Source organism: Oncorhynchus tshawytscha, linkage group LG16, assembly GCF_018296145.1.
Source record: "Oncorhynchus tshawytscha isolate Ot180627B linkage group LG16, Otsh_v2.0, whole genome shotgun sequence".
Lineage (NCBI taxonomy): Eukaryota > Metazoa > Chordata > Actinopteri > Salmoniformes > Salmonidae > Oncorhynchus > Oncorhynchus tshawytscha.
Window position 1 is genome coordinate 46,295,071 of NC_056444.1, and position 72,089 is coordinate 46,367,159.

Sequence of the window (72,089 nt, forward strand, 5' to 3'; positions counted from 1 at the left end):
AGACTCACCCACACTCTTGCACATAAACATCCCCCCCAGCCCTTGCTGGACCTGTGCTTGGTTCATGTAGAAATAGACAAAGAACCACACCTGTTCCCCTGGAAGGTTCAAGTGCCATCCACTCTTGTCTTACACCCAGGTCTTAGGCTCGAATTCAATCTGACGCACATTATAGTGCTGTCAACAATGCACCTTTTTTAAAGGCAATGTTACGGCATTTTGCGGAAGTTGCATTCATGGTAAATGCTTAAATATGTCACACGTGCTCCAACGTGTTTCGGATTAAATATTGGCCTTTTATTTTATTTGGGGATCTGAAAGAATGTAACCTGATGTGGTAGCCTAGTGGTTAAGAGCGTTGGGCCAGTAACTCGAAAGGACGCTGGTTCGAATCCCAGAGCCGACTAGGTAAAACATCTGTCGACGTACCCTTCAGCAAGGCACTTAACCCTAATTGTTCCTGTAAATTGCTCCGGATAAGGTCTGCTAAATGACTAAAAATGTAAATGTTCAACCTTCATGTTGCTTTAACTTATCCTGTGACTTCAAATGTTTGTAAATGAAGAGATGAGGAAAGTAAGCCACTCACACTATTGAAATGCAACCCCAGTGTCTCACAACACAAGTGGCTTCTTGTATGTGTATCCACTTCTGTTTCTCATATAGTTTTTGCATGCTACCGCTCCAAACCTTGCTACTTTTCTGAAGGGATATCAATGTGTGGAAATATGCGGAATGGAAATTGCATTGTTAATTCTTCCTTAATTAGCTTTTTCATCCTTTTGCTTTTGTTGTCACCTTGTGTATAATTTCTTTTGTGATTGAGGAGAATATTTAACATAATGTGACTGCTCTTTGTCTGATAAATGACTTCTGCAAATGGAAGGAACATGTATGCCTTCGTGTGTGTGTGCACAGAAGTATATGAAACCTCTGTATTACCTTTTTACAAATGTCAATGCACACATGCTAAGAATATGGTTTAAATAGACTTTAAATTGAGAGACATGTAATTCTGTTGTCTTCCTAGAGATGTAGACGAATATCCCATACTCTAACTTTTTGTCTAACTTGTTTGCGAAATGTTGATGCGGTTACTTAAACTGCTGTAACTTTTTTGATCTGAATATAATTTTTTTGTCCAAACTCCAGATTTGAGTAGCAGAGAAGTAGAAGAAGCTGGTAAACCTTTATTTTTGTGGTTGCAAAGTGGAATTATTAGCTGATTTGTGTCAAAAGTTGCATGATTTCACTCACAGAAAATGACAGTTCGAAGTGATGTCACAATGGGGAGCCTTAGAATCTTGAGAAATCCCATGTTAGCGGATTTGGGCAACAAAAAAAACAGACTAATAGTTTAACAGATATAAAGTTGTATACAAGCAACTCGATCGAGACAGTTCCGCACATTTTTGAAGTTGGAATGGCATTTCAAGCTTAAACGGTGTAGAAGAGTAGCGTGCGGAGGAAGAAGAATAACAACTAGATAACTTTACAAGTAATGTTGTGGGGCTAGCAAAAGCTCTTTAAACGTTTGTTTGTGGTAGTGAAAGATGTGTAAAAATGTCATTTTTAATTCCCATCAAGTCAGTAGATTTGGTCAGTAGTTAGATGTGTATTCAGAAGTTGTGTAATTTTGTGTTTGAGTTGTGTAATGTGGTTCAGTAATGTTGTGGTTCAGTAGTTATGTGGTTGGGATTCGAGATGGTCAGTGATCTGTTGACTTGGTTTTCAAAGACCTTAGATAGGCAGGGCAGGATGGATATAGGTCTGTAACAGTTTGGGTCCAGGGTGTCTCCCCCTTTGAAGAGGGGGATGACCGCGGCAGCTTTCCAATCCTTGGGGATCTCAGATGATACGAAGGAGAGGTTGAACAGGCTGGTAATATGGGTTGCGACAATGGCGGCGGACAGTTTCAGAAATAGAGGGTCCAGATTGTCAAGCCCAGCTGATTTGTATGGGTCCAGGTTTTGCAGCTCTTTCAGAACATCTGCTATCTGGATTTGGGTAAAGGAGAAGCTGGGGAGGCGTGGGCGAGTAGCTGCGGGGGGCGGAGCTGTTGGCCGAGGTTGGAGTAGCCAGGAGGAAGGCATGGCCAGCCGTTGAGAAATGCTTGTTGAAGTTTTCGATTATCACGGATTTATCGGTGATGACCGTGTTACCTAGCCTCAGTGCAGTGGGCAGCTGGGAGGAGGTGCTCTTGTTCTCTTTTTGGAGTTAGAGCTACAGGATGCAAATTTCTGCTTGAAAAAGCTGGCCTTTGCTTTCCTGACTGACTGGGTGTATTGGTTCCTGACTTCCCTGAACATTTGCATTCGATTATTCGACTATTCGATGCTATTGCAGTCCGCCACAGGATGTTTTTGTGCTGGTCGAGGGCAGTCAGGTCTGGAGTGAACCAAGGGCTATATCTGTTCTTAGTTCTGCATTTTTTGAACGGAGCATGCTTGTCTAAGATTGTGATGAAGTTATTTTTAAAGATTGACCAGGCATCCTCAACTGACGGGATGAGGTCAATATCCTTCCAGGATACCCGGGCCAGGTCGATTAGAAAGGCCTGCTCGCAGAAGTGTTTTAGGGAGCGTTTGACAGTGATGAGGGGTGGTCGTTTGACCGCAGACCCGTAGCGGATACAGGCAATGAGGCAGTGATTGCTGAGATCCTGATTGAAGACAGCAGAGGTGTATTTGGAGGGCAAGTTGGTCAGGATAATGTCAATTAGGGTGCCCATGTTTACGGATTTAGGGTTGTACTTGGTGGGTTCCTTGATGATTTGTGTGAGATTGAGGGCATCTAGCTTAGATTGTAGGACTGCCGGGGTGTTAAGCATATCCCAGTTTAGGTCACCTAACAGAACAAACTCTGAAGCTAGATGGGGGAGATCAATTCACAGATGGTGTCCAGGGCACAGCTGGGAGCTGAGGGGGTCGGTAGCAAGCGACAACAGTGAGAGACTTAATTCTGGAGAGATTCATTTTTAAAATTTGAAGTTAGAACTCTTTGGGCATAGACCTGGAAAGTATGACAGAACTTTGCAAGCTATATCTGCAGTAGATTGCAACTCCTCCCCCTTTGGCAGTTCTATCTTGACGGAAAGTGTTATAGTTGGGTATGGAAATCTCCAAATTTTTGGTGGCCTTCCTAAGCCAGGATTCAGACACGGCAAGGACATCAGGGTTGGCAGAGTGTGCAAAAGCAGTGAGTAAAACTAACTTAGGGAGGATGCTTCTGATGTTGACATGCATGAAACCAAGGCTTTTTCGATCACAGAGGTCAACAAATGAGGGTGCCTGGGGACATGCAGGGCCTGGGTTTACCTCCACATCACCCGAGGAACAGAGGAGGAGTAGGATGAGGGTGCGGCTAAAGGCTATCAAAACTGGTCGCCTAGAGCATTGGGGACAAGGAATAAAAGGAGCAGATTTATGGGCGTGGTAGAATATATTCAGGGCATAATGTGCAGACAGGGGTATGGTGGGGTGCGGGTACAGCGGAGGTAAGCCCAGGCACTGGGTGATGATAAAAGATTGTATCTCTGGACATGCTGGTTATAATGGGTGAGGTCACCGCATGTGTGGGAGGTGGGACAAAAGAGGTATCAGAGGTGTGAGGAGTGGAACTAGGGGCTCCATTGTAAACTAAAACAATGATAACTAACCTGAACAACAGTATAGAAGGCATATTGATATTTGAGAGAGACATACAGCAAGGCATAAAGTAATCGCAGGTCTTGATTGGGAGAGCTTGCTAAAACAACAGGTGAGACAACAACAGCTAGTCAGCTAACACAACAGCAGGTAAAATGGCGATGATACCTTTTATTTGCTGCTGTCTCCAGTTTACATAGGCAAATATTGGTTTCGAGACCATTGACATCTTAATGACGATAATCTGAACATTCAATAGTTTAGCCCTCACTTCATCCAAGCAGTTTCCAAGTGACTGGTAAGGAAGCGTAAAGCTTCTCGGGAGTTTAAGGGCCGCATGCAAGGTTTTGCCTGAAAATGTTAAAGGCTGCAGGGCTGGTGAATACTGTTGAAATCACACTGGGCATGTCACTCTCTTCACGGACACGGGGCAATTTGCACAGTATCTTTGAAGCCTCTGGGTAGATGCAATTGATGAGATGCAATTTTCTTTTCCCCAGTACCTACTTATCTGGATTTTGGCTGCAAATAAGCCTTTTGCACCAATCATGGACGGTGTAGAATATCAACGCTTGTATTCGATTGAGATTTTGGTACATTTTCCGCAAGACTTCAGGACTTATTTGCGGACCCTCCATACCTGCCATAGTTGTGGCTGTCTTTGTGGCTCTTTCCTTGGAATCTTTGCTGTATTCAGAAATGTCATTGTGTTCGTTTTGCTCATCTGGATATACTGCCTGACGTTCTATAGCACTTTCTAACTAGACCATCTCTGATGTGGGTGCCAGTGTTGCCCATGCATCCTCGGAGGGTCTGTTTGGTTTGAATGCCTCAATGGCCTTATCTACTGCCGTGTTGTGCTTCTCAAACACTCTTAACTTGTGGGACGGTAGCGTCCCACCTGGCCAACATCCGGTGAAATTACAGAGCGCGAAATTCAAACTACAGTATTATAAATATTTAACTTTCATAAAATCACAAGTGTAATACATCAAAATAAAGCTTCACTTCTTGTTAATCCAGCCGCGGTGTCAGATTTCAAAATGGCTTTACGGTGAAAGCATACCATGCGATTATCTGAGGACGGCGCCCCGCATACAAACACATGAAAAACATATTTCAACCAGGCAGGTGCGACACGAAGGTCAGAAATAGCGATATAACAAATGCCGTACCTTTGATATTCTTCTGTTGGCACTCCAAAAGGTCCCAGTTACATCACAAATGGTCGTTTTGTTCGATAATGTCCTTCTAAAAACTCAGTTTAGCTGGCGAGCTTCAGTCAATAATCCATCCAGTTTCCCTCAATCAAAATGCATACAAAATGAATCCCAAACGTTACTAAATAAACTTTTCCAAACAAGTCAAACAACGTTTATAATCAAACCTTACATACCCTAATACGTAAATAAACAATACAATTTAAGACTGAGAATCATTATTGTCTTTACCAGGGAGAAAAATACCAAAAAAATGCGCTCTCTTCCACGCGCTTGGAAACACTCCAGACAAAATGGGGGCCACCTAGAAAAACTACAATTTCTGGCACATTTTGTTTTTTTGTACACTTTCTGCCTGTGGGCATCTGTTCTACAATGTGCCAGCAGAGCGTGATACCCTTTGTTTGCATAATTGTTCTCTTTCAGGCAGAGAGTATACCTGGCATACCCCTTTTTATCCACTGTATTGAAAAAGTGAGAGAGGGAAAATGTGTGACGTTCCTTTCACCTCTATAGTTGCATCCAGTTTAAGCCAGACCCAGCTCCAGCTACACTTGATCTCTGAATCCACTTGTTTAACAAGCAACACCTCATTTTCTCCTAAATTCTCTCATTCTGAATATTAACCACGTACTGTAGAGGGAAAACATTATTTCATAGATAGTAAAGAACTAACACGTTATAACTTGAGGAACGGCAAGGAGTCGTATACCAGTTAATAATATAGCGAATTGGATAGCTCATCTGATGTTGTAACGTTACCTAGCTAACATTAGCTGTCTGACTTTATTAGTCAGCTAATTTTCACACCATAAACTAAATTATTTGATCAGTTAAGTTGGCTAATGTTGCTCAACATTTCTCTGGCTAGCTAACGGAGAATTCGATCCAGCTAGCAAGATACTTAACAATACTAACAACACTTGTTCCACCACACTTTCTCCCTCACCTCAAACTTTCCAAATGCCAGTTGTTTGTCGGTTACAGCTCATGAAGTACAGCTCCATCACCTTCTCACCCACATCTCCGTGTTCCGACTTCTCACCTCTTCGTAATAGTTCAGGGGACATGCTGCTGTAACTGGCAAACTGCCTTTCCACTCTGCTGTCTTTCCAGAGCGTGTGCTGATGCTGTAACTAGCTAATTAGTTATCTTCTCTCTTCAGTCGTGTTCACATAGCAGAATGCAGCACAATTGGCTAAGCCTTGGATACAGTGAGCATTGCTCCAAACGTGCATTACTCGTCCGCTTACAGCCAGTAGTGATCCCCCGCCCCAATTTTTCTTGTCAGATCTACACGAAGCACGTAGCTCGTAACCTATTTTGGATTCAAAACGGCAAATTTCGCCAAAAGGTGACCAGTTTGCATCCCTGAATCTATTGTTTATCCTGCGTCCATCTCTGGTCATGGGCTTTCCTTTACAGAGCTGAAGCGACATACTTTCCTTGGCCTGATGCATCTCTGTGACAAATTGCAACAAAAAACTGTAATTTGTATCTTTGGCGAAGCGATTGTCAGCGAAGAATAGCCTTGCATTAAAATATCTGCTTGATAATGTCTCCTGACTCCTCCTGTCTCAGCCTCCAGTATTTATGCTGCAGTAGTTAATGTGTCGGGGGGCTAGGGTCAGTTTGTTATATCTGGAGTACCTCTCCTGTCCTATTCGGTGTCCTGTGTGAATCTAAGTGTGCATTCTCTAATTCTCTCTTTCTCTCTCTCTCTCGGAGGACCTGAGCCCTAGGACCATGCCCCAGGACTACCTGACATGATGACTCCTTGCTGTCCCCAGTCCACCTGGCCGTGCTGCTGCTCCAGTTTCAACTGTTCTGCCTTATTATTATTCGACCATGCTGGTCATTTATGAACATTTGAACATCTTGGCCATGTTCTGTTATAATCTCCACCCGGCACAGCCAGAAGAGGACTGGCCACCCCACATGTGCTCTCTCTAATTCTCTCTTTCTTTCTCTCTCTCGGAGGACCTGAGCCCTAGGACCATGCCCCAGGACTACCTGACATGATGACTCCTTGCTGTCCCCAATCCACCTGACCGTGCTGCTGCTCCAGTTTCAACTTCCACCTGACCGTGCTGCTGCTCCAGTTTCAACTGTTCTGCCTTATTATTATACGACCATGCTGGTCATTTATGAACATTTGAACATCTTGGCCATGTTCTGTTATAATCTCCACCCGGCACAGCCAGAAGAGGACTGGCCACCCCACATAGCCTGGTTCCTCTCTAGGTTTCTTCCTAGGTTTTGGCCTTTCTAGGGAGTTTTTCCTAGCCACCGTGCTTCTACACCTGCATTGCTTGCTGTTTGGGGTTTTAGGCTGGGTTTCTGTACAGCACTTTGAGATATCAGCTGATGTACGAAGGGCTATATAAATAAATTTGATTTGATTTGATAATAGCTTTTTCAGTCTGTGTTGCTCATCTAGTGTGTTTTCTCCAGTGGGAAATTGAACAGGGAAAGCCATGGCCTCAAGTTTTGGGATTCTGTCAAATCTGACTGGGCTGTTTCCTTCGGCAAGGGCAATGCAAAATATCTCGGAAAACCAAACGATAGCATCTCCTGTCCGATGTCTGCTGGTTGTAAGCATGTGAGTAGGGCAATACCAGTAATCTGCTCATTGTTGGCCTGTTCGGAATCCTCAGGTGACTGATCAGCTTCAGTGTCGTTTTCACATCTGTGTTTCACTGTTCTGAGGTCTCATTTTCATCCATGCTCTCCTGTGTCAGTCCTTTCACCAACGTCCATCAGGTCAGTTGCATCGTGTGAGATCGTCAATAGTTAGGTCATGAGTTGAGACCTCATCTCTCAGTGATATTTTTTTAGACTCCGTGTGGACCTCTTTCAGTTTTATGGAGGTAAGTAGACATGTTTAGACATGTTGAGTGTTTGAAACTGGTAGTGGCCTTTTGTAATTAAGTCTTCTTTTCATCTTCTCCTTTAGGAGCTGAGATTCGCTGTTGGGCCTCGGTAAAGAATTTACTGTTGCCTCCATCTCAGACATTACAAACACGACTGGACCATTCACAGCATGTTGCCGTCCTTTGGGAAGTGCAATAATCTTAGCAAATGGTATGTACTTGGCAATAATGTGTCTCAAGTATATTGAGATCACTCAATTCAGAGGGAATTGGAGACAATTGCAATTTATTGACCACAGAAATAGCAGACATGCTTCCTCATCAGATTATCATGGCAGCTGTGACAGATCCACTCCTTTCTCCTCTCAGCAACAGTACATTGCTCAACATCTGTACATTCATCAGTGCAAACATGAACATAAGTTCCTTTCAGGCAAGTGGAAAGCAGATTGTATTTCTTTGGTGGCGTGCACAGTTGCATGATTTTACTTGATTTGGAAACCGTGTTCTGTGTGTAGATCTAGTCGAAATTTTACATGCACTTAGGTTGGAGTCGTTAAAATTAGTTTTTCAACCACTCCACAAATTTCTTGTGAACAAACTATGGTTGTGGCAAGTCGGTTAGGACATGTGCATGACACAAGTAATTTTTCCAACAAATTGTTTACATACAGTGAAATAAGTGGAATAATCTGTATCACAATTTCAATGGGTCAGAAGTTTATATACACTAAGTTGACTGTGTCTTTAGAACTTCTCCGGGATCGGTGTCCCGCTAGAGTTACAATTTCCGGTCAAACTGGAGGGGGTGTAATTCCCATTTAAAATGGCGCTGGGAGAATTTAAAATGGCAGCAGTTTTACAGGCGCCCAACCAATTGTGCTATTATGTGGGGGGGTTTCGCGTTATTTGTAACTTATTTTGAACATAATGTTTCTGCAACCGTATCTTACAGCAAAAAAAGAGCTTCTGAATATCAGGACAGCTTCACTCACCTCAGACTAGACAAAGATTTTTTCTTCAACAAGCAGGATGCACCGCACATTCTCCGAACACCCTACAAGGCAAACATCCCAGTTATTTGCCAGAGGAAGAGACACAGGTGCAGAGGACACAGAGCGTGTTGCCTCGTAAGGATCCGCAGAAGGCGAGTGGGAAAGCTGTCGTTACAGTCAATATTACTCGCCAATGTGCAATCTATCACAGGTACTATCATGAATATCCTACCAACGGGACACCAAAAACTGTAATATCTTATGTTTCACGGAATTGTGGCTGAATGATGACATGGTTATTCAGCTAGCGAAATAGAACAGCACACGTAAGATGAGGGGGGGCGGTCTTTGCATATTTGTAAACAACAGCTGGTGCACGAAATCTAAGGAAGTCTCTAGATTTTGCTCGCCTGAAGTAGAGTATATTGTGATAAAATGCAGACCACGCTATTTGCCTAGAATTTTCAGCTATACTTTTTGTGGCAGTTTATTTACCACCACAGGTGGATGTTGGCACTAAGACCGCACTCAGTCAGCTGTATAAGGAAATACGCAAACAGGAAACCGCTCACCCAGAGGTGACGCTCCTAGTGGCCAGAGACTTTAATGCAGGGAAACTTAAATCACTTCTACCTCATTTCTATTAACATGTTAAATGTGCAACCAGAGGGAAGAAAATTCAAGATCACCTGTACTCTACACACAGAGAAGCGTACAAAGCTCTCCCTCGCCCTCCATTTGGTAAATCCGACCACAATTCTATCCTGACTCCTGCTTACAAGCAAAAATTAAAGCAGGAAGCACCAGTGACTCGGTCTACAAAAAAATGGTCTGATGAAGCAGGTGCTAAACTACAGACTGTTTTGCTATCACAGACTGGAACATGTTCTGGGATTCATCCGATGGCATTGAGGAGTACACCACATCAGTCACTGGCTTTATCAATAAGTGCATCGAGGATGTCGTCCACACAGAGACTGTACGTACATACCCCCACCAGAAGCCATGTTATTACAGGCAACATTCGCACTGAAACAAAGGGTAAAGCTGCCGCAAATTAGCAAATGAGTTATCTCGGAAGCTTATACGAAATCCTGCTATGCCCTCCGACGAACCATCAAATAGGCAAGCGTCAATATAGGGCTAAAATTGCATCGTACTATACCGGCTCCGACGCTCGTCTTATGTGGCAGGGCTTACAAACTATTACAGGCTACAAAGGGAAGCACAGCCGGGAGCTGCCCAGTGACACGAGCCTACCAGATGAGCTAAATCACTTCTATGCTCGCTTTGAGGCAAGCAACACTGAGGCATGATGAGAGCATCAGCTGTTCTGGACGACTGTGTGATCAAGCTCTCCGTAGCCGACGTGAGTAAGACCTTAAAAACAGGTCAACATTCACAAGGCTGCGGAGCCAGACGGATAACCAGTACGTGTGCTCCGGGCATGTGCTGACCAACTGGCAGGTGTCTTCACTGACATTTTCAACATGTCCCTGATTGAGTCTGTAACATGTTTCAAGCAGACCCCCATAGTCCCTGTGCCCAAGAACATGAAGGCAACCTGCCTAAACGACTACAGACATGTAGCACTCACATCCATAGCCATGAAGTGCATTGAAAGGCTGGTAATGGCTCTCATCCACTCCATTATCCCAGAAACCCTAGACCCACTCCAATTTGCCTACCGCCCAAACAGATCCACAGATGATGCCATCTCTATTGCACTCCATACTGCCCTTTCCCACCTGGACAAAAGGAACACCTATGTGAGAATGCTATTCATTGACTACAGCTCAGCGTTCAACACCATAGTACCTTCAAAGCTCATCACTAATCTAAGGATCCTAGGACTAAACACCTCCCTCTGCAACTGGATCCTGGACTTCCTGATGGGCCGCCCCCAGGTGGTGAGGATAGGTAGCAACAAATCTGCCACTCTGATCCTCAACACTGGAGCCCCTCAGGGGTGCGTGCCCAGTCCTCTCCTGTACTCCCTGTTCACCCACAACTGCATGGCCAGGCACGACTCCATAATTTAGTTTGCAGACGACACAACAGTGGTAGGCCTGATCACCGGCAATGATGAGACAGCCTATAGGGAGGAGGTCAGAGACCTGGCCGAGTGGTGCCAGAGTAACAACCTATCCCTCAACGTAACCAAGACTAAGGAGATGAATGTAGACTACAGGAAAAGGAGGACCGAGCATGCCCCCATTCTCATCGACAGGGCTGTAGTGGAGCAGGTTGAGAGCTTCAAGTTCCCTGGTGACCACATCACCAACAAACTATAATGGTCCAAACACACCAGGACAGTCGTGAAGAGGGCACGACAAAACCTATTCCCCCTCAGGAGACTAAAAAGATTTGGCATGGGTCCTGAGATCCTCAAAAGGTTCTACAGCTGCAACATCGAGAGCATCCTGACTGGTTGCACTGCCTGGTATGGCAATTGCTCGGCCTCCTACCGGAAGGCACGACAGAGGGTAGTGCGTACGGCGCAGTTTATCACTAGGGCTAAGCTGCCTGCCATCCAGGACCTCTATACCAGGCGGTGTCAGAGCAAGGCCCTAAAAATTGTCAAAGACCCCAGCCACCCCAGTCATAGACTGTTTTCTCTACAAGTCTAGGACAAAAAGGCTTCTCAACAGTTTTTACCCCCAAGCCATTAGACTCCTGAACAGGTAATCAAATGGCTACCCGGACTATTTGCAATGTGTGCCTCCCCCAACCCCTCTTTACGCTGCTGCTACTCTCTTTTAACGTGTTAAGGCTAGGCATAATACTGCCCCCTTTGGATGAATTGCGTGCCCATAGTAAACTGAAAAAGAATCTGTCCAAAATTGCTAATATATGCATATAATAATTATTATTGGATAGAAAACACTCCAAGGCTTCTAAAACCGTTTGAATTATGTCTGTAAGTATAGCAGAACTCACAGGGCAGGCAATCTCCCAAACTAGTTTTGGAAGCCTGAAACTTGGGGCAACTTTGACGTCATCGCCCCCACCCTTCCCAACCAGCTATGGATCTGGAGACACTTTCTATGTCTTCCACTAGATGTCCTCATTCAGTAGAGTGTTTAATTGTGCAAATCCCGCAAGCTTTGACCCTTTGGGAGGCGAAAGAGTGGGTGTCGCGAGAAAATACATGTGCGTTAGGACGCGAATTGGTCACAGACCTTCCTCTGTTCCAGCTTGCCTGAGAAGAAGTATGATTGTCCGGTTGAATTGAGAATTGTTTTGTACGTTTATAACATCCTAAAGCTTGATTCTGCACTTAGTTTGACCCGTTTAGTCAACATATAATATGTAATTTTGAAGTTTTGATGCGCAACTGTTCGGGACCAGAAGTCATTTTGGATGCATTTCAGCTGAAGGTGGAAGCAGATGCTACTATAAGGACACACGAACTGAAACAAAACGATGTATTGGGTAAGTATGACTCCTTCCACTACATTCTGATCGAAGACCATCAAAGGTAAGGAAATATTTATGTTGTAATTTTGTATTTCTGTTGACTCCAACATAGCGGAGAAATATTGCTTACGTCTGAGCGCCGTCTCAGGTTATTGCATAGTCAACTAATTCTGTAACGTTAAAAACAAATCTGACACAGCGGTTGCATTCAGAAAACAGTGTATCTTTCAACTATATGTAAAACATGTATCTTTAGTCAAAGTTTATGATGAGTATTTCTGTTATCTGGCGTAGCTTTCCAAAATTTCTCCGGACATTTTTGATAATTCTATGAACATGGCGTCAGTGAATGTAAACAGTGATTTATGGATATAAAATGCATATTATTGAACAAAACATAAATGTACTGTGTAACATGTCATATGACTGTCATCTGATGAAGATTTTCAAAAGGTTAGTGAATGATTTATTTTTGGATCCTGCTTTTATAATTTTATATTTTCTGGGACAAAATGGCTGCCTCTTGTCTTTGTTTCGGTGGTGGTTTAATATAAATATGTGCTGTTTTCACCGTAAAACATTTAAAAAATCTGACATGCTGGGTAGATGAACAAGGTGTTTATCATTCATTTGAGGTATTGGACTTGTTAATGTGTGGAGGTTAAATATTTCTAAGAATATTTTTGCATTGCCTGCGCCATGGTTTCAGCTGAATCATATATGCATAGTCACTTTAACTATACATTCATGTACATACTAGCTCAATTGGCCTGACCAACCAGTGCCCCCTGCACATTGGCTAACCCGGCTATCTACATTGTGTCACGCCACTACCACCCGCAAACCCATCTTTTATGCTACTGCTCCTCTGTTAATCATATATGCATAGTCACTTTAACCATATCCACATGTACATACTATCTCAATCAGCCCGACTAACCGGTGCCTGTGTATAGCCTCACTACTGTTATAGCCTCGCTGCTGTATATAGCCTCGCTAGTTATTTTTCACTCTTTTTACTGTTGTATTTATTTATTTTCTTACCTATTGTTCACCTAATACCTTTTTTGGTTAGAGCCTGTAAGTAAGCATTTCACTGTACACCTGTTGTATTCGGCGCACGTGACAAATAAACTTAGATTTGATTTAATAGTTAATATAGCGATTAAACATTTCAGTACATATAAGTGTCTTATATCTGCTGAAAGCTTAAATTCTTGTTAATCTAACTGTACTGTCCAATTTACAGTAGCTATTACAGCGAAAACATGCCATGCGATTGTTTGAGGACGGTGCCCCACATCAAAATATTTTTTCCACCATTCAAATATAAAATGTTCACTTACTTTTTGAAAATCTTCCTCTGATTTGTCATACAAATGGTCCCAGAGATAATATGTAGTGTCGTTTTGTTAGATAAAATCCTTTTTTATGTCGCAATAAGTCTGTATAGTTGGCGCCATCGACTTGAGTAATCCACTCGTTCAACTTGCAGAGAAAGGAATCCGAAAATCTACCCCTAAACTTGTTTCAACAAGTCAAAATATGTTTGTATTTACTCCTCAGACACCCTAAAATGTAATCAAACTATATTATATATTTCGGAAAGAAGTATGTTCAATAGGAAACCGATTTTAGTAGGTGCACAAAAACTCTTCTTATTCGTTTTTGAAGTTACAAGCCTGAAATTTTTAACATAGACTGTGGGACTGCTGGCACTCCAGGGAGCTATTTTACAATATGAGCTTTCTCTTGCATTTCTAAGAGGATGGTTTCTCCCCAAAAAAATCCAGTTGGTTTTTCTCCTACCATATCTATTGTGTTATTTTCTCCTACATTACTTTAACATTTATACAAACTTCAAAAAAGTGTTCTTTCAAATTGTACCAATAATATGCATATCCTGGCTTCAAGGCCTGAGCTACAGGCAGTTTGCTTTTGGGCATGTTATTCAGGCGGAAATGGAGAAAAAGGGGACTGATCCCTAAAGTTAAACAGCTTGGAAAATTCCAGAAAATTATGTCATTGCTTTAGAAGCTTCTGATAGGCTAATTGACATCATTTGACTCAATTGGAGGTGTACCTGTGGATGTATTTCAAGGCCTACCTTCAAACTCAGTGCCTCTTTGCTTGAAAACATGGGAAAATCAAAAGAAATCAGCCAAGACCTCAGAAAACAATTGTAGGCATCCACAAGTCTGGTTCATCCTTGGGAGCAATTTCCAAACGCTTGAAGGTACCATGTTCATCTGTATAAACAATAGCACGCAAGTATAAACACCATGGGACCACGCAGCAATCATTCCGCTCAGGAAGGAGACGCGTTCTGTCTCCTAAAATTTGTGGGCAGAACTGAAAAAGAGTGTGTGAGCAAGGAGGCCTACAAACCTGACTCAGTTACACCAGGTCTGTCAAAAAGAATGGGCCAAAATTCACCCAACTTATTGTGGGAAGCTTGTGGAATGTTTGACCCAAGTTAAACAATTTTAAAGGCATAGCTACCAAATACTAATTGAGTGTATGTAAACTTCTGACCCACTGGGTATGTGATGAAGTAAATAAAAGCTGAAATAAGTCATTCTCTCTCCTATTATTCTGACATTTCACATTCCTAAATGTCAGAAATTGTGAAAAACTGAGTTTAACCTCTCTATGGTATGTGGGCGTCCCAACATCCAACATCCAGTGAGTTTGCAGAGTGCCAAATTCAAATACAGAAATACTCATTATAAAAATTCAGAAAAGATAACTATTTTACATAAGTTTAAAGATTCACTTCGTGTTAATCCAACCATGGTGTCAGATTTAAAAAATGCTTTACGGCGAAAGCATACCTTACAATTATTTGAGAACATAGCCCAGCAGACAAATCATTACAAAAAGTAACCAGCCAAGTAGAAGTCACAAGTCAGATATAGAGATAAAATTAATCACTTACCTTTGATGATCTTCATATGGTTGCATTCAGAAGACATTAATTTATTCAATAAATGTTCCTTTTGTTCGATAGTCTCTCTTTATATCCGAAAACCTCCGTTTTGTTCGAGTTTCTCTCGCAAACCTAACCAATAGAACTAACAACCACATTTAGTGGAAGGATGAATTTACTTAAGTCATTTTTTATCTCAATGAAAACATGTCATTTTTACCAGTAAATGTGGGCCTGTTTTCTTTGGCAACTGTGGTATAAGCAAGATAAATGCCTCCGCTCTGTACTTTATCTTGAACTAATAAACTCAGACAGTACCAAGTCATCCATTATTTCCAGATAATGTACAAAGCGTCTCTGTTTATCCCTTACATGTTTGTAGAGTATGTGTGTATGTAAATGTATCCGTCTCTCTGGGTCTATTCCTTGCTGTGTTCGGTCCTTTCCTTTCTGCTTCCTCTGTCTGGTGCACTCTGCTGCAGCTACCTTATGACGTACTTCATCGTTTCTCCATCTGTAGCCTTGGATGTGAAAGTGTTTCTCATGACAGAACATTTGAATAAAATAAAAAAGAGCAAAATAAGTCGTTACAACACCATGTGGTCAATCTGAATGTGCATACATATGTTGAGTCTTGACAGGGTTTGGAACGTGTACCTAGTTTGGCTACAATACAAATATCTGTGTCTGATTTATGTGCCAGACCACTCTCACAATGTGTATTGGTCAGTCGACAATGAAGTTCACATTTTAAATGGTTAAGGTTAGGGTTATGGTTTAGGGTGGCGACGTCCAAAGGATTCCAGATAGCACTGACCATAAACATATAGGAGTTACGGATGCATGGACTTACCATCCTTTATTTAAAAATTAGATTTTAAACCATGTTGAGGCTATACAGTGTTTGTTTTCAGTCAAACAGGCCTAGGTTTGGTTCTCATGGGGAAGAACTGTTCAACTATACTCAAAAAGCATTTATAAGTTATTTTCTTCAAGAATCAAATCAAATGTTTTGTCCTTGAAAGCGGCAGTTCTACCCTTTAGCCCTATTGCCTGTAATCCATGGCTTCTGGTTGGGGTATGTACGTACAGTCACTGTGGGGACGATGTCATCGATGCACTTATTGAGCCAGTGACTGATGTGGGGTACTCCTCAATGCCATCGTAAGAATCCCGGAACATATTCCAGTCTGTGCTTGCAAAACAGTCCTGTTGCTTAGCATCAGCATTATCTGACCACTTTTTTATTGGCCGAGTCACTGGTGCTTCCTAATTTTAGTTTTTGCTTGTAAGCAGGAAGGAGGATAGGATAGTGGTCAGATTTGCGAAATGGAGGGCGAGGGAGAGCTTTGTCTGTGTGTGTGGAGTAAAGGTGTTCTAGAGTTGTTGTTTTTTTTCTCCCCTGGTTGCACATTTAACATGCTGATAGAAATGAGGTAAAATTGATTTAAGTTTCCCTGCATTAAAGTCCCCGGCCACTAGGAGCGCCACCTCTGGATGAGCGTTTTCCTGTTTGCTTATGGCCATATACAGCTCATTGAGTGAGGTCTTAGTGCTAGCATTGGTTTGTGGTCATAAATAGACGAAAACTCTCTTGGTAAATAGTGGGATCTACAGCTTATCATGAGATACTCTACCTCAGGTGAGCAAAGCATCGAGACTTTATTAGATTTCGTGCACCAGCTGTTGTTTACACATATACATAGACCGCCACCCATTGTCTTACCAGAGGTGGCTGTTATATCCTGCTGATACAGCGTAAATCCCGCCAGCTGTATGTTGTTCATGTCTTCGTTCAGCCATGACTCGGTTAAACATAAGATATTAGTTTTTATGTGCTGTTGGTAGGATATACGTAGTTTGTCTATTTTATTATCCAATGATTGTACGTTGGCTAATAGGACCGATGGTAAAGGCAGATTACCCACTCACCGTCGCATCTTTACAAGGCACCCCGACTTATGTCCCCGATATCCCTGTCTATTTCACCTGTGAATGACTGGGATGAGGGCCTTGTCGGGTGTCTGAAGAAAATCCTTTGCGTCCGACTCTTAAAATAAAAAAATCTTCTTCCGGTATCAGGTGAGTAATCGCTGTCCTGTTATCTTAGAAGCAATTTTCAGTCATAAGAGACGGTGGCAGAAACATTTCGCACAAAATAAGTTACAAATAACACAAACACAATAGCACAATTGGTTAGGGGACCATAAAATGGTAGCCATCTACTCCGGCGCCATTGTATCACTCCCTTGAACAGCCATTCCAGCTCAGGGTGCCAGCCTTCACATTCACATTTTGAATATTTGGCGCATGGTGGGGGAAGTGCCTAGGGAAAGTCCACACTCCCTTGAACAGTTTTCACATTTGTGATCAACTCCTTTTACTGTCCAGCCACTCCAGCTGAAGGTGCCAGCCTTCACATTCACATTTTGACTACTTGGGGCACGGTGGTGGAAGGTGTAGACAGTCCATCAGAGAGGCTGCTGGTAGGGAGACAAAACAATAAGAATTGTATTGTAAAGTACATCACTTTTACATGGGGTTCAAGTGAGGAATGGGCTCAATTGGAAACACTCATCATTCAACCTATAGAATGTTGTTTTACATCATATTTTGTAGATTTGTTTCTCAATTAAAGTAGGCCGCAGCTGATTGTCTCATTGGATGTATCGGGTCAACCATGAATAGTTTTGCAAAACTATTTATTGTTTTGTGGTCGTGTAATAACATATTAACACATGTAATAACGACACACTGAAACTCCTAAAACGCACACACACTCAAACCCCCTTCGGGATGGGCTCCAAAGACAAAGAACTCTGTTGAGAACCAATGGGATACTGACACCAGGCTGGAGGGGACTGTCTATCACCTACAAGCAACCTACCAGAAGCCAGGACTACCAGAATCTACCTATGTCATTTCAATGTATAAAATGAACTGCACATCATGTTTCAGGCCTCTTCTTCCGATAGTTCCCTAAGAGCTAGACGAACGGGGCCGTGCAGCACGCTTTGCCAGATATCATTACTCTTGAATAAACGGCCTTTACTATACCTTATCCGCCTTGTCCAGAGTCTCAACTTGGTCTCGTTTCTCATGTATCTATTCATCAACAAATTGGTAGCAGAGGATGGTTAAAACCCATGAATTCGGTCCATAGAGAGTTGATGAGAGAAAAGACAAGTTGACGACAGATTCTAGAAGGACGGGCGACCTGTCTACAGGAGCCATCGGGGATTCAACTCGCCTCAGGAAACTGATCAAAGAGCTTGACACTATAAGGTAAGCAGAGCCTGTTAAATCAAAATCTGCATATTATATCATAGTCAATATCCAAATTATGATCAGTACTACTGGGCGTGAGTATGAATTGCTGTTAAATTTATGAAAAAATTATCCGATAACCAAAGGCATTGCGTAATGATATCTGTGTAAATACATTGTCAAGTCTTATTCATATAGTCTGGCACTAGTAGATATGGAAATCAACTAGGTGTAACAGTGAGGAATTTGATGACAAAATGAAATGTAAATACATTGTCAAGTCTTATTCATATAGTCTGGCACTAGTAGATATGGAAATCAACTAGGTGTAACAGTGAGGAATTTGATGACAAAATTAAATTAAATGTAAATACATTGTCAAGTCTTATTCATATAGTCTGGCACTAGTAGATATGGAAATCAACTAGGTGTAACAGTGAGGAATTTGATGACAAAATGAAATGAAATGTAGATACATTGTCAAGTCTTATTCATATAGTCTGGCACTAGTAGATATGGAAATCAACTAGGTGTAACAGTGAGGAATTTGATGACTCAGTGAAATGAAATGTGAATGAGATGATGAAATGTTTTGTTAATTGATCGAGACGTATAACCAAGACTGGGACTAGTGGAGTTGGCATCCCACTAGGAGCATCAGTTGATAAGTTAAAAAAATTGGACTAGGAGTGAAGGAATTAAACCTGATCTCTCCAGATTAATGTCACTGATTGACCGTTTCATGAGACCGAGTGATACCGACCGCCGAGTCAAAAGTTTGGGCGGGGTTGTGCGGCCGCCGTGCTGTGTAACGAATTGATTTCTGTTCCCTTTGTGCTGTTGGTGTTGCCTAGAATTAATTTGACAAATATTATAGAAGGCATCTGAATGCATTGTCATTGACCCAAAAGTAGGCGTTTGGGACACTAACATTTGGCCATGCAGTAGAAATGTGTGAAGTTGTAGAATTACTCCAATAAACTACCCTAGACGCATAATTATCTCACGAATATCCCTTTTCGATATTATAGTACCGTAATTCTACAAAACTCTTTGTGCACGAGGGTGAGACAAGAGATAAGTCTGTGTTGGCACCAGGAATACATCGCTGGTTTCGACCAAGTGACGGGCTAAGTGCACTAAAATAGCTATAGGACCCAGACATAGTGAATCGTCAATATGGCCTCAATTACCGTTCCCAAACTCAAATTCAATGAATATTTAGATCAGAGAATACAGGAAAGGGCAGGAGGAAAACATGAGTATAAATCAATAAAGAAGATATGGGGGGGGGATTAGGCTGAGATGGACCCAGGCCGGTTACATTAGTGGAGTTGCCCCGTCAAGGGAGCAACTCAGCGCTATGGAGAGAGAACTAGAGGAAGCTGTGAAGCACGGGAAAGAGAGTGAGGCAGAAAGGAATAAGAGCCATTTTTTCAAGAAGGAAGGAACAAAGGATAGGGGGAGAGCTGAGGCTGAGCTGAGAATAGGGACATGGGCAATAGAGGAGACAAAAAGGGCACGCCCACACAAAAAACCTGATATGATGGGTGTGCTTGCTGGGGCCTCAGCTGACGTCAGCGAAGGCACAATCAACAACCACAACACACCACCGCCCACCGTGACCACCCCATCGGCCCCGCTCTCTCTATACCCGCCACTGCCACAGGAAGAGAAGACTGCAGTGCCACCTCCCTATTCACAAAATCCATTCGGACACAGGCCCAGGGACTCCAGCGATCCAATTCCACTTCAACCAACTGAAACAACAGATCTATGCACTGCATCCATACAAGACCCCACAGGCTGAGATCCACTGCACACTCAATGTAACGGATGATGACGTCAACCCATACACCGACGACTGGGATGAAAACATGATGCACCTCACTCCATCCATCAGATGTTGCACCATCGTCTGCGGTCAGGAAGGAGTCGCAGCACCAGTCATACTACCACCTTATCTGAAATCATGGTTCCTTCTAGGGGAGGAGTCAGCACCCCATGTCACACTAGCTGTGGGTAATGGTTTCGAAGCCAGAAGCTTGGGCCCAATGATCAGGCGAGCATCAAAACTGGAGTGGGAACCAACCCAAACACCGGGGATACACAAAGCCACCACGGAGAAAATGTGGAGGTTTATGACAGTCGATACTGAAGAACACTGCCTACCTGATAGACTGACCCTGCCAAGACACCATGGCAAGCCATACACAGACCACCCATCTACTGAAGCATTGCTCTCTACTATAGATGAAAAGATATGGACTCACACCCCTTTCGATGTTGGTAAGCTACAAGTGGCCCCAGTCTCCATTACACTATTGGTTCCAAGCCAGATACCTATTTACCGAACTCAGTATCGTCTAAAGCCTGAACAAACCAATGGGATCAAGCCAACCATTAATGGACTGTTAGGGGCTCAGGTGATTTATCGAACTGTCTCCCCATGGAACACACCCATTCTACCAGTACTGAAGGCAGGGGGAGAAACATACCGGATGGTACAAGACTTCCGAGCAGTGAATGACGTCACTGCACCTATAGACCTGCCTGTCCCTGACCCTCACATCACTCTGAGCAACCTGTCACCGAGACACCAATATTTCACGGTCGTGGACTTGGCTAATGCATTCTTCAGCATTCCTTTGGATGAAGCATCCCAACCACTCTTGGCATTCACCTATGAAGGACAGCAATTTACTTACTCGGTCTTGCCAATGGGGTACAGGTGCTCCCCCGGAATTTTTAACCATATCCTCAAGACTCACCTGGCTGAGCTGAAAATTCCAGAGGGGGTGATTCTGATCCAGTATGTAGACGACCTGTTGTTGGGGGCTCCCACTTCGGATCTCTGTCTACAGATGACAAAATCGTTACTGGACTTCCTTGCAGTCAAGGGATACAAGGTAAAGAAGAATAAGGTCCAGTCCTGTCGCAGAACTGTCCTTTTCTTAGGCAGAGAAATCTCTGGGGAAGGTGCAGGGCTCTCCAAAAGCCACAGAGACTCGATACTCCATCATCCACGCCCCATCACAGTGTCAGGAATGTTGTCATTCCTTGGGCTGACTGGTTACAGCCGCACACACATCCCTGACTTCACTGGCAGAACTGAGCCCTTGAGGGAAATAGTGTGCGAGGCAGGGTCGAGAAACCTACACTCACCACTGGTATGGACTCCTGAAGCATCATTGGCTTTTTCACTCTTGAAGACGGATCTCTCAATGGCCGCAGCTTTAACCGCACCTGACTACAAAAACAAATTCCATCTTGATGTTTCTGAAAAAGAAGGATTTACGTCATCCATCCTTTTTCAGAAACAAGAGGGGGAGAGGAGAGTGCTGGTGTATCACTCCTCGAAACTGGACCACATTGAAGTAGGACAAACCACATGTTCTAGGTATATGGCTGCAGTTGCAAAAGCCATTGAAAAAACCGCCCACCTGGTAATGTGCCATCCGTTGGAAATCCACACCCACCACGGAGTTGCGGCATATCTGATGAGCAAAGAATTCACATTCAGCGCCGAAAGAAAAACGAAAATTCAGAACAAATGCACACAATCACACATTACATTTGTCAACACTGACAAAAACATGGCTGACGCGCTCAACGCGGAAGAAGGACTGCCCCACTCCTGTGCGGAACGAGCTGCACAAGAATTAAAACTGAGACCTGACCTGGGGAATGAACCACTCTGCAACCCTGACCTATGGTTGTACACAGACGGATGCTGTTACAGAGGAGAAGATGGAAACATAGCAGCATATGCAGTGGTGCAGCAGCTTCCGGATGGATCACACGTGACCCTGGAGTCGGCTATCATTCCGCAACCTGCGTCAGCTCAATTAGCTGAAATCATAGGCTTGACACAAGCACTGAAAGGAGCTGAAGGGAAAACTGTAAATATCTACAACGACTCGGCATATGCCCATGGAGCAGTTCATACGGATGGACCACAATGGGTGAGGCGCAACTTCACCACCACAGGAAACCTTCCAATTAAACACAAGACACAGATGGAAAAACTGATTACATCCTTTCTCTACCCGAAAAGGTGGCCATCATGAAGTGTAAAGGACATCAACAACTGAATAACAGAGTCAGCGAGGGGAATGATGCAGCTGACAAAGCAGCCAAGAAAGCTGGTGGATACACTCCAAGACAAATGGTGCTGCAGACCCAACCACCCCAGACTGAACTAACAGAACAACACATAAAAGAGCTCCAGATCTCGGCAGGACCATATGAACATTCAGTTTGGGGACAGAAGGGGGCTACCAAAGGACCGGATGGACTGTGGAGATGCCATGACGGCAGATTGGTGGCTCCCGCAAATCTATGCCCAGAACTAATACGGGAAGCTCATGGGCCCACCCACGAAGGCAAACTAAGGACTTTACAGAAGGTGTCTCACATCTGGTGGCACCCTCACATGAAAGATATGACAGACTTATTCTGTGACGAGTGCAGCATTTGTGGTAGCTACAATCCTAAGAAACCATACCAAACTCCAATGGGCTCATACCCATTACCTAATGCATGTTTTCAGGACATTAGCATAGATTACACAGACATGGGGGTGGATAATGTGGTTAATGGGAAACGATACCTATTAGTGATGGTGGATAGGTTTTCCAAATGGGTAGAGGCAATTCCAACGGCGAGAGAGGATGCGAAATCAGTCATTAAATGGCTCCAAACTGAACTCATACCCAGGTATGGGGTTCCGCGTCAAATCCGTTCCGACAATGGCTCCCACTTCAGCAATCAGCACCTGAGAAAGGTGGAGGAGCGATTTGGCATCACACACAAATTTGGGTCTGTCTATAGGCCACAATCCCAAGGTCTCGTGGAACGCGGGAATCAAACGCTTCAATCCAAAATAGCTAAGGTATGTGCCGGGTCGAAGTTGAAATGGGTCGAAGCCCTGCCCCTGGCGTTGATGGCCATGAGAGCCTCACCAGGGTCAGGCACCCATCTCTCTCCTCATGAGATAATGACTGGTAGAGTCATGCCTGGCCCACCAAGGGAGGGAGGTCATATGCCCGCTCTTGATATGCAACAAATTTCTATGTCTAACTATGTAAGAGAACTAACACAACTTTCTGCAGCTCTCTCTGTTCAGGTTCGCAAGGTCCAGGAGAGAGAACTGCCGGAAGATCCAGCACCACTGAAGGTAAAAGTTGGAGACTGGGTAAGGGTAAAGGTCCACAAGAGAAAGTGGCTGGAACCCAGGTGGACTGGTCCGTACGAAGTGAAGGAGGTTACTTCACACTCAGTCCAGGTCAAAGGTAAATTGGGCGCACCTTGGCACCACCTCACACATTGTACACCAGCTCCAACCCCTTCCCGCACACTGACGGAAGTCAGAACTGACCTAAGTGGTCTACATTCGGTCCCAAATTCTACATCTATTTAGCCAAGGAAAATGGGAGGTTCAGCCCCATACTCCCTGACTAAATCACACCTTTCCCCCTGGGAACGTTTGGGGATCTCGGGACCCCTGTTTGTCATTTTTCTTCTCATAGGAGGAGTCACTGTATGCACACTCACATGGCTTATAGACCAACAGATGCACCCACTACAGATTCACACACTGAATTCTACTCTGCCAAGTGAAACTAACTCTCTCTCTCTTCCCTCTTATCTACCACAAGACCATACCGTTTCTAGGCGTGAGGTGGGGGTCACTAAGTGCACCCCCCAGGAGTTGAAGAGCACCAGCTTGTGTTTGCCTTTCAATGCCACCACCACCGCTTACCTGCCTTGGAGCCTTTTGGGTCATGCGCGAAATAGTCTGGGGCTACCTGCCTGGACCTATTCCAGTTTTAACTGGTATATAACCAAAGGGGGATATGGTGAGTGGTCTTGGAAAAACCTGGTGGCGGAAACAGGGTATGACTGGTCCAGCTATTCCAAGGGACGGGTTGTCCTTGCCTGGCGCAAACGGCTTACACTTTCACGCACTGGTTTTCAACTAAAGCTGATTGTACGACCTGGGACCACTATGGGTTGCCAGGTTTTTACGTTGGCCCCATATGTAGATATCAGCAGGGCTGAAGTCTATTTCACACTATATATCTGCTTTACGCCACAACCACAGCCTACTTTTGTGACGGTGCGTGACGGTATGGCAAAGCCACATACCCTACCCCAGCACAGGGATGGGTGGGGTTCTGCTGTTTTAGTGGTCACTACCCCTACCCTGGATGAGAACATTCGGGTCGCTACAGGTGTCTCAGTTTTGTCAAACAATTGGTTATTAATGACCGAACAAGCAGCCAATACAACCCCCACTAGTTGCGTAGTTTGCATGGGTGCCAGACCATTGCTCCGCATTGTCCCGGCCACTGTCGAGATCGGATGTTTAATGCCCCTTATGGACAAAGACAATCCGACTGGTAATTGCTCCTTGTGGGATGCAGTTTACCCTGTTGTCTCCGCTACGGTCAGGGCACCAGTATTTTCCTCTGATGTTGCCTGGGCCGAATTCTCCTGTATTAACATGACAGGGGGTATACTACAGTTAGGTTTGCTCCCTGAGGGTTGGTGTACAAATACTATCGTAGTAGTTGGTGGTTTTAAGCCAGTGATCAGGGCTGACATCTGGTGGTGGTGTGGGGGACCTCGGCTTTTTGACAGAACTCCCAATAATGCTACGGGTACTTAGGCAGCAGAAGTGTTCTGCGCCTATCTCTGTTTACCCTATAGGTGTGGGTGATTTGGTGACCCGGATACAGGCTGTGGACCCACAGTTTCTGCCTACCAGAACCAAGCGGGAAGCAGCCCTGACTGTTGGGGATCCCACGTATATTGATGCCATAGGTGTTCCTAGAGGGGTCCCTGATGAGTACAAGCTGGTGGACCAGGTCGCCGCAGGTTTTGAATCATCTCTCTGCTGGTGGTGCACTGTGAATAAAAATGTTGACCGCATTAACTATATACATTTCAATGTCCAAAAATTAGGTAACTGGACTCAACAATGTTTTGAGGCCGTACATGGTCAACTGGCTGCCACCTCCCTTATTGGCTTTTCAAAATCGCATTGCCGTTGACATGTTGCTGGCTGAGAAGGGTGGGATATGTTTTATGTTTGGGGAGCAATGTTGCACATTTATCCCAAATAACACAGCCTCTGATGGCAGCCTCACTGTGGCGTTAGAAGGCCTGCGTACCCTTAATGGTAAAATGAAGTCCCACTCTGGGGTTGATCATTACTCTTGAATAAACGGCCTTTACTATACCTTATCCGCCTTGTCCAGAGTCTCAACTTGGTCTCATTTCTCATGTATCTATTCATCAACAGTCGACAACTAGTTAGATAATTCTGTGTTTAGCTGCCATAAAACACTTGCTAGCTCAATTACCTACTATCACATAGGCTAGACGCTAACTGTTAGCTAGCTGACGTTAACAGAGAAATTTGAAAACATCCTTGACCAGTCCAGAAATTAAGCTAGTTACGTCAAACGAATTAGCAACTGCAATACACTACTAGAAATACAATAGCTACAATTACCTATTTTTAACTTTTTGGTATCTTCTTGGTATCTGGCCTCGATTGTCAACCAACTGACTGACTCACAACGACTGTTGGAAAGTCAGGAGCAGAGGCTGGCTCAAGCTGCAAGGAAGACGGCTCGAGCAGGCCATCGCTGCTGGATTTTGTGTTTTGGGTTCCTTTAGAGGTAACGCTAGCTCCCTATTAAGGATACTTCAGCAAGCATTGATGTTGGCATTTGAAGATACAAGTATGCTGCTATTTGCTATGTTAAAAATCACAGATTTGTAAAAAAAAGACAGGAAATAGTAGCCTATTATTGACTTGGTGATGTGAGGTCTCAATCTTGAATTAAACCTTGTCTATGTTCTGGTTCAGCAAAACTGTGGCATGCAACCTTGGGTTATGACAAAGAAACACTATGACACAAGTTACACAGTTGGTGATACAATTCATAACTTACCCAGTTTAGACAGAAGAAAATAAAAGTGTGTCTTCTCAAAATGCTCAGGCAGCCCATTGCTACTGTTTAAAGTTCCATGCAGGAAAATGTTTGTCTCACAAACATGAGGTGTGCAAAAATAAATGTGACATTAAGCAGACGCATTTATCCAAAGAGTCAGTATGCATGCATTCATTTTCCATTTGTGGCCATGGGAATCAAACCCACAATCATGACGTTTTGATGAGCGCCGTGTTTTTTTTCCATCGACTGTCATGTCGTTATTTATTTTGCTATTTTAATAAGCTATTAGACATTTGTAACAGTTTTATAGTTTCATGTGCCTTAATAATAAACTTGTATGCCATCTGTAAATACGAATAAAATGTTTCAATTACGGGCCTAGTTGTTTTAGCCAAAGTAAAAGTCTACAACCTTCCCGCTTGCCATGATTGGCTGAGATGAGTTTGGTCTGCCATATAGCATGCTTCTGTCTATTTGAGCTGGTCAGTATGTCTAGGTAATCCTGTCTAACGCAGCTCTAAAAAAAAGTATTGTGTATTAAAACTGCATTGCTCTCCACTTTCTGGAGGACTGAGTTTTGAAATCAGTGGAATTCGAATATGATAGTTTAAATATGTAATCCAGAATCTAAGGGCAATCATGGCATCTGACAGGAGACATCCAACCATGAATGATGGTAAGATAGTCTGGCTAAGATACCTTATCAGACATTACACGTTTGCTGTAATGAATGAAAAACTTTGCATCTTATCTTTGCTGTCATAAACAATCCTTGCTTTCTGCCTGTGTCTGGTTAAGAGAGGAGGGGGAGGGCCCCCTCCGGAGGAACATCTGTCAGAATGCCCAGAATATGATCTTTAAGTTAAGATCGAGATGGAGCCAGTCACATGTGTGAACCGATCCAATGAATCATGTTTATGTAGGTTTTAGATAGCAGTATATAAGGCTCTATGTAAGTAACGCCATTTCAAAGCTCACTTCAGACCAGTCCTTAAGCATCTAAGTTTGACTGTGACCACTCCAGCTTGCTGACAATAAAGAGTGATTCATTTAATATTGACATTGAGTGTCCTGTGTAAGAACTTCAGTAACAGAGCCATATAAAGTTGAAGTCAGAAGTTTACATACACCCAGAAAATATACAGTTGAAGTCTACATACACCTTATCCAAATACATTTCAACTCAAGTTTTTCACAATTCATGACATTTAATCCTAGTAAAAATTCCCTGTCTTGGGTCAGATAGGATCACCACTTTATTTTAGGAATGTGAAATGTCAGAATAATAGTAGTGATTTATTTCAGCTTTTATTTGTTTCATCACATTCCTATTGGGTCAGAAGTTTACATACACTCAATTAGTATTTGGCAGCAGTGCCTTTAAATGGTTTAACTTGGTTCAAACGTTTCGGGTAGCCTTCCACAAGCTACCCACAATAAGTTGGGTGAATTTTGTCCCATTCCTCCTGACAGAGCTGGTGTAACTGAGTCAGGTTTGTAGGCCTCCTTGATCGCACACGCTTTTTCAGTTCTGCCCACAAATGTTCTACAGGATTGAGGTCAGGGCTTTGTGATTGCCACTCCAATACCTTGACTTTGTTGTCCTTAAGCCATTTTGCTACAACTTTGGAAGTATGCTTGGGGTCATTGTCCATTTGGAAGAACCATTTGCGACCAAGCTTGAACTTCCTGACTGATGTCTTGAGATGTTGCTTCAAAAAATCTACAAAATTTTCCAGCCTCATGCCATCTATTTTGTGAAGTGCACCAGTCCCTCCTGCAGCAAAGCACCCCCACAACATGATGCTGCCACCCTTGTGCTTCATGGTTGGGATGGTGTTCTTCGGCTTGCAAGCGTCCAAAAAGTACGATCTTTATCCCCATGTGCAGTTGCAAACCGTAGTCTGGCATTTTTATGGCGGTTTTGGTGCAGTGGCTTCTTCCTTGCCGAGCAGCCTTTCAGGTTATGTCGATATAGGACTCGTTTTACTGTGGATATATATACTTTTTTACCTGTTTCCCCAGCATCTTCACAAGGTCCTTTGCTGTTGTTCCGGAATTGATTTGCACTTTTCACATCAAAGTATGTTAATCTCTAGGAGACAGAACACGTCTCCTTCCTAAGCGGTTTGACGGCTACGTAGTCCCATGGTGCGTACTATTGTTTGTACAGATGAACATGATACCTTCAGGCGTTTGGAAATTGCTCTCAAGGATGAACCAGGCTTGTGGAGGTCAACAATTGTTTTTCTGAGGTGTTGGCAGATTTATTTGGATTTTCCCATGTCAAGCAAAAGAGGCACTGAGTTTGAAGGTAGGCCTTGAAATACATCCACAGCTACACCTCCAATTGACTCAAATTATGTAAATTCGCCTATCAGAAGCTTCTAAAGCCATGACATCATTTTCTGGAATTTTCCAAGCTGTTTAAAGGCACAGTCAACTTGGTGTTTGTAAATTTCTGAGCAAATGGAATTGTGATACAGTGAAATAATCTGTCTGTAAACAATTGTTGGAAAAATTACTTGTGTCATGCACAAAGTAGATGTCCTAACTGACTTGCCAAAACTATAGTTTGTTAACAAGAAATTTGTGAAGTGGTTGAAAAACAAGTTTTAATGTCTCCAACCTAAGTATGTAAACTTCTGACTTCAACTGTATGTTAGCTAGCTAACATTGAACCTGGTGTGTTAGCTACCTGCAGATTCATGCAGGGTAGTAATGTCATGAGTTCAAATTACATTTTATTGGTCACATACACATGGTTAGGAGATGTTAATGTGAGAGTAATGCAATGCTTGTGCTTCTAGTTCCAACAGTGCAGTAAATAATAAACAAAAAATCTAACAATTCCACAACTACCTAATACACACACATCTAAAGGGATGGAATGAATATATGTACATATACATTTATGGATGAGCGATGACCGAGCTGCATAGGCAAGACGCAATAGATGGTATAAAATACAGTATATACATGAGGTGAGTAATGTAAGATATGTAAACATGATTAAAGTGGCATTATTTAAAGTGGCCAATGATTCTGGTCTGTATGTAGGCAGCAGCCTCTCTGTGTTAGTGATTGCTGTTTAACAGTCTGATGGCCTTGAGATAGAAGCTGTCTCTCGGTCCCAGCTTTGATGCACCTGTACTGACCTCGCCTTCTGGATAGTAGTGGGGTGAACAGGCAGTGGCTCGAGTGGTTGTTGTCCTTGATCTTTTTGGCCTTCCTGTGACATCGGGTGCTGTAGGTGTCCTGGAGGGCAGGTAGTTTGCCCCCGGGTGATGCGTTGTGCAGACCGCACCACCCTCTGGAGAGCACTTGCCATACCAGGCGGTGATACAGCCCGACAGGATGCTTTCAATTGTGCATATGTAAAAGTTTGTGAGGGTTTTAGGTGACAAGCCAAATATCTTTACCTTCTTCACCACACTGTGTGTGGGTGGACCATTTCAGTTTGTCCGTGATGTGTATGCCAAGGATCTTTTAAACGTTCCACCTTCTCCACTGCTGTCCCATCAATGTGGATAGGGGGGTGCTCCCTCTGTTGTTTCCTCTAGTCCACGATCATCCCCTTTTTTTTGTTGACGTTGAGTGAGAGATCGTTTTCCTGACACCACACTCCGAGTGCCCTCACCTCCTCCCTTCGAAGTCCGCCTACCTCTTCTGCGGCTACGTTGTTTTGGGTCGGCCTCTGGGATTAGATCCAATGTCCTGGTAGGTGGTCCGAACAAAGTATCCACATCGAGAAAGTGATATTCCTGGTCGCAATGTTGGTAAATTGACGTCGCTCTGATATCCAATAGTTCTTCCTGGCTGTATGTAATAAGACTTAAGATTTTCTGTGCTAACAATGTAAGAAATAATACTTTTAAAAAAACAAAACACTGCATAGTTTCCTAAGGACTCGAATGCGAGGCGACCATCTCTGTCGGCGCATCTTGTTGTGATTATGGTTCATTGTTTACCTAGCTAATGTAATCTAACGTTACGTGTATGACATTATTAGTATCTCAGAGCTATTTGCTTAGCTAGCTATAGCCTAATGTAAGCTAGCTAACACTGAACCTGATTGGTTCGCTACCTGCAGAATCATGCAGGTTAGTAGCATCATGAGTTGTGATTATGGTTCATTGTTTACCTAGTCTAGCTAGCTACATGTCTTAACAAAATACTCCACTATGCAAGTAACCACTCCCTGGTGCATTGGTAAATTCAGTCTGACCATCTAATCCAATTTCAAAGCAATTTCGTCTGTGTGCCAGAGAGTGCGGAATAACTGAAGATTTTCGAACGCTCAACACCAGTTAAATATGGCCATGTCAGTAAACTCACTCATCGGCCAGAGCGTCCGTTGTGTGCTCAGAACACTAAACGCTCTGAATTTACAATCTGACAGCACAATTGCAGTCACCAATGCTCTGGATAACATTGCAGCCTAACCAGCACAGCTATAGGGCAAGTAAATGTTCAGTGAGCTGTTCTCTCTCTCACATAGATGTCTGGAAGTAGTTAGCAAGTTAGTTTGGGTGCCTGACAGCTGTTAATACATTCGGATAAACCCTTAAAGAGATGGTTTGGGCTAAAGTTTAAGAGGCTGTGAACAATGCTGAATGGGTGTAGACAAAGAAGGGTTCTCCAATAGCAGTACCAAAACTTTCAAAGACCATTTTCTCAAAAGTGAATTTACAAGTTTAGCAACTTTCAAAGCAAAATTACTTTCCCAGTGTTCCTCAACTATAGTGTATGATATACCATTTTGCAGCTCTACTTTTATCCAATGTAGAAAGCACAATTTAAAATGTTGCTTCATGAGACCGATTTGAGCCCGTCAGTCACAAATCATCTGTCCCTCGGTTGCAACACTTCTAAACTGCCTGGAAGCAACGTCAGCACAAGAACTGTTTGTCGGGAGCTTCATGAAATTGGTTTCCATGGCCGAGCAGCCACACACAAACATAAGATCACAGTGCGCAATGCCAAGCATTGGTTGAAGAGGTGCAAATCTCGTAGCCGTTGGGACTCTGAAGCAGTGGAAATGCGTCCTCTGGAATGATGAATCACGCTTTACCATCTGGCAGCCCGACGTACGAATCTGGGTTTGGCAGATGCCAGGAGAACGCTACATGCCCCAATGTATTATTATTCCTGGTGGAGGAGGAATAATGGTTTGGTGCTGTTTTTCATGGTTTGGGTTACTTAGTTCCAGTGAAGGGAAATCTTAACTTTACCAGACAATTCTGTGCTTCCAACTTTGTGGCAGTTTGGGAAAGGCCCGTTTCCTGGCCTGCACAGAGCCCTGATGAATTGGAATGCTGACTGCGAGCCAGGCCTAAACTCTCAACATCAGTGCAGACCTCACTAATGCTTGTGGCTGAAAGAAAGTAAGTCCCTGCAGCAATGTTCCAAAATCTAGTGGAACGCCTTCCCAGAAGAGTGGAGGCTGTTACAGCAGCAAAGGGAGGACCAACTCTGTATGAATGCCCATGATTTTGGGAAGTTAAGAGCAGATGTCCACATGCTTTTGTATCTGTGCATATGCCAGCACCGGTACTGCAAGCCTTCCTCTTGTGCGTGAAATGAGTTGGGGAAAAACGGACACTTTGCATCTTAGAAATAGTTCACACATACAGTATATCACAAAAGTGAGTACACCCCTCACATTTTTGTAAATATTTGAGTATAATCTTTTCATGTGACAACACTGAAGAAATGATACTTTGGTACAATGTAAAGTAGTGAGTGTACAGCTTGTAGAACAGTGTAAATTTGCTGTCCCCTCAAAATAGCTCAACACACAGCCATTAATATCTAAACCGCTGGCAACAAAAGTGAGTACACCCCTAAGTGAAAATGTCCAAATTGGGCCCAATTAGCCATTTTCCCTCCCCGGTGTCATGTGACTCGTTCGTGTTACAAGGTCTCAGGTGTGAATGGGGAGCAGGTGTGTTAAATTTGGTGTCATCGCTCTCACACTCCCTCATACTGGCCACTGGAAGTTCAACATGGCACCTCATGGCAAAGAACTCTCTGAGGATCTGAAAAATATAATTGTTGCTCTACATAAAGATGGCCTGCGCTATAAGAAGATTGCCAAGACCCTGAAACTGAGCTGCAGCACGGTGGCCAAGACCATACAACGGTTTAACTGGACAGGTTCCACTCAGAACAGGCCTCGCCATGGTCGACCAAAGAAGTTGAGTGCACGTGCTCAGCGTCATATCCAGAGGTTGTCTTTGGGAAATAGACGTATGAGTGCTGCCAGCATTGCTGCAGAGGTTGAAGGGGTGGGGGGTCAGCCTGTCCGTGCTCAGACCATACGCCGTACACTGCATCAAATTGGTCTGCATGGCTGTCGTCCCAGAAGGAAGCCTCTTCTAAAGATGATGCACAAGAAAGCCCGCAAACAGTTTGCTGAAGACAAGCAGACTAAGGACATGGATTACTGGAACCATGTCCTGTGGTCTGATGAGAGCAATATACACTTATTTGGTTCAGATGGTGTCAAGCGTGTGTGGCGGCAACCAGGTGAGGAGTACAAAGACAAGTGTGTCTTGCCTACAGTCAAGCATGGTGGTGGGAGTGTCATGGTCTGGGGCTGCATGAGTGCTGCCGGCACTGGGGAGTTACAGTTCATTGAGGGAACCATGAATGCCAACATGTACTGTGACATACTGAAGCAGAGCATGATCCCCTCCCTTCGGAGACTGGGCCGCAGGGCAGTATTCCAACATGATAACGACCCCAAACACACCTCCAAGATGTCCACTGCCTTGCTAAAGAAGCGGAGGGTAAAGGTGATGGACTGGCCAAGCATGTCTCCAGACCTAAACCCTATTGAGCATCTGTGGGGCATCCTCAAACGGAAGGTGGAGGAGTACAAGGTCTAACATCTACCAGCTCTGTGATGTCATCATGGAGGAGTGGAAGAGGACTCCAGTGGCAACCTGTGAAGCTCTGGTGAACTCCATGCCCAAGAGGGTTAAGGCAGTGCTGGAAAATGATGGTGGCCACACAAAATATTGACACTTTGGGCCCAATTTGGACATTTTCACTTAGGGGTGTACTCATTTTTGTTGCCAGCGGTTTAGACATTAAAGGCTGTGTGTTGAGTTATTTTGAGGGGACAGCAAATTTACACTGTTATACAAGCTGTACACTCACTACTTTATGTTGTAGCAAAGTGTCATTTCTTCAGTGTTGTCACATGAAAAGATTATACTCATATTTACAAAAATGTGAGGGGTGTACTCACTTTTGTGATATACTGTATAAACTGAATGTCCGAACTCAGAATCAAATAGGCTTCGCAAAAATAACATGGTCTCTGTGGCATAATGTTTATTTTGTTCGATTTCATGCATTTAAGTCTCATTATCAAGTAGCCTGATTTCAGATGTGTACACGATAATTAATTAAATTGTTCTTCTTGCAAATCAGGTAACTTTTTAAAACAAACTTTTATATGATTCTATCGTATTTGTGCGCATTTAACCATTTTCATAGGGCAACACTTACTCAATGAGCAACATTACATCATACAATGTAGCCATGGCCACATGTATCGAAGAACTATCACTACAAACTATTAGCCAGATAGCTACTTGCGTTTTTCCTATTTTGTTGCATTACAATCTGTAATTTAAAATGGACTTTTATTTGGATTTCATGTAATGGACATACACAAAATAGTCCAAGTTGCTGAAATGAAAAAAAATGACTTGTTTCAAAAAATCCTAAAAATAATAAAAGGAAAAGTGCTGTGTGCATATGTATTCACCCCCTTTGCTAATGAAGCCCATAGATAAGATATGGTGCAACCAATTACCTTCAGGAAGTCACATAATTAGTTAGATTGCACACAGGTGGACTTTAAGTGTCACATGATCAGTCACATGATCTCAGTAAATATATATACACCTGTTCTGAAAGGCCCCAGAGTCTTCAACACCACTAAGCAAGGGGCACCACCAAGCAAGCGACGCCATGAAGACCAAGGAGCTCTCCAAATAGGTCAGGGACAAAGTTGTAGAGAAGTACAGATCAGGGTTGGGTTATAAAAAAAATATCCAAAACTTTGAACATCCCATTAAATCCATTATAAAAAAAATGGAAAGAAAATGGCACCATAACAAACCTGCCAAGAGAGGGCCGCCCACCAAAACTAACAGACCAGGCAAGGAGGGCATTAATCAGAGGCAACAAAGAGACCAAAGATAACCCTGAAGGAGCTGCAAAGCTCCACAGCGGAGATTTGAGTATCTGTCCATAGGACCACTTAAGCTGTACACTCCACAGAGCTGGGATTTACGGAAGAGTGGCCAGAAAAAAAGCCATCGCTTAAAGACAAAATAAGCAAACACATTTGGTGTACTCCAAAAGGCATGTGGGAGACTCCCCAAACATATGGAAGAAGTAACCTGATTTCAGATGTGTACACGATAATTAATTAAATCGTTCTTCTTGCAAGTCAGGTAACTTTTTAAAACAAACTTTTATTTGAGTCCTCAGATGAGACTAAAATGTAGCTTTTTGTCCATCAAGGAAAACGCTGTCTGGCGTAAACCCAACACCTCTCATCACCCTGAGAAAATCATCCATGCTTTTCAACGGCAGGGACTGAGAAACTGGTCAGAATTGAATGAATGATGGATGGGGCTAAATACAGGGAAATTATTGAGGGAAACCTGTTTCAGTCTTCCAGAGATTTGAGACTGGAATGGAGGTTCACCTTACAGCAGGACAATGACCCTAAGCATACTGCTAAAGCAACACTCCAGTGGTTTAAAGGGAAAACATTTAAATGTCTTGGGATGGCCTAGTCAAAGCCCAGACCTCAATCCAACTGAGAATCTGTGGTATGATTTAAAGATTGCTGTATACCAGCGGAACCCATCCAACTTGAAGAAGCTGGAGAAGTTTTGCCTTGAAGAATGGGCAAAAATCCCAGTGGCTAGATGTGCCACGCTTATAGAGACTTGCAGCAAAACGTGGCTCTACAAAGTATTGACTTTGGGGGGTGAATAGTTGTGATTGCTCAAATTCAGTTTGTCTTATTTCTTGTTTGTTTCACAATAAAAAATATTTTGCCTCTTCAAAGTGGTAGGCATGTTGTAAAATCAAATTATACAACCCCCCCCAAAAAAACTATTTTAATTCCAGGTTGAAAAGCAACAAAATAGGAAAAATGCCAAGGAGGGTGAATACTTTCACAAGCCACTGTATGACCCCACCAGGGCCTAGGTCGGTGCACTTCTTACCTGGTCTGCCATGTCCCTGCTCATCCTGCCCAATGTCAGTCTGGTACTGCTGATGCCAGTGCAGACTCCTCAAATTTTAACTGACCAATATCTTTACCGTTGCCTTGGGTTCAGACACCTGCTCCAAGTATGGAGTGATACCTCAGCCCCATAATGCTTAACGCTGGGTTACACAGCTCACTCTGTAAGCAGTAGTTGCCATAGCATAACATGTATAGACCCTTTTCCAGTAGACGAGACACTGACGTCATGCACTCTTGGCGGCAATAAGAAAGCCATCGCCATTTGTGCCCATTCAACATGGCCTAGATTTGATGTTTTGATTTTTGCTTGAACAGTCAATAATATTATATTTGGTTGTTATCTTTGCAGCAGTAGTTAGCTAGAATGATAACTCATTGATATAGGCTGTAGCAAAAGCTAGCCAAAGAGCCATTTTACTGGTTGAAGTTCAAATTAAACTGTACTAGTCACACACACATATTTAGCAGATGTTACCGCGGGTGTAGCGAAATTCTTGTTCCTAGCTAAAAATGCAGTACTATCTAACAATCCACACAAAGCTAAAAGTAAAAGGGAATTAAGAAATATATAAATATTAGGAAGAGCAATGTCAGAGTGGCATTGACTAAAATACAGTAGAATAGAATATCCGAAACTTTGTCCAAATTGAAGGGGATATACACGGCTATGACAATAACCGACGATAATTATCTTGGGAGATAATATGGAAGACATTTGATTGTAAGGAATTCTAGGTCATATTTAGCTAACCCTCAGCTGACAGAAACCACAATATGAATTAGCTAATAGCAATTAATATTTATAATTCATCACATTGCGGATGAGCTCAACATTGATCGAAACAATTGAGTAAAACACTTTCTTGAAATCGTCTGTGTGGACCATTTAATTTCAGATAATGATGTGTACGCCCAGGATTTTGAAGCGTTCCACCTACTCCACTGCGGTCCCGTCGATAGTGGCGTGCATCCACATCGAAGTCCACAATCAGCTTCCTAGTTTTATTGACTTTAAGGAGAGGTTATTTTCCTGGCACCACAACCGCCAGGGCCCTCACCTCCCGGTAGGCTGTCTCGTCATTGTTGGAAATCAGGCCTACTACTGTTGAGTCGTCTGCAAACTTGATGATTGAGTTGGTGTCGTGCGTGGCCACACAGTCAGCCCCCTCCCTTGTGGCCCATGTGTTGAGGATCAGCAAAGTGGAAATGTTGTTTCCTACCTTTACCACCTGGGGGCGGTTCAGACCCAGGGCCCCGAGCGTAATGATGAGCTTGGAGGGTACTATGGTGTTGAAGGCTGAGCAAAAGTCAATGAACAGCAAATACTACAATAGTAGTGATACAATAGTGATAGAACTTCGGTAGCATTTTCCTCAGCTTTGGTTTGTTAAAATCCCCAGCTACAATAAATGCGGCCTCAGGATATGTGGTTTCCAGTTTGCATTAAGTCCAGTGTAGTTCCTTGAGGGCCGTCGTGGTATCGGCTTGAAGGGGAATATACATGGCTGTGACTATAACCAAAGATAATTCTCTTGGTGAGATAATTCAGTCGGCATTTGATTGTGAGGTATTCTAGGTGAGGTGAACAAAATTACTTGACATTGATGACATTGTCTATGTCATCACAATCACACCATCACAAGTCATCACAATCACAATCACACCATCATCACAATCACACCATGAGTAGTTAATCATGAAATATACACAACCGCCCTTCTTCCCAGAGAGTTCTTCATTACTGTCTGCATGATGATGTATGGACGGGGACAGTATATCCCAAGAGAGTCATGATTATGTGAAACAGAGTATGTTACAGTCCCTGATGTCACTCTGGAAAACAATCCCCACCCTAAACGGTTCTAGTTTATTGTTCAGAGACTGAACATTAGCGAGTAATATACTCGGAAGTAGTGGATGGTGTGCACGCCTCCTGAGTCTGACTAGAAGTCCACCCTGAATACCTCTTCTCTGCCGGTGGAGAAGGATCCAACTCGGGAAAGTCGTATTCGTGGTCGTAATGCTGGTGAGTTACTGCTGCTCTGATATCAAAAAACTATCTGGGCTAATAATGTAAGAAATAACACACAAAAAAAGATTGCAAAGTGTTATATTAAGTAGGACATTCATTCATACGAGTCTTAAAATCCAAATATCTCCTTGTTCTGCCACCAACTTGCGCCGATCGCCCTTGTGTATAAATGTTTGCAAACACAGAAAGGTCTCTATATTGATTTGCCGAAGTGTGTCCTCTAGCATGGTAATGCAAGTCACAAGATGAAATACATGCATCAGATGATATATTTAGTTAATTACCTAGCTTAAAATAACTTAATCCACCCTCTCTCAAACCAGCATCAATAATGTTGATCACCTCAAAGCATAAGCTACAGCAAACTGCAAATCCTAGAATAAGAATAGATGGAAACAGGTGTGGCCCATACAGTTGAAGTCGGAATTGAAACTAGAATGGTCCAAACACACCAAGACAGTCGTGCAGAGGGCACGACAAAGCCTATTCCCCCTCAGTAGACTAAAAAGATTTGGCTTGGGTCCTCAGATCCTCAAAAGGTTCTACAGCTGCAACATCGAGAGCATCCCGGTGCCTGGTTGCATCGGTGCCTGGTCGCTGCCTGGTATAGCAATTGCTCGGCGTCCGACCGCAAAGGCACTACAGAGGGTAGTGCGTACGGCCCAGTACATCACTGGGGCTAAGCTGCCTGCCATCCAGGACCTCTACACCAGGCGGTGTCAGAGGAAGGCCCTAGAAATTGTCAAAGACCCCAGCCACCCCAGTCATAGACTGTTCTCTCTACTACCACATGGCAAGTGGTACCAGAGTGCCAAATAGTTTTGACCTGAATGAGATTGCATGTTGTGACTGTGATTATTTCAGAGCTGAAAAGGAGGCAATAGACAACGATATATACATAGACTTGATTGAGCTCATTGATCCAAGGACACTTTCTTTAAAGAAAACATAATATGGCCTCACTCACTGTGATAGGAGATCCCTTGCAATACTGTGAATGCTATCACTTAATAAAATAGTAACACAAACTGTTGATTCCATTCAAACTAAACTAGGCCTACTTTACTGTAACCAAACAGGATTTGTCTGTGAAATCTTATCTTGGGCGACTTCAAATTCGCACACACACCAAATGTGTAGATATCCCATCATTATCATTATCAATCATCATTAACGACTTGTCAGGCTTAGTTTGTGTTAATTTCCTGCGTTCTGTTGGGTCGTGTTCAGTAGAACACAACCCTGCTCTCAGGTTGTGTGGGTTGTCCTTGTGGATTTCATTTTGGAGGCCATTCTTTTCGATGTGGTCCTTGACTTTCCTGGCTTCATCCCAGCTGACTCCTTTAGTTCCACTTTCTCTCTGTTGACTAGTTCTCTGTCCTCGTCCAGTTCGAGTATATGTGGCATCAACAGCGTGGAGCTCCCCTGCTCAAAATGCTCTCTTTCCAAGAGGCTGCCTCGTAGTGGCTCGCTTGCAGTTTGAGGTATGCTCATGTTTGTTTCCTGTTGCCCTGCATGCAAAGCAAGAGCACATCCACCTCTGCAGGAGCATTTTTATCCAGTCACATCATGCCCATACTCCTGGAGTCTCGGTTGGGACCTTTGGCAGCTTTGGCATGGAGACGGCTTCACCATGTTCTTCAATCCACAGCTTGAGCCAGAAGGAGGCTGGGTGGCACAGCAGCACGGCCTATGGACAGCGACGGAGGTATTTGGCAATACGGAGTCTGAGTTCAGCTGTTCTGAGACCTGCTGAGTGGCAGTGGAGATATTGTCCTGCTCTGCCTTGTCCTGAGTAGAGACAACAGGATGCATCTTGATTGTGGTAAAGGAGGTACCACAGGGATGTGTGTTGTCCCTAGCCATGTTGCAGTCATTTGTACAGTCATTTTTCACATGGATAACCACTTTGTATTCTCTCAAGTCATGGGAGTCCCCCACTGTTCGGCTGCATGTCCTCGTGTCCTCCGCAGCGGAGCTCTTGATTCTTCAAGGCTTTGTACTTCTAATACAGAGACATAAGAGGCAGATGTGAGGAATGAAAAGAGAGCAAGCACTGTGGAGGCGATGTGTGTCAGTAATTGCTTCCGTTTGACAACAAGACACTAAGTATGAATGCCATTGGGTCTATGGCGCATACCTGTAAGTTCTGGAAGTGTATGAGGGACTTGCAGTGAAAGTGCCTGGCCGTGGACTCGAAATAGAAGAACTTATGGCACAGTCTGCAGAGGAAACCAGCCACCGGGACAACAAAGCTTGAACCTGGAGAAAAAAAATGGAGGCGGGAAATAAATAATGCTTCGTCTCACTTTTTGTCCTACAGTTTCATTTTTTTCAATCCTTTCTGAGTGACTGGGTGTGTCATCAAAGCAACAGCATAATCACTGTATTGTGTTTCAGAATCAAACGCTTCGTAGTCCCCCACATGCTCTTGCGGGACTGCTCTTTGACAAGGCTGCGAACCCTGCAAAAACAGAGTGAGAAATTAAACACTTGGAAAGAAATGTACATGACGCATGGCAGTTATGTTCCTTGGGAAATTTAGTCCATTAATACCCTGCTATCCTCATCCTCGTGGGTCTCCTCCTCAAAGTCATCTTCTCCCTCGAAACATCCCACTGCATCCACAGTGATGAGTTCATCAATGACCTCTGGCTCTCCTTCCTCCTGGAGCTGGGGTCAAAAGGAGGACATGAGGTGAATCAACATTAAGCTAAACAATGCCCCCTGTTGGATATTGTGCTTCATGAACGGTGCATTGCTCAGTGGAGGGACAAATCCCAACTGTCTAATTTTCACTTAGTAATGCATTGACATTTTGACTAAAGTGGCAGTCAGGATTTGCCCCTGAAGTGGTGGCTAGTAGGCAAGCGAGACTAGTCAATAGTCATAGATGATAAACAAGGACAAATGCCCCAAACCAAAAATTAAAAGGTCCATATTTCATAAACACACATTATTATGCACTACTGTTGTTTATTCACATGCACACACCTCCTCCACATTCCGCTTGTGTTCTCGGGACTTCATGTGCTCCACAAACTTCCGTGGCGTCCTGAACTGGCGAGTGCAGACAGTGCAGAAGGGACGTGAGGACTGCTTTGATAGCTTAGAAACCAGAGAGAAGAAAATGTTTACAATGTTATGGCTCTACCCGCTTCCATTCTCCACAAAGCCCATTTCACCTTTTTACTCTTCCCAACCTTAGTGCTTCTCTCTGACGTCACCTTTACCTTGTGCTCCTTGGTCCTCCGGTGCTCGAGGAGGTCGCCGGTAAAGTGTGTTTGGCAGGTTGCACACCAGCGCTGCACCCCTGCTGGCTTTTTGCCCCTGGAATGTAGCCAAACAGAATTTGAAATCCACTCTATTGCATTTGCTAGGCTGCCTGACTGCCAGTCCCTGTGTCTCAGTCTCACCAACACTGACAGCGGATTGTGATGATAGAGAAGTGTAGTGAGTAATATGGTAGAGTTTGCCCCTTACCCGGCTTTGTGTGTACCCTGTAGAGAGTCACCGACCCGTGGTAATAGATTGACCAGACAGGCATTGCTCACTTGCTGAATCTCCATCATACGCTGTTGATGTTCCAATCCGTTCATATGGTTCTGGAAATTCTGCAGGCAGGTGAGGGGCAGACAGACAAAATTAATTTGAGTTGTAAAATACCATTCATTTCACAGGATGAGCATCAATACTTACATACAGTATTAATAACTATGACAAAAAAATACTCAGAGTATTCAGTCCCCTTGACTTTCTCCACATTTCACAGCCTTATTCTAAAATGTATTGAATTGCTCTAACAAGCATGACATTGACAGTCCATTCCCCAAGCAGCTATTTGGTTTTTATAGTGATGGGTTCTGACTTCTAAACTTGAAATATGAGCCAAGGGCTTTGAATGTTACTGAGTAAGGGAAAGGCAATCACATGGTTGCGGCCACTGATAAGGGTGGAGAGCTGTGGATTAGTGAGGAATGGGGGCCAAGGTCAGGTCACATTAAGGGAGAAGGAACAGTTTATTACCCACATCACTTAACTTCCTGCCTATCAATAAAGATGACATGTTTAGAGGGAAGGAGGAGACTTGTGCTGGTGGGAACACGTCTTTGTCTGTTCAGCTGTCTGACTCATTGCGTAACTAAAACCTGGTTTAAGCTTTTCATGGTTGTCCGTCAGGTTCTAAATAACAGGGTAAAAACTAACAATAGTACTTGTGCTAGCTTTACGTGTGTGGCTTTGTCCTCACCTGCTGGTTGTGGTAGGGGTTGCTGCAGATGTAGCAGTAGTGGCTGTCAGTCGCAGCTCCTCTGTCACTGTCCTCACCCTGTCCCCCTACACCACAGGGGGTCCCCGTGGCTGTTGCTGCAGCCAACTCCTCTAGGCCTGTGCTGAACGCCCGGCTCTCGCTGCTCTGCTGGATGGTGACTTTCAGGGATGTGCCTACCCCCAGAACATGCTTTAGCCCAACACACAGGACAGCATCCAGTGTCAGCACAGATAACACTCGCAGATGGAACATTTTTGAAAATCAGTATTACTAAATTAAATTCTTTTAGTGCCCACCTACTTCAGCTGTTATACTTTCTTTGCAACATTCCTCCGCCACTTGAATGGAAGTGCTTCCTCCTCTGTACTCGAGAGCAGAGATATCTATGGAAAAGCAAAATATATTGTGTGCTAAAACAACAATGGATGAATTAAAACAAAAGCTGGACCTGCAGCATACATAAAAATAAACAATGTATAAGGGTAATGATTTAGCTGTAAGCAGAGCTATATTCACTACAAATCAAATGGAAGCAAACAGCCGAAGGGACTATGCTGAACATGTCCAATTACAAACACTTGTTTTCTGTTGCAAAGAGTTTGGCTACAGTGTGCACTAATAAATACACCCCTGATTACCTATTTCATGTCTCCTGGTATGTCAGTTGCAAATATCGATACCATTGATTTGATTCCTATTTCATTACAACAGCAAAGTGTCAGAATCAAGACTGCCATAAAATCTCTAAAACACACCTACAGGCTGAGGTACATCTGTTGACATTTCATTATCAGACTTCTGGACTGCCTCTTGTCCAATTTTTATATTCACAGGCTCTTCTGACCTGTGAATAAGACAAGTCCAGAAAATAAAAAGATTAACAAAAACAAAAAACAACCAGGTTTAAATTTAACGTAGCTGTGGTGGTAGGCAGAATAACTGGTCTGTGTTCAGTAAGTAGACAACAGTGACAGACTTTTGTTTTCCATGGCAAAACTTTGTGCGGTGAGCCCTACTGAACAACTCCAGTTAGATACTTACCCATTCATCTTCTGCTTCTTCATCTCAGGCTCCTGTTGCTTTGCAAAGAATTGTCCAACTGATTCCGCTTCCTGCATCTCTGTAAAACAAGGATAACACATACCCAGATCAGCACAAAATTGAAATAGGCATATCAAGACACTTAAAATTGATGGGTTCTGACTTATAAACTTGAACATTTACATTATAGCAGAACATGTTATTGTTACATCATGTATCTTATGATAAGGAGAAGGGCCACAGTCTGGCTTCAGTTGTTGTAAATTGAAATACTTGCTACACCAGAAGTGAATGATTATATGTAAAATTAATGAATATGGTGGAATCAATTATGGTTGAATATGAGCCAGGGGCTTGGAATGTTACTAAGTAAGGGAAAAGGCAATCACATGGTTGCGGTCATTGATAAGGGCGGAGAGCTGTGGATTAGTGAGGAATGGGGGCCAAGGTCAGGTCAGATTAAGGTCAGGTCACTCTAGCGTGGGTCAGGTCAGGCTAGCGTCCCACCTCGCCAACAGCCAATGAAATTGCAGGGCGCCCAATTCAAAACAGAAATCCCATAATTAAAATTCCTCAAACTTACAAGTATATTCCCCCTATTTATAGATATATTTCTTATAAATCCAGTCACAGTGTCCGATTTCAAATTGGCTTTACGGCGAAAGCACACCAAATGATTATGTTAGGTCAGCACCTAGTCACAGAAAACCATACAGCCATTTTCCAGCCAAGGAGAGGGCTCACAAAAGTCAGAAATAGCGATTAAATTAATCACTAACCTTTGATGATCTTCATCAGATGGCACTCAAAGGACTTCATGTTACACAATAAATGTGTGTTTTCTTCGATAAAGTTCATCTTTATGTCCAAAAACCTCATTTGAAATTGGTGTGTTTTGTTCAGAAAACAAACATCCGGTGAAAGTGCAGAGAGCCACATCAAATTACAGAAATACTCATAATAAACGTTGATAAAAGATACAAGTGTTATGCATGGAAAGATAGATAAACTTCTCCTTAATGCAACCGCTGTGTCAGATTTTAAACAAAGGCAAAAGCACACCTTGCGATTATGTTAGGTCAGCACCTAGCCACAGAAAAACATACAGCCATTTTCCAACCAAGGAGATGTGTCACAAAACTCAGAAATAACGTTATAAATACTCACTTAACTTTGATGATCTTGATTGGAATGCACTCCCGGGAATCCCAGTTCCACAATAAATGTTTGTTTTGTTTGATAAAGTCCATCATTTATGTCCAAATACCTCCTTTTTGTTCGCACGTTTAGTTCACAAATCCAGGGAGAAAGTTCAGACGAAAAGTCCAAAAAGTTATATTACAGTTCATAGAAACATGTTAAACGATGTATAGAATCAATCTTTAGGATGTTTTTAATCATAAATCTTCAATGTTTCAACTGGACAATTCCTTTGTCTTTAGAAATGAAAACGCAGCTACCTCTCACGGCCACGCGCATGATTTAGCTCATGGCACTCTGCCAGACACCTGACTCAAACAGCTCTCATTCTCTCCCCCTTCACAGTAGAAGCCTGGAACAAGGTTCTAAAGACTGTTGACATCTAGTGGAAGCCTTGGGCAGTGCAATATGACCCCATAGATACTGTATATTCGATAGGCAATGACTTGGAAAAACTACAAACCTCAGATTTCCCACTTCTGGGTTGGATTTTTTCTCAGGTTTTTGCCTGCCATATGGCTTCTGTTATACTCAGAGACATCATTCAAACAGTTTTAGAAACTTCAGAGTGTTTTCTATCCAAATCTACTAATTATATGCATATTCTAGCTTTTGGGCCTGAGTAGCAAGCAGTTTCCTCTGGGCACCTTATTATCCAAGCTACTCAATACTGTCCCCCAGCCATAAGAAGTTAACAGTATTTCATGTGGTACTTTACTTTTGACGACCTAGACCACCATTTTCTTTGTTCACACACAGAAGATTTGACTGTCAAACATGGATTTTTATTGTGGCTGTGTGGCTGGGGGTCAACAGAAATAAGTTGCCAGGTTAACTAAGAGGGTTTCTAGAGTCGGGTGTATAAGTGAGATAAGACCATGGGACTCACTTGTATTGGGAGTCCTATCATCCCTCTCCCCTAGCCCCTCTGCACTGCTGGAGCTCAGCTGGCCCCCAGCACTTCCTGTCTGTTCCTTCTTCCTCTTCCTAACACAAATGTCCTGTTTGGACACAAACACAACAAAACACCACACATCATTAAATCAATAGTTCACACTCACAGATCATTTTAGGATGTGCACTTGCGCCATGTTAATTTAAGTAAAGAAGATAATAGTACTGTAGATATAGCCTATACTGAAGCGGTCCTGCCCAGAAAGGTTCTCCGATTCAGAGTGGTAGAAAAAAAGATGATGAACCTTGTTTAAAAAGTGTGTTAAGGAATGATTGGGTCCTGATGCGAACAATCCCACTTGGGGAATAGGAGCCGGTCCAAGGAGAGATTGCCTTGTCCCCTCAGACAAAAATGAAGTAAAGGGTAGCCCACTACCCATGGCCAAGCCTCGCATGTTACCTATAGATAGAGGAGGAAGACATTGTATGTACTTGGAGGATAATTCCTTTTCCCTATAACATCCACAGCATTTTGACTCTTCTATATGCTACTAAAACATCAACCACCTTCCTGTGCGAGAAGATAAGACAGAGACTTACCTCGCATCGGATGTTGCATGAGCAGTGCCCCTTGCAGCATGGGGTTGGTGGCAAGGAGAGAGGCCCGAGGAACTGGGCAGAGGTAGATCATACTAGGTGGTGGTGGTCTGATTGACATCAAAATTAGAAAGTTAGACAAAAATCTGGATAAGGTGTTTGACTTTATTACTAGGTTCAGTGTAGCTGAGGAATGCTCATCTCCGTTCTCTTATATCAAAAGGAGTTGACTATCGATAACCGGTTACTAGCAAATCGTGTGACAACATTGAGTCACCAACAGAGCCTAATATTGGAATCAAGGAGCCTAACGTTAATCCTTAGTACAAGGACCTTACATGTTCTGTTTAAAGGGCGAATTGGCTCTGGATGCCAAAACAGCCATATACTCCATCTAAACGTGAATTGGTTGTCAATTGCGGTATAGAAGCATAAATCCCTCTACTTTCAGATAATGTCACAAATGCAAAATACACAGTTACTGTACACTGTTTTACCACACAGTTGCAGCCGACACTATTTTTCAGTGACATGTTTGTGCGTCGGTCTTCTGTTTACACACAAGTGTCTGGAGACGCAGATAGGGGCGACAGTCATTTCATTAGCACAGGTAGTCAAATCAAATTGCATTGGACACATACACATGGTTAGCAGATGTTAAATGCTTGTGCTTCTAGTTCCGAAAGTGCAGTAATATCTATCAAGTAATCTAACAATTCCCCAATAACTACCCAATACACACAAGTCGAAAGGGATGGAATAAGAATACGTACATATAAATTTATGGATGAGCGATGGCCGAGCGGCATAGGCAAGATAGAAGAGATGGTATAAGATACAGTATTTACATAGGAGATTAATAATGTAAGATATGTAAACATTATTAAAAAGTGATCCATTTATTAAAAAGAGGCCAATGATTTGAGTCTATGTAGGCAGCAGCCTCTCTGAGTTAGTGATTGCTGTTTGGCAGTCTGATGGCTTTGAGATAGAAGCTGTCTCTCGGTCCCAGCTTTGATGCACCTGTACTGACCTCGCTTTCTGGATGGTAGAGGAGTGAACAGGCAGTGGCTCAGGTGGTTGTTGTCCTTGATTATCTTTTTGACCTTCCTGTGACATCTGGTGCTGTAGGTGTCATGGAGGGCAGATAGTTTGCCCCCGGTGATGCATTGTGCAGAACCAGGTGGTGATACAGCCCGAAAGGATGCTCTCAATTATGCATCTGTAAAAGTTGGTGAGGGTTTTAGGTGACAAGCCAAATTTCTTCAGCCCACTGCTGTTGTATCATCTGCAAACTTGATTGAGTTGGAGACGTGCATGGCCACAGTCATGGGTGAACAGGGAGTACAGGAGGGGGCTGAGCACGCACCCTTGTGGGTCCCCAGTGTTGAAGGTCAGCGAAGGTGAGATGTTTCCTACCTTCACCACCTGGGGGCAGCCCGTCAGAAAGTCTAGGACCCAATTACACAGGGCTGGGTCGAGACCCAGGGCCTCCAGCTTAATGATGAGCTTGGATGGTACTATGGTGTTGAATGCTGAGCTGTTGTCAAATGAACAGCATTCTTACATAGGTATTCCTATGGTCCAGATGGGACAATTTTTGACCTCTTCCACACGGACTTTACGGAATTCAAAAGTACAATTCTTGTCTTTCATAATTTGGTCCGATATACTTGGATGTGTGTTGTCAGGGTTTGTTGCTGGCATGTCATCCATATTTGCTTATCTTGACAATGAAAAAGTAATTAAAGTAGTTTGCAATATCAGTGGGCTTTGTGATGAATGAGCCATCTGATTCAAAGAATGGAGTCGAGCTGTTTTTTCCCCCCAATAGTTCATTTAAGGTGCCCCAAAGCTTTTAACTATCATTCTTTATATAATTTCTTTGTTTCATAGTGTAGTTTATTTTTCTTTTAATTTAGTTTAGTCAAATGATTTCTTAATTTGCCAGATTTAATTGGACATACCTTTTGCCTCATCCCTCAACTAGAGGTCGACCGATAATCGGAATGGACGATTAATTAGGGCAGATTTCAAGTTTTCATAACAATCGGAAATCTGTATTTTTGGGTGCCATTTTTTATATTTTTTATATACCTTTATTTAACTAGGCAAGTCAGTTAAGAACACATTCTTATTTTCAATGACGGCCTAGGAACGGTGGGTTAACTGCCTCGTTCAGGGGCTGAACGACAGATTTTCACCTTGTCAGCTTGGGGGATTCAGTCTTGCAACCTTACAGTTAACTAGTCCAACGCAATAACGACCTGCCTCTCTCTCGTTGCACTCCACAAGGAGACTGACTGCCTGTTATGCGAATGCAGTAAGCCAAGTTAAGTTGCTAGCTAGCATTAAACTTATCTTATAAAAAACAATCATAATCACTAGTTAACTACACATGGTTGATGATATTACTAGATATTATCTAGCGTGTCCTGCGTTGCATATAATCTGACTGAAGAACTTTGAAGAATCTCATATTTAGATTTTTTTTTAATACACTTTTTTGGTTACTACATAATTCCATGTGTTATTTCAAAGATATGTCTTCACTATTGTTCTACAATGTATAACATATAAAATAAAGCCTTGAATGAGGGGGTGTCTGTCCAAACTTTTGACTGGTACAAACAAATACATAAAAGGAATACAAGTATCAAGCATACAAGTAGTATGCGGTGTGGGGGCTATGCTTTGGCAAAGTGGGTGGGGTTATATCCTTCCTGTTTGGCCCTGTCCGTGGGTGTGCTCGGATGGGGCCACAGTGTCTCCTGACCCCTCCTGTCTCAGCCTCCAGTATTTATGCTGCAGTAGTTTGTGTGTCGGGGGGCTAGGGTCAGTTTGTTATATCTGGAGTACTTCTCCTGTCCTATTCGGTGTCCTGTGTGAATTTAAGTGTGCTCTCTCTTAATTCTCTCGGAGGACCTGAGCCCTAGGACCATGCCCCAGGACTACCTGACATGATGACTCCTTGCTGTCCCCAGTCCACCTGGCCGTGCTGCTGCTCCAGTTTGAACTGTTCTGCCTTATTATTATTATTATTACGACCATGCTATTATTATTACGACCATTATAATAATAATTACTATTATTATTATATGATAATAATAATTATTATTATTATTATACGACCATGCTGGTCATTTATGAACATTTGAACATCTTGGCCATGTTCTGTTATAATCTCCACCCGGCACAGCCAGAAGAGGACTGGCCACCCCACATAGCCTGGTTCCGCTCTAGGTTTCTTCCTAGGTTTTGTCCTTTCTAGGGAGTTTTTCCTAGCCACCGTGCTTCTACACCAGCATTGCTTGCTGTTAGGGGTTTTAGGCTGGGTTTCTGTACAGCACTTTGAGATATCAGCTGATGTACGAAGGGTTATATAAATAAATTTGATTTGAAGTATCTAAGTATCTGACTGAGCAGTGGTAGGCAGAAGCAGGCGCGTAAACATTCATTCAAACAGCACTTTCGTGCGTTTTGCCAGCAGCTCTTCGTTGTGCGTCAAGCATTGCGCTGTTTATGACTTCAAGCCTATCAACTCCCGAGATGAGGCTGGTGTAACCGAAGTGAAATGGCTAGCTAGTTAGCATGCGCTAATAGCGTTTCAAACATCACTCGCTCTGAGCCTTCTAGTAGTTGTTCCCCTCGCTCTGCATGGGTAACTCTGCTTCGATGGTGGCTGTTGTCATTGTGTTGCTGGTTCGAGCCCAGGGAGGAGCGAGGAGAGAGCTATACTGTTACACTGGCAATACTAAAGTGCCTATAAGAACATCCAATAGTCAAAGGTTAATGAAATACAAATTGTATAGAGGGAAATAGTCCTATAATTCCTGTAATAACTACAACCTAAAAAATCTTACCTGGGAATAATGAACTCATGTTAAAAGAAACCACCAGCTTTCATATGTTCTCATGTTCTGAGCAAGGAACTGAAACGTTAGCTTTCTTACATAGGACATATTGCACTTTTACTTTCTTCTCCAACACTTTGTTTTTGCATTATTTAAACCAAATTGAACATGTTTCATTATTTACTTGAGGCTAAATTGATTTTATTGATGTATTAAGTTAAAATGAGTGTTCATTCTGTATTGTTGTAATTGTCATTATTACAAATAAATATAACAAAAAATTGGCCGATTAATCGGTATCGGCTTTTTTGGGCCTCCAATAATCGGTATCGAAAAATCATAAATCGGTCAAACTCTCAACCATACAGTTTTTTAATTCCTCATCAATCAAAGGGGATTTAACAGTTTTTACAGTCATTTTCTTAATGGGTGCAGGCTTATTAGAACTGGAGTAAGCAATTTCATAAGTGTGTCAAGTGCAGCATCTGGTTGCTCCTCATTACAATCCACAGACCAGCAAATATTCTTTACATCATCAACATACGAGTCACTACTAAACTTACTCTATGACCTCTTATACACTATATTAGGCCCAACCTTTGGAACTTTGGTTTTCCTAGATTTTTATCTATTTTTTATTTTACCTTTATTTAACTAGGCAAGATCAGTTAAGAACAAATTCTTATTTTCAATGACGGCCTAGGAACAGTGGGTTAACTGCCTGTTCAGATTTGTAACTTGTCAGCTCGGGGGTTTGAACTTGCAACCTTCCGGTTACTAGTCCAACACTCTAACCACTAGGCTACCCTGCCGCCCCGATATGGCTATTATATTGTGATCACTACATCCTATGGATTTGGATACTGCTTTATACCAAATATCTGCAGCATTAGTAGAGATGTGATCAATACATGCTAATGATTTAATTCCTGTGCTGTTTCTAACTACCCTGGTAGGTTGACTGACAACCTGATCCAGGTTACAGTTTGAAGTTTTTTCCTAAATGGGCAACTTTATGATAGCCAGTCAATATTTAAATCACCCAGAAAATATACAGTTGAAGTCTACATACACCTTAGCCAAATACATTTAAACTCAGTGTCACAATTCCTGACATTTAATCCTAGTAAAAATTCTCTGTCTTGGGTCAGTTAGGATCACCACTTTATTTTAAGAACGTGAAATGTCAGACTAATAGTAAAGAGAATGATTTTCAGCTTTTATTTCTTTCATCACATTCCCAGTGGGTCATACATTTACATACACTCAATTAGTATTTGGTAACATTGCCTTTAAATTGTTTAACTTTGGGCAAACATTTCAGGTAGCCTTCCACAAGCTTTCCACAATAAGTTGGGTGAATTTTGGCCCATTCCTCCTGAAAAAGCGTGTGTAACTAAGTAAGGTTTGCAGGCCTCCTTGCTCACATGTTTTTTTCAGTTCTGCCCACACATTTTCTGTAGGGTTGAGATCAGTCTTTGTGACGGCCACTCCAATACCTTGACTTTGTTGTCCTTAAGCCATTTTGCCACAACTTTGGAAGTATGCTTGGGGTCATTGTCCAGTTGGAAGACCAAGCTTTAACTTCCGGACTGATGTCTTGAGATGTTGCTTCAATATATCCACAAAATGTTCCCGCCTCATGATGAAGGTCACTGGTCCCTCTTGTAGCAAAGCACCCCCACAACATGATGCTGCCACCCCCGTGCTTCACGGTTGGGATGGTGTTCTTCGGCTTGCAATCCTCCCCCTTTTCCTCCAAACATAATGCTGGGCGGCCATTCAGGTTAGGTCGATATAGGACTCGTTTTACTGTGGATATAGATACTTTTGTACCTGTTTCCTCCAGCATCTTCACAAGGTCATTTGCTGTTGTTCTGGGATTGATTTGCACTTTTTCACCTTTTTTTTCTTGGCCGATTTCTTCTGATTTCCCCATGATTGTCAGGCAAAGAGGCACTGAGTTTAAAGGTAGGCCTTGAAATACATCCACAGCTACACCTCAAATTGACTCAAATTATGTCAATTAGCCCATCAGAAGCTTCTAAATCCATTACATCATTTTCTGGAATTTTCCAAGCTGTTTAAAGGCACAGTCCACTTAGTTTATGTAAACTTCTGACCCACTGGAATTGTGATACAGTGAATTATAAGTGAAATAATCTGTCTGTAAACAATTGTTGGAAAAATTTGTGTCATGCACAAAGATGTCCTAACCGACTTGCCAAAACTATAGTTTGTTGACAAGAAATGTGTGGAGTGGTTGAAAAACGAGTTTTAATGACTCCAACCTAAGTGTATGTATGTAAACTTCCGACTTCAACTGTACATCTCTGTTGATCACATACATTATCAAGCATTTCAAACATTATTCAGATACTGACTGTTAGCACTTGGTGGTCTATAGCAGCTTCCCACAAGAATGGGCTTTAGGTGAGGCAGGTGAACCTGTAGCCATATTACTTCAACAGTATTTAACATTAGATCGTCTCTAAGCTTTACAGGAATGTCGTTCTGAATATAGACACCAACTTCTGTTTCCAGAAGGTGTCAAAGTCATCAATAAAAGTGACTCCAGCGAGATACAGTAGTCTTTTAGCCAGATGTGTAATGCCAGCAGTCTGCTGAATCTTTCACACCTGCGTCCCAAAGATGGCACTGGACCTGAAATTTGCCGTTCTATGGAGTCTTAATTCTAAAATCAGTTAAGTTAGTATCTCTCTGCCTGCCTCCTGTTAGTCTCTCTCTCACCCATCTGTTAGTCTCCCTCCCGTTAGTCTCTCTCCCCCTCCGTCGCAGGCCTAACAACACCTGTGCCAATATATCCTCCAAACACTGGTTTCTCTGGCATTATCACTTAAATAATGCATTGCTACCAGCAAAGCTGGCATTGTGACGCAGAACAATGGGCTGGGAATAGAACTTTCAGAAGGCGAGTCGGTGCCATGATGCTCAATAGAACTAATAGGAGCTGGCAGGGTGAAAAATGCCCTGAAATAAGGTGTTTTTTTTTCTTCATGTTTTTGATATTTACTTCAAAACTAGAGCAAGCAGTTGGGACATATAGCAAATATTAGGAAACGGGGCTCCGTGGAGGATGTAATTAACACATTTTTATCAAAAATAAAAACGTTAAATGTAATGTGTCCAGATTATCTAGGTTCAGTGGGTTTTGATAGAGAGCACCCATGCAGGAATGTCTTACCGGTTCATTTGGTGCTGGTGTGGAAGTTGGGATGGCATGAGTTGGGTTGTTTGTAGCTGCTGGCGTTGTTGGAGATGTTGTGGAAACTGCTAAATACGTTGCTGCTGTTGGAGGCGTTGTTGATGACCGAACATATTGCTAACTAAATAACGTTACATAACTAGCTACTAACCTTTACGAAGAAGCCAGTTAACATCAAATATGGTTGGCTACATATGTGCTTGTCTAATTAACGCTACAGCTGACATACTAATTTAGATAGCTAACGTTATCTAAGACTAACTTTACCAAGCTAGACAGATTAGTTAGCTAGCCAGTTTACCTGTACTATGACGCATAGCTACGTTAGCTGGCTGAAAGTATGAAATTATCAAGAAATGCGCTGTAGTTGTGCATTTACAATACCTACTTCCGTGGCACATATATTTTAGATGGTTTCAAAAACAGTAGCTACTGTTATCCCTTTCAAAACTTATTTGCTGGCTATGCACACTAGCTCCAGTTCAGAAATACTATACTATATCAGCGTCTCGTCAGCAACACTAAAAAAAAGTACTTCCGTGTCCGGGGAATGTCGGAAATGTTCAAATTAAAAGTCCCGCATGTAAGAATCCCCTAGAGTCGATTGATACACTGGTGCATCAAATCTAAATTAAATAACAAAAAATCCCCATCAAAATTCGTCAGTTTGTGTTTTGCATTGAATGCGTCTCAATTACCACCTCCTCCAGTGTCGCACTTCCGCATCTGCGGTGAAAGCACAGGAGAAGATCTTTGGTGAAAGGTGACAGAAACTAGAGAAACAGATAGAATAATGAGACAGATAAGCATCCGGATGGCGTTTCGACTGAGAGAAAGCCCACTAACACGTAGTGGGAGAAGATGGAACTGGATGGATTTGGGTCGAAATTCTGCAAAAAATATTCTGTTATGAACAGAGTGGACTACGTTTAGTAGACATTACTCTTTGCAAAAGTAAAAAATATATATATGTCTGTTTAGGAGTGCAAATGCCAATTGAGTTATTGCATACGTGAACTTCACTGAGTAGGCGTTCTCAAACGGAAATATGTATATATTTACTAGAACGCGCCAGTAAGTTATCGCTAGCGCGTGCTTGGCTCTACCCCCCTCCTTGCTTGTTCTGCCCACTATGACTCGTGTTCCCATTGGAAACGACAAGCTGTGATCTATCTTCGTTTCGTGATACACATCTTTGCTAGAGCAGTGTTCTTCTTTGATGTTAATTGGCAGGGTATACTCATAAGGTGTATTGCTGCCACCTACTGCATGGAGTACTAAATACTAATACTAATTACCAGAAACACTAATCAAATTGACGCTACTACCCTGAATGTTTTTTAAATAAAAATTAATAATAAACTGTCCTATTCAGATCCCTACACAGGCTCAGGAACCTGGGAAGGGGGAACATCTTCATTCAGTACTCCCTGTAACATTTCGGCTGTAAAGACCTGTTGATCCAGAAATCTATTTGCTGCATTCACAATGATGTCTAGCTTCTTTGATTTTTTTTTTTAGTTTGACTAGTGCAATTGATCACTTGCGCTATAAACACAACAAAGCCCACGTTCTTCACTATTAGTGTTGGGCTCCTTCTCCTGCATGTAATTCGCTGCAGACTGTGGGACACCCACTACCATCTCCTCTCTACGCACTCTTCTCTACACACAGATCTGCTGGATGGCCCTGATCCTAGCTACTGCGGCCTCCTTCATTTGTACAGGGCACTCCGGGAACTTGGGAACATGATTCCCATCACATTTACAACAATATGCTTCACCGGACTCTTCAATTACTACATATTTATTCCTTCGAAAAACACTTGCCACATGTCCAAATGTTTTACAATTACAACACTGCACATACGATCTCACCACATATCTCACATGCCCAAGTTTTGTAAAACTTCATCAAACAATAGGCTTTGCTCCCTCTTTCTGTCATAGCTTTCCACATCATGCGTCGACTGTACTCAAAGTAGCACCCATATTGTTTGTGTTCCAGCACAGCTGTTGAGGTTTTGCTTGCCTGAGATAGAGTATCTCATGATAAGCTGTAGACCACACTATCTTCCTAGAAAGTTTATATCTGTATTTGTTGTAGCTGTCTACATACCACCACAGAACGATGCTGGCACTAAGACCACACTCAATGAGCTGTATACCGCCATAAGCAAACAGGAAAACACCAGAGGTGGCGCTCCTAGTGGCCAGGGACTTTAATGCAGGGAAACTTAAATCCGTGTTATGTAATTTCTATCAGCAAGCATCAACATACACAAGGCTGCGGGGCCAGACGGATTACCAGGACATGTGCTCTGGGCATGTGCTGACATGTGTAACCAGAGGGAAATAAACTCTTGACCACCTTTACTCCACACACAGAGACGCGTACAAAGCTCTCCCTCGCCCTCCATTTGGTAAATCCGACCACAACTCCATCCTCCTGATTCCTGCTTACAAGCAAAAATTAAAGCAGGCAGCACCAGTGACTCGGTCTATAAAAAAATGGTCAGATGAAGCAGATGCTAAACTACAGGACTGTTTTGCTATAACAGACTGGAACATGTTCTGGGATTCTTCCGATGACATTGAGGAATACATCACACCAGCCACTGGCTTTATCAATAAGTGCATTGAGGATGTCGTCACTACAGTGATTGTACGTACATACCCCAACCAGAAGCCATGCATTACAGGCAACATTCACACAAAAGGGTAGAGCTGCCGCTTTCAAGGAGTGGGACTATAACCCGGAAGCTTAAAAGAAATCCCACTACGCCCTGCGATGAACCATCAAACAGGCAAAGCGTCGATACAGGGCTAAGATTGAATCATACTTCACCGGCTCCGACGCTCGTCGGATGTGGCAGGGCTTGCAAACTATTACAGACTACAAAGGGAAGCACAGCCAAGAGCTGCCCAGTGACAGGAGCCTAGCAGACGAGCTAAATCACTTCTATGCTCGCTTCGAGGCAAGCAACACTGAGGCATGCATATGAGAGCATCAGCTGTTCCGGACAACTGTGGGATCACGCTCTCCATAGCCGACGTGAGTAAGACGTTTAAACAGGACCAATACACAAGGCTGCGGGGCCAGACGGATTACCAGGACGTGTGCTCCAGGCATATGCTGACCAACTGGCAGGTGTCTTCACTGACATTTTCAACATGTCCCTGATTGAGTCTGTAATACCAACATGCTTCAAGAAGACCACCATAGTCCCTGTGCCCAAGAATACAAAGGCTACCTGCCTAAATGTGAACTGGTTATTGAATAAAACAAGCATGAACACTTACCACACTGCTCTTTGGTTCGATGATTCCTCTTCTTCAGACGACGAATACTGTGACAGAAGTACCCACCACAAACGGACCAAGCAGTGTGGTAACGAGGAGCAGAGGGTTCAGGACTCCTGGACTTGGGAGGAGATATTGGACGGACAGGGACCCTGGAGACAGGCTGGGGAATATCGCCGCCCGAAGGAAGAACTAGAGGGAGCTAAAGCTGAGAGGCGGCAATATGAGGCAAGGCAGCGCAGCAGGCACGAGAGGCAGCCCCAATCTCCCCGGGGGGGCACACAGGGAGATTGGCGGAGTCAGGCGATAGACCTGAGCCAACTCCCAGTGCTTACCGGAAGCAGCGTGGTACTGGTCAGGCACCATGTTATGTGGTGAAGCGCACGTGCGCGCTCATAGCCTGAGCACCATATGCCAGCCCCCCGCAAGTGCCATGCGAGAGTGGGCATCCAGCCAGGGCGGATTGTGCCAGCTCAGCACGTTTGGTCTCCTGTGCGCCGTTTCGGCCCAGGGTATCCTGTGCCGGCTCTGCGTACTGTGTCGCCGGGGAGGGTTCAGTTCGTCCTATTCCTGGAGAGGAGAGGTGCGAGTGTTAAGCACCAGAGCTCCAGTGCTCCCCCACAGCCCGGTTCATCCGGTGCCTCCTCTACGCACCAGGCCTCCTGTAGCTCTCCCCAGCCTGGTGGGCCCTGTGGCAGCCCCACGCACCAGGCTGTCTCGGCATCTCCTCCCTACAGATTTCGGACCCTCCAGAGGTGCCCTGACCTCAGAGCTTTTTATGTCTCTATTTTGGTTTGGTCAGGGTGTGATTTGGGTGGGCATTCTATGTTCTCTTTTCTATGTTTTTGTATTTCTTTGTTTTGGCCGGGTATGGTTCTCAATCAGAATGGGAACCATACTCTGATTGGGAACCATACTTAGGTAGCTTTTTCCCACGTGGTTTTTGTGGGTAGTTAATTTCTGTTTAGTGTTTTCACCTTACAGGACTGTTTCGGTTATTCTCTTGTTTATTTTTGTTATAGTGTTCAGTTTTAATAAAACAAGCATGAACACTTACCACGCTGTGCTTTGGTCCGATGATTCCTCTTTTTCAGACGACGAATACCGTAACAGCGGACCCATTATGGATGCAGGCAATGAGGCAGTGATTGCTGAGATCTTGGTTGAAAACAGCAGAGGTGTATTTGGAGGGCAAGTTGATTAGGATGATATCTATGAGGCTGCCCGTATTTATAGATTTGGGCTTGTACCTGGTGGGTTCATTGATAATTTGTGTGAGATTGAGGGCATCAAGCTTAGATTGTAGGATGGCCGGGGTGTTAAGCATGTCCCAGTTTAGGTCACCTAGCAGCACGAGCTCTGAAGATAGATGGGGGGCAATCAGTTCACATATGGTGCCTAGGGCACAGCTGGGGGCAGAGGGTGGCCTATAGCAAGCGGCAATGGTGAGAGACTTGTTTCTGGAAAGGTGGATTTTTAAAAGTAGAAGCTCGAAATGTTTGGGTACAGACCTGGATAGTAAGACAGAACTCTGCAGGCTAACTCCACCCCCTTTGGCAGTTCTATCTTGTCGAAAATTGTTGTAGTTAGGGATGGACATTTCAAGGTTTTTGGTAGTCTTCCTTAGCCAGGATTCAGACACGGCTAGGACATCCGGGTTGGCAGAGTGTGCTAGGGCAGTGAATAAAACAAACTTAGGGAGGAGGCTTCTAATGTTAACATGCATGAAAACAAGGCTTTTAAGGTTACAGAAGTAAACAAATGATAGCGCCTGGGGAATGGGAGTGGAACTAGGCACTGCAGGGCCTGGATTAACCTCCACATCACCAGAGTAACAGAGGAGGAGTAGGATAAGGGTACGGCTAAAGGCTAAAGGAATTGGAAGCCTAGAATGTTCAGGACAGGGAGTAAAAGGAACAGATTTCTGGGCGCGGTAGATAAGATTCAAGGCATAATGTACAGACAAAGGTATGGTAGGATGTGAATACAGTGGGGGTAAACCTGTGCATAGAGTGACGATGAAAGAGATATTGTCTCTAGGAATATCATTTAAACCAGGTGATGTCACCGAATGCGTTATTGGTGGAATTAAAGTGTTCACTAAGGCGTATTGAGCAGGGCTAGATGCTCTACAGTGAAATAGGGCAATAAATACTCACCAAAACAGTAATAGACAAGCCATATTGGTGTTAGGGAGAGGCATGCGTAGCCGAGTAATCATGGGAGTCCATTGAGTGGCTTCAGGCAGGTAGAGGGCCGGGGATAGCAGCTAGCAGAAGGGCCTTAGAAGGACGTTGCAACGGAAGAAAGTCTGTTGTGGCCCCCTTGTACTGAATATGTCGGCAGACGGATCAGCAGGGCTCCATGTGGTAAACCAGGCAAATTGGCAAAATAGGTGTAGTGGCCAAAGAATTTGTCCGATGGGCCTCTTAAGCTAACAGTCCGGTGTGCTCTTGACAGCTAACGTTAGCGGCCCACGGCTAGCAGTGCCACGGCACCAGTTTGAGTACCCCCTCTAGCAGATTTCGTTGGTAGTCCAGTTGTGAAGGATCAGCGGGGTTCTGTAGTAGAAGGGGGTCCAGACCAGTTGGAAAAAAATGTATTATAGCCCAGGAGTGGCTGTTGAGCTTCTTCTGCTAGCTGGGATATGAGCCTAGCTCCAGGCTAATTGGTGCTAGCTTTGGGACAGGGACGTGACGTGATGTTAAAAACTTCTTAAGGATGATGCAAAATACTGTTCCCATGAAGGAACAGCACTCAGCGGATTTCAGAGCGCCACCTATAGTTTTTGATAAAACTCATAATTTCATGAAACTTTCATTAAAATACACATTCAAGGTAGTGAATTAAAGCTACACTCGTTGTGAATCTATCCACCAAGTCAGATTTGTAAAATGCTTTTCGGCGAAAGCATGAGAAGCTATTATCTGATAGCATGTACCCCCAAAATACTGCAACGTCACCTAACAGACAGATTTTGCGGTAGACGGCGCTACCCAAAACGCATAAATAAAATATAAAACATTCATTACCTTTGACCATCTTCTTTGTTGGCACTCCTTGATGTCCCATAATCAATATTGGGTCTTTTTTTTCGATTCGGTCGAATCGGTCCATATATAGCCTAGATATCGATCTATGAAGACTGTGTGATAAACGGAAAAAAATAGCGTTTCGTAACGTAACGTCATTTTTTAAAATTAAAAAAGTCGACGATAAACTTTCACAAAACACTTCGAAATACTTTTGTAATGCAACGTTAGGTATTAGTACACGCTAATAAGCGATAAAATTCATCAGGAGGCGATGTAAATGCTATAGGCGATCGTCTGGAAAAAATGACCGGAAAAAACTCGACCAAAACATCCTGTTTCAGGTCGGAGGGAATCGGTTCCCTTGGGTCGGTTCGACCAAGAATCAAATCTGAATCAAATGAGAAGACTCTATACATCCTGTGGAAGCTGTAGGTACTGCAACCTTGGCCTCATTTAATACGGTTCACCTTTAACAATTCCTGGAAGTGGCGCATGGATATTTATTTCCACTTTCAGTGATCAGATTTTCCTGCGCTTTTCGATGAAACAGACGTTCTGTTATAGTCACAGCCGTGATTTAACCAGTTTTAGAAACGTCTGAGTGTTTTCTATCCACACATACTAATCATATGCATATACTATATTCCTGGCATGAGTAGCAGGGCGCTGAAATGTTGCGTGATTTTTAACAAAAAGCTGCGAAAATTCGCAGCCTCCCTAACCAGGAATAGTCACTCTAGTTGTAGCTAGCTAGCTGTGGTGATCCAGTTGAAAAGGTTCAGATCTTGCGGTAGGAATCCGGGGATATGGAGATAGGTCCGGTATGCTCAGTTTTGAATCGCGTTGTACAAACTGGCGAGAGCTTTCCGAGCTAAAGGTTAGCTGATGACTTCTAGCAGTGGTTAGCAGTGGTTAGCTAGTTAGCTGGCTAGCTTCTGTTGGGGAATACCGGTTTGGAGGTGGATAAGAATACTTTGGAAGAGACAGATCCACGCTACATTGGGTGAGGCGGGTTGCAGGAGAGTATTTTGAAGTTGAGATTTAGAAAAATATAAAAGATATGTAAAGGAAAAATATATAAAAAGATATATACATGGGACACGACAAGACGAAGAATAAAGACGTCTGACTGCTACGCCATCTTGGATGAAACTGGGTCTTACCTTCAAACCTAATAGTACAAACTGGCCATGACTGACCCAGCAGCACCCGGCCAGCTGTGTGATGCCATCTCCTCCAAAGGAGCCACCACCTGGAGGCACGAGGAACTGCTTCGTGGCCTTATGGAGGGGGTTCAAAGGTTGGAACGCCTTGACCGGGCATTGGACAGTTTGTTGGAGCAATTCCACGGGTTGTCTGGGAGGTATCCCCACAGCCCCTCATTAACCCAGCTGCTAGCAGAGCCGTCTCATCGGCCACTCCACCTTCTCGGGAGCCCCGTTTACCCCCCCAGAATTCTATGAAGAGCCGATCACGTGTCTGGCATGTCTAGCTCAGTGTGCCCTCATTTTTGAGCTTCAGCCCTCCTCCTTCCCCTCGGATCGCTCCAAGATAGCCTATCTCATCACGCTGATGTCCGCAAGGGCTCTCACCTGGGCTACTGTTGTATGGGAACAACAGCTGTTCTCCAGGAGAGAAGCTGCCCGGATTAATACCTCTCACTTTCAGTTATTTGAAAATGAACTAATCTCCTAAATATCACAATTTTTTAAACAGGCCATAGAAAGTTGATTGCAGTTTCATTTAAGGGACAAAACAATGTACAGCTGTGCCACATAGATTACAAAATAGTTGGGAAGAGATTTTTGATGTACCGATTCCATGGCACATGGTTTATGAACTGATACGCAAAACGACACACGGATTCAAAATTATTATACAAAATTCTTGCAACCAATAGAATGTTATATACATGGGGGATAGAACCATCCCAACTCTGCAGATTTTGCTGTGAATAGACAGAATCATTAGTTCATTTGTTTTGGTACGGTCCATATGTAGCTTGTCCAGGAATGGCTGAAGTATTGCAACAGTTACCTGGAGCTAACTCTGCAGATAGCACGACTGGGTGATTTTAAAAGTCATAGTCAATCAATCAATAATATAATAATACTTTTAGCAAAAATGCTTATCTTTAATTTTACAATCTCTAGAAACTATGAGAATCGAAAGGCTCAGAACTTTTATGAAAAATTACAGGACAGTTAAAAGAAATACATGGCAAATAGATTAATAGGAAAATAGACTAATAACAACAAGATAACTAATGTAAAATATACTGTGTCCATAAAATCTATATAAACTCAGCAAAAAAAGAAACGTTCCTTTTTCAGGACCCTGTCTTTCAAAGATAATTTATAAATCCAAATAACTTCAGAGATCGCCTATGGGCACAAACTCACTGGCGCTGGACCAGACAGGACTGGCATAAAGTGCTCTTCACTTACGTTTTGTCTCACCAGGGGTGATGGTCAGATTTGCGTTTATCTTCGAAGGAATGAGCGTTAAACCGAGTCCTGTACTCTGCAGCGGGATCGATTTGGAGGTGGAGGGTCCGTCATGGTCTGGGGCGTTGTGTCACAGCATCATTGGACTGAGCTTGTTGTCATTTCAGGCAATCTCAATGCTGTGCGTTACAGGGAAGACATCCTCCTCCCTCATGTGGTACACTTCCTGCAGGCTCATCCTGACATGACCCTCCAGCATGACAATTCTGCTCGTTCTGTGCATGATTTTCTGCAAGACAGGAAGGTCAGTGTTCTGCCATGGCCAGCAAAGAGCTCGGGTCTCAATCCCATTGAGCACGTCTGGAACCTGTTGGATCGGAGGGTGAGGACTAGGGCCATTCCCCCGAGAAATGTCCGAGAACTTGCAGGTGCCTTGGTGGGAGAGTGAGGTAACATCTCACAGCAAGAACTGGCAATTCTGGTGCAGTCCATGAGGAGGAGATGCACTGCAGTAATTAATGCAGCTGGTGGCCACACCAGATACTGACTGTTACTTTTGATTTCCTCCCCTTTGTTCAGGGACACATTCTTCCATTTATGTTAGTCACATGTCTGTGGAACTTGTTCAGTTTATGTCTCAGTTGTTGAATCTTGTTATGTTCATACAAATATTTACACATGTTAAGTTTGCTAAAAATAAATGCAATTTATCAATAACATCAAATATTATTGATTATTTAGGCTAAAAACAACCTGAGGCTTGAATATAAACATCGTTTGACATGTTTCTACGAACTTTACGGATGCAATTTGGATTTTTTGTCTGCCTGTTGTGACTGCGTTTGAGCCTGTGGATTACTGAAGAAAACGCGAGAACAAAACGGAGGTTTTCGGATATAAAGAGAGACTTTATTGAACAAAAGGAACATTTATTGAATAAATGAATGTCTTCTGAGTGCAAACATATGAAGATCATCAAAGGTAAGGGATTAATTTTATCTATATTTCTGACTTGTGTAACTCTTCTACTTGGCTGGTTACTGTTTGTAATGATTTGTCTACTGGGCTATGTTCTCAAATAATTGTAAGGTATGCTTTTGCCATAACGCATTTTTTAAAAATCTGACACCGTGGTTGGATTCACAAGAAGTTAATCTTTAAACCTATGTTTAACAGTTGTATCTTTTCTGAATTTTTATAATGAGTTTTTCTGTATTTGAATTTGGCGCACTGCAATCTCACTGGATGTTGGCCAGGTGGGACGCTAGCACATACCCTAGAGAGGTTTAATACTAACCTAAATGACAGAGGGGAAGAAGGAAGCCTGTACAGCATAAATATATTCCAAAACATGTATCCTGAAATTAGCTTATTGTCCTGAATACCAAGCATTATGTTTGTGGCAAATCCAACACAACACCTCACTGAGTACTACTCTTAATATTTTCAAGCATAGTGGTGGCTGCATCATGTTATGGGTAAGCTTGTCATTGGCAAGGGAGTTTTTCAGGAATAAAAAATAAAAATAAACTAAATTGAGCTAAGTACAGGCAAAATCCTCGTTCAGTCTGCTTTCCAACAGACACTGGATGACAAATGTACCTTTCAGCAGGGCAATAACCTAAAACACAAGGCCAAATATACACTGGAGTGGCTTAGCAAGATGACATTGAATGTTCCTGAGTGGCCTAGTTACAGTTTTGTCTTAAATCAGCTTGAAGATCTATGTCAACAACCAACTTTTTTGTTATTTTTTATAAATATAGTGTGCAAATACTGTACAATCCAGGTGTGCAAATCTCTATCCCAGAAAGAGTCACAGCTGTCATTGCTGCCAAAAGTGATTTAACATGTATTGACTCAAGGGTGTGAATACTTACGTAAATTATATATTTATTTTATTTTCAATACATTTGCAAACATTTAATTATGTGGTATTGTGTGTTGATGGGTGAGATGTTTTTTTATCAGTTTGAATTCAGGCTTTAACACAACAAAATGTGGAATAAGTCGAGGGGTATGAATACTTTCCTTTGTTATGGTTCACTATAGAACCTTTATGAAGAATATTTTTTTATTCTGGTTTAATAGCCATATTATATTGTACAAATTCCATAGGTTTTATTATTGTCTTTATTAACAAGTTGGTTATCAGGTGTGCTACAGTGGTTCCTCCTTTAAAAGTTGTGTCATACTGCAGCACACCTTGCGGGCTGCTGCAGCATTCTGTGGCACGTTATTTATTCTGTTAATGCGAGTTAGTGCAAGTTTGACCACCAGAGGGCATCTTTGAGAAGCATTTGATAGTCTTCCGTATTGGCATTACCCAGAGAATTTAAAACCTTTTTTGTAATAACATAGTATATGAGATTGATTTTAAGAAATGTGGCTTTATTAATTTGATTAATACGAGAAATTAAACCCTCTGGGTTTCCATTAGGATGGAATGGAAAATATGGCACTGTACAACATGATGGTCAGTAGTAGGCTACAGCATAAGAGGATTGGAAGATTCTAAATTACTATCTAAGGGGCATAACATTTCCACAAACTAATTGTAGTGTCACCAAACATTCAATTGAGCGTACTTGCTCTTTGCCTTCTCTACTTCTTTACCGGAAGTCGATGCTGTTGCTATGCAACCTCTGTCTAGCTAGTTAGCATAACAAATTACGAGTTAGACATTTTTCGACTTTAGGTGTGTTCTTAAATTCAATCTGGAGTGCCTGCGCTTATAAATTCAGAGCGCTGTCAGATTGTCCGTTTGTAAATTCAGACCGTTTTGCTCTCGGAGCATGCACTGGACATTCGGGCCGAGGAGTAGGGTTGATTGGAACATTCCTGCCTTACAACAGCAGTCAAGCACCCAAGCTAACTTTGGCTAGCTTGCTAGCTACTTCCAGACACTAATGAAACCACTCTGACCATTTTACTCGCCCTAGCAGATTTGATTAGGCAGTTTTCGTATTAACCAGAGTGTTGGTGACTGTAACTGTGCTGCTGGAAACAATTTAATTTAGCTTTTTATGCCAACGTTTACTGACACCGGCCATATTCAATGGGTGTTGAGTGCTCGTACATTCATTATTCTGCACTCTGGTATACTCAGACGAGAGTGGTCTGAAATCAGAATAGATAGCCAGAGAGAATTTACGAAACGCACCCGAATGTCCATTGAGAACGCACAACGACTATACCATTTAGCTAGGCTAAGAATAATGGGAATAATCATGTCAATAAATGCTGGGTAGTTAGCCTATAGTTAATATACTGTCAAGTTTGTTGTATAACTAGGTAGATAGCTAACATACCGGTACATACTGCTGTAATGATATGCTATGTGGTTTGTAAGGACAGTGTAGCTAACAAATTGTCAGCCAACATAAAGTGTAAGGTAACTGATTTGAAAAGTCATTACTTTATTTATTGAGTAGCAAGCTTCAGCGAGGACGCGCTCTATAGACTCTGCAGCTTGAGCATGCTTTTGTTGCACAGTCGATAGCACGCTGAACTTCGGGCGAGAAGGTGGAGGGTTCGAAACCTGCTCCCTGCTTGTTTCATTTGAAGTCGTGCACAATTATCTGTTTATTATTTGGTTTATATTGCCCATTCATTGTCAGTTAAAGACTCAGCAGTGCATTGGGACACAAAAGCATAATCAATGATCTAACTCCCCCTTGGTCGTTAGGGCAAATCTGGTCTGTGATGGGGGGGGTTCACACATAGATCGGCTATTAGACTATTCTTCCATAAAGGTTGAATAGTCTATTGTGCAGCTATTAGCCCCCCTCCTCAACTTGCATCAAATTGTTGTTACTCCCATCTGGTTCCTCGCCCTCTTCCATGCGTCATCATTCTGCTCCTGAGTGGCTTGCTTGTGGGTGTGCTGGCAGGATATGGCAGCATCTTCAGTTGTGTGTCAAGAATTCTGCATAGCAAGTTTGTATGAAGGTCTGGTTAATCACAATAATTGTTATACACTATATATTTTTGTCTCGAGCAAAACCTTTTTCTTTTCTATTAAAAATAATTGTTCTGAAAGCAACTTTTTATTTTCAATTGTTTTGAAAGCAGAAACGAGGTTTCAAAGTTTAAAAAAAATATTGTTGCAATCAAATATTTTGTAATAGAGTGCAAAATAGTATCCATTTTATTACCAAAAATATTTTGAGAACAAAAAATGTATTTGAAAACAAAACACCAATTTAATTTCGGTATCAACCACCTATGTTGGCCATTTTTTTTTGGCTACAACCAATACTGTTAAGCCTTTCTTTCCGACACAAAGGAAGTCATAGCGGACACCTACGAAGGACTGTGTGATGATGGCATCTCAGGTAAGCAGCACTGGGCATTCTTCTGTCCAACTTCTACATAGCTAGTAGTTAGCTCCTACGATTGATTCAGTGTCGGTTCGTAACATTCTACTCTATTACATAGATACATACATACCGTAGAATGATAAATCATGCAATTATTATTCTCAAGCTAACCAAAAACATTTAAGTACGAACGTCTGTTCTCGCCATTTTCAGTTGAATTCATCTAACTTTCTTTCATGGCAACTCATAAACAGGTCATGTCCTATTTGTTTCATAGTCGATATATAATCATATTTCATGACAGTGTAACAGTTAGCTTTTTTTACAGAAGGACGAAAGAACATAAATCTGTCAGGAAATGCTATTCTTATATATCAGATGAAGAGTTAGACCAGAAAGTCAGGGCCATTAAGGCAAGGATGCCCCATGCAGGCTTTAGAATGGTCAAAGGAAGTCTCCAAGCAATGGGCCATCGTGTACAATGGCAAAGAGTTAGGGATTCTTTGCAGCATGTAGATGGTGCAAGTATCATTGCCAGAATGATCCAGCTTCGTTGCATTGCTTGGCAAAAATCCACATTGATATAAATCATAAATTGATAAGGTGCTAAGATGTATAATACCATCACATCTAAGATGTTATTTTAACCTTTTTATTCTTACTTATTCGTAGACAAATTTTAAATTATGAATTGGAGTTGTTCTGCATCAACTGGCAATACATAAATAATGAAGCAGGACATTTCACTTTAATTCCAATGCTTTTTTTTCAAGATACAACATTGTCATCTTTGGCAGTATAGATGGATTTTCAAAGAAGGTAAGCATATTATTTTGTATGCATATTGCATATTTCCCATCACCTAATGAACAACCACAATACCAGTCTGGTGTTAAGCGTAGGCTATCTCTTGTATAGACGTTCTATCTGGACACTGCGGCCAATAACACAGCAGCAACTGCTTTTGGATACTTTATGGATGGAGTCGGGAGAAATGGGTGGCCTTCAAGGTAAATATTGATATAGTAGAATGAAAAAAATAATTACTTAAATTATGCATATAGTAACATCTTTTGAGGAGTAACTTTCTTATAAAAACCCTTGACATCTTCCTCATCAAACCTCCTAAGATTGCTTTCTGTGCTGTATTGACGTATCCTGAAAATGACATCTGCTGTTTTAGATTGAACGGTCGTTCTCAGTTATTCTTTTTAACTGAGGGTCAAAAATGTAGATATTGCCAGATGTATGTTCACTGTCCCAGGAACAGGCCGTGGAAGCTTTATTGCAGGCAAGTGTCCAATAACCAGAGGTAATTCAACTGTTCTGTGTTCTTTTTCGCTCTTCCTCTCTGCCTGTCTTGTTGTACATGGAACCTGTCTCACATGCATTAATAAAAAAAAAACTTAAGATGTCAGCTGCTAATTTTCAGATTTACACCACATAAATACTCAGCCATTTTCACTGGACTATCAAGCCCCTGTTGCTGCTAAGTCATGATTTCCCTGGGGGTTAGCATTAAAATAATCAAGTGGTGAGACACATAGCCCTCTATACTTAAATGTTTCAGGTACACTCAGATAAGTGACTGGGTCACATACAGTCAGTAACCACTCACAGAGGCACACACGACTTGTATTTCTTTAACCTCGACCCACCTCAGTGTTCCCTATTCATGGAGGAATCAAATCAAATCAAATGCATTTATAAATCCCTTCTTACATCAGCTGATATCTCAAAGTGCTGTACAGAAACCCAGGCTAAAACCCCAAACAGCAAGCAATGCAGGTGTAGAAGCACGGGAAGACCACAGGACCTCAGAGACCCTCCTTCCCCCCACAAAACCTTTTCTTTCTCTCTGTTAGAGTGGAACGCTTATGGAGAGATGTTTGGAGTGCTGTGACATGTCAGTACTAAAACTTGCTGCACAGTTTGGAGGAAGAAGGCTACCTTGACCTGTCCAATTCTATTCACCTCTTCTGTGTGGGATATGTGTTCCTACCTCATCTGCGGGCAGATCTACAGCATTTCACAGAGATTTGGAACAATCACCCTTTAAGTACAGAGGCGAACCTGACACCTCACCAGCTGTGGTATATCGGAATGCTCCAAACACCTGTGTCTGAGTCAGACTATGCAGAGGTACGGTATGTGTCTGTGTGATATGTGAATGTCTTGACAGATGTTCCTTTAAATGTATCGTCACTAATGCAGATTTGTTTCTTTTGAGCATTCCAGATTCAGCAGGTGGAGGACCGGGATAATCTGGAATCTGGAAACACTTACAATGGGGTAACTGTTCCTGACATCCCATGCCCCCTGTCTACTGAGAATCTTGCTGTGCTTCATCGTCAAGTGAACCCTACCACTGACTCCTCATCTTTTGGTCAGGACATATACATGCATGCTCTTCGATTAGTCATGAGTCTCCAGCCTTTTTAGGTGCAGTCCTCCCACACTATGTAGGATATTGTTTTAGCCCCAGTGCCACTCTTGATAATGGCACAAATTGGTATTTTTTGTAGGAGGGTGAAAGGATTTACAGAACCAGCTGTCAAGGTGAGAGAGTAGGCTATTCTGGATAGAGCAGATACTTTTGTGTAGTCTATTTCTTGTGAGATTTTCTCTCCTAAAATACAGAGAGCTGTGAAAGCCTGTTTGCCGATTAAGAGGTCCCAATGAAGAGCAGCGGTTCTCAGTCCTGGTCCTGGGGATGCACATTGTTGTTTTTGCCTTAGCACTACAAAGCTGATTCAAATGATCGTCATCCTGCTATCCTTGATCCTGCTATTGTCACATGCTACACATGCACATGTATCTATCTATCCAATGTTATCATGATTTGTTATAAGGGCTATTATACTTATATTATACAGGAAGAACTATTAAAGAGATGCTTTACATTGAAATACAGATAGTGCTACACTGGCTTTCTGTTAAGGCAAGGGCTGATTTCAAGGTTTCACCTCTACCCGGGATGGGTAGTTCCAAGAGGTTGCAACTCTAGGGGCAGTATTTTCATTTTTGGAAAAAAAACGTTCCCGTTTTAAACAGGATATTTTGTCAGGACAAGATGCTAGAATATGCATATAATTGACAGCTTTGGATAGAAAACACTCTAATGTTTCCAAAACTGTAAAGATATTGTCTGTGAGTATAACAGAACTGATGTTGCAGGCGAAAGCCTGAGAAAAATCCAATCCGGAAGTGCCCCATATTTTGAAAGCGCTGCGTTCCAATGAGTCCCTATTGAGCTGTGGATGTGCTATCAACCAGCTTACGCTTTCTACGTATTCCCCAAGGTGTCTACAGCATTGTGACGTAGTTTTACGCATCTATGTTGAAGAATAGCCGTAGGCGGCTACATTGCGTGATCCTTCCACAGGTTCACCTACGGAAACCTTGTTACGACTTTTACTTCCTCTAGATAGTCAAGTTTGATCGTCTTCTCGGCGCTCCGCCAGGGTCACCTGATGACTCCCAGGGTGACTCTCGCGTAAAATACAGAGGTACTACCTGGGGGTCTCGTGAGTGAAAACATCCGAAGGTCATCAAAGGTAAACAATTTAATTTGATTGCTTTTCTGATTTCCGTGACCAAGTTACCTGCTGATAGCTGGACAAAATGCTATGCTAGGCTATCGATAAACTTACACAAATACTTGTCTAGCTTTGGCTGTAGAGCATATTTTGAAAATCTGAGATGACAGGGTGATTAACAAAAGGCTAAGCTGTGTCTCAATATATTTCATTCGTGATTTTCATGAATAGGAATATTTTCTAGGGATATTTATGTCCGTTGCGTTATCCTAATTAGTTTCAGGTGATGATTACGCTCCTGCATGCGTGATGGGGAGTCAGTAGAGGTTTTAAACTATTTATAGGCACAGCTTCCAAATACTAATTGAGTGAATGTAAACTTATGACCCACTGGGAATGTGATGGAAGAAATAAAAGCTGAAATAAATCATTCTCTCTACCATTATCCTGACATTTTACATTCTTAAAATAAAGTGGTGACCCTAACTTTCCTAAGACATGGAATTTTTGCGATTAAGTGTTTAAAAAAATGATAATACCCTTTGATATTATTGGAGAAAATACAATGTTTACTATCTGAAGCAACAGCAACAGTAAATACCAGTGTAGATCATTTGGACAAACTAAGTCTCTGAAGATAAGTGCTAGATTGCGAAGTAAACACCAGGACTGGAGAGCATTTAACCACAATTCATTAGTCCTCTCCTAACTTCACTGCAGGAGGTTTGTTGTTTTGCTCCATGTAACCATAGTTAAAGCTCTTTATTCTCCTGTCTATTTCATTTGATGTTGTGTACTTGTCTATCATGTGCAGTATTAGCAGTTTAATTTCATATTTCAGTTTAACTCCCTCCAAGATATCATGCATAATATTGACAGAGAAGTTTTCTTAAGGAGTTTAGAATGCAAGAACGTTTAACACCCATCACACTGGGATTTGTCTCCTTTTTTTGGCAGTGTTCTGTCACAACTTCTGCCGAAGTTGGCTCCCCTGCCTGTTCGGGCGGTGCTCGGCGGTCGTCGTCACCGTCCTACTAGCCACTACCGATCCCTTTTTCGTTTGTCTGTTGGTTTTGTCTTATTAGTTTCACCTGTGTGTATTTTAGTTTAATTAGCGCCCTTATATATAGTAGGCTGTCCCGCCCTTGTTTTGTGCGGGATTGTTTTTGTTACTCTGTTGTATGGTGGTTTTTGTGTGGTTATTCTCCAGACTATTTTGGTCCTGTGTTTGGGCTGGTTAATTATATGCGCCCTGTGTGTTGGCGTGACCGTTTTTGTGCGCCGGAGAATAAATTGACAATCTACTGAACCCTGCTCTCTGCGCCTGATTCCACCCACCACTCCTAGTAAATCGTGACAGAATCCCGCACCCGAACAATGGAATCAGCAGGAGCAGCCGCGTCTCCTCTCCCATCAATGGAGGAGAGGGTCCTCCATCACACCAGCGTGCTTCACAGTATTGGTTCGGCCATGGACCAAATGATGGAGAGGATGGATCGATGGGAGAGGAGTGGCCTTCCCACCTCATCTCCAGCACCCCCTCCTTCAGCACCTCCTGTTCCTGCAACCACATCTGGCTCTGGGGTTCTTCGGCTATACTCTTCGGGAGTATGACGGAACGGCGGCTGGGTGTCATGGTTTCCTTCTCCAACTGGAACTATACCTGGCTACCGTGCGGCCTGCTCCCTCCGGAGAGGAGAGCGTGAGCGCCCTCTTCTCCTGCTTGACTGGGCGCTCGCGTGGGCCAACGCAGTGTGGAATGGTCCGGACTCGGCGAGGGATAAATTACCCAGAGTTCACCCGCCGATTCCAAGCTGTGTTTGACCATCCACCAGAGGGTCGGGCGGCGGGTGAATGGCTCTGGAGTTCAGGACCTTGGCCGCAGGAGCAGGGTGGAACGACAGGGCCTTGATAGATCATTTCCGATGCAGTCTCAGGGAGGACGTCCGCAGGGAGCTGGCATGTCGGGACACCACCTTCACCCTGGATGAACTCATTGACTTGGCTATCCTTCTCTACAACCTGCTGGCTGCCCGCGGGAGTTCGGATCAGGTCCTGTCGTTTCCACTTCCCAGCCCTCCTGCCCCTATTCCTATGGAATTAGTAGGGGCGGCTTCGAGGGGACCGGAGGAGGAGTGTCCTCCTGCACCAGTTGTGGTCGCCGAGGGCACACGGCCGACCGGTGCTGGATGAACTCGTCTGGGAGTCGGGAGGGCAGGCGGAGCACTACTCGATCACCCCAGGTGAGTAAGCACCAGACTCACCCAGAGCTTCCTGTCGGTCATATGTATGTGTTGACTTCTTTCCCTGTTTTTTTCCCCTCTCTACAGCATAAGGCGCTAGTCGATTCAGGCGCAGCTGGGAATTTCATGGATCGTGGGCTCGCGTTAAGGCTAGGGATTCCCCTGGTGTCGTTAGACCTACCTTTCCCCGTGCACTCCTTAGATAGCCGACCATTAGGGTCAGGAGTAGTTAGGGAGGCTACGGTGCCGCTGGACATGGTAACGCAGGGGGATCATAAGGAGCAGATTAGTCTGTTCCTTATAGATTCACCTGCGTTTCCAGTGGTGTTGGGAATTCCCTGGCTAGCTCAACACAACCCGGTGATTTCCTGGCGACAGGGGGCTCTTAAGGGGTGGTCAGAGGAGTGTTCAGGTAGGTGTATAGGAGTTGCCGTTGGTGCGACTATGGTGGAGAGTCCAGACCAGGTTTCCACCGTGCGC

The 72,089-nt window shown here is 43.0% G+C and overlaps 3 protein-coding genes across 7 annotated transcripts in view; 2 read left to right on the forward strand and 1 right to left on the reverse strand.

The window, feature by feature from the left end:
• snap29 (synaptosome associated protein 29) overlaps positions 1-885 on the forward strand; it is a 12,212-nt gene extending 11,327 nt beyond the window's left edge. For both annotated transcript variants that reach the window (XM_024375101.2, XM_024375102.2), the window contains exon 6: positions 1-885. This exon is cut by the window's left edge and continues 834 nt beyond it. The gene's annotated coding sequence lies outside the window, so the exon portion shown is untranslated.
• A 6,337-nt stretch (positions 886-7,222) lies between these two features.
• Positions 7,223-25,671, forward strand: LOC112215748. The gene is made up of 4 exons (XM_042299910.1): positions 7,223-7,951; positions 23,466-25,016; positions 25,066-25,233; positions 25,661-25,671. Exons 2-4 carry the CDS (start codon positions 23,783-23,785, stop codon positions 25,669-25,671), a joined length of 1,413 nt encoding a protein of 470 aa, XP_042155844.1. The 5' UTR covers positions 7,223-7,951; positions 23,466-23,782.
• A 12,030-nt stretch (positions 25,672-37,701) lies between these two features.
• On the reverse strand, positions 37,702-53,373 carry LOC112215750 (cip1-interacting zinc finger protein). Of its 4 annotated transcripts, none has more exons than XM_024375107.2 (15): positions 52,701-53,373; positions 45,645-45,751; positions 45,350-45,504; positions 45,040-45,151; positions 42,951-43,029; positions 42,665-42,753; positions 42,206-42,292; positions 41,889-42,082; positions 41,123-41,253; positions 40,873-40,969; positions 40,634-40,747; positions 40,196-40,312; positions 40,025-40,103; positions 39,780-39,901; positions 37,702-39,644 (listed from the first exon to the last, which is right to left on the reverse strand). In XM_024375107.2, exons 1-15 carry the CDS (start codon positions 52,736-52,738, stop codon positions 39,564-39,566), a joined length of 1,602 nt encoding a protein of 533 aa, XP_024230875.1. In that variant the 5' UTR covers positions 52,739-53,373; the 3' UTR covers positions 37,702-39,563. The 4 variants fall into 4 exon arrangements, with proteins under 4 accessions (XP_024230875.1, XP_024230874.1, XP_024230877.1 ...); XM_024375106.2 differs by having other exon boundaries at positions 41,889-42,098; positions 42,210-42,292; positions 52,701-53,369; XM_024375109.2 differs by lacking the exons at positions 45,040-45,151; positions 45,350-45,504 and having other exon boundaries at positions 41,889-42,098; positions 42,210-42,292; positions 52,701-53,370.
• Between the last annotated feature and the right edge of the window lie 18,716 nt (positions 53,374-72,089).

What these genes read in the sequence shown, in the direction of transcription:
- LOC112215748 (XM_042299910.1), top strand. Translation starts at nt 23,783, where the DNA reads ATGGGAGGTTCAGCCCCATACTCCCTGACTAAATCACACCTTTCCCCC. An exon ending in AACTCCCAATAATGCTACGG is followed by an intron (nt 25,017 to 25,065) that starts GTACTTAGGCAG and finishes TTTACCCTATAG; the next exon opens with GTGTGGGTGATTTGGTGACC.
- LOC112215750 (XM_024375106.2), bottom strand. Translation starts at nt 52,738, where the DNA reads ATGCCATCCCAACTTCCACACCAGCACCAAATGAACCG. An exon ending in TGATAGGACTCCCAATACAA is followed by an intron (nt 43,030 to 45,039) that starts GTGAGTCCCATG and finishes CTTGTTTTACAG; the next exon opens with AGATGCAGGAAGCGGAATCA. An exon ending in CAGGGTACACACAAAGCCGG is followed by an intron (nt 40,970 to 41,122) that starts GTAAGGGGCAAA and finishes GCTACATTCCAG; the next exon opens with GGGCAAAAAGCCAGCAGGGG.